General features: G+C 41.6%; 2 protein-coding genes across 13 annotated transcripts; one reads left to right on the forward strand and one right to left on the reverse strand.

The window, feature by feature from the left end:
- Nucleotides 1–16,100: 16,100 nt before the first annotated feature.
- On the forward strand, nt 16,101–29,168 carry PRSS54 (serine protease 54). The gene is given in 6 exon segments (XM_026011841.2): nt 16,101–16,139; nt 16,141–16,189; nt 18,029–18,200; nt 24,685–24,943; nt 25,533–25,664; nt 28,629–29,168. Coding segments are annotated over 6 exon segments (1,188 nt in total). The 5' UTR covers nt 16,101–16,103.
- CFAP263 (cilia and flagella associated protein 263) lies at nt 26,408–58,543 on the reverse strand. 12 transcript variants are annotated; one of them, XM_026011836.2, is made up of 9 exons: nt 58,300–58,543; nt 57,124–57,247; nt 55,806–55,967; nt 52,100–52,255; nt 51,052–51,132; nt 48,307–48,462; nt 42,932–43,039; nt 30,699–30,854; nt 26,408–29,707 (listed from the first exon to the last, which is right to left on the reverse strand). In XM_026011836.2, exons 1-9 carry the CDS (start codon nt 58,401–58,403, stop codon nt 29,579–29,581), a joined length of 1,176 nt encoding a protein of 391 aa, XP_025867621.1. In that variant the 5' UTR covers nt 58,404–58,543; the 3' UTR covers nt 26,408–29,578. The 12 variants fall into 12 exon arrangements, with proteins under 12 accessions (XP_025867621.1, XP_025867623.2, XP_025867624.2 ...); XM_026011838.2 differs by having other exon boundaries at nt 58,173–58,536; XM_026011839.2 differs by having other exon boundaries at nt 58,185–58,522.
- Between the last annotated feature and the right edge of the window lie 13,546 nt (nt 58,544–72,089).

Raw genomic sequence — 72,089 nt, forward strand, 5'->3', positions numbered from 1 at the left:
AAACATTGGGACGCCTGGGTAGCTCAGTCTGTTGAGCATCTAACTCTTGATTTTGGCTCAGGTCATGATCTCAGGGTCATAAGATTAAGCCCCACATTTGTGCTGAGTTTGGAGCTTGCTCAAATTACATCCTCTTCTCTCTCTGCCCCCACCCCTACCCTTGCTTGTGTGTGCACTCTGAAAGAAAGAAAGAAAGAAAGAAAGAAAGGAAACTTTTTTAAAAATGGATCTTCTAGAAGTAAAAATATTCCTTTATTGAATTAAAAAATATAAAAACACCTCCAGAGAATAGTTGAACAGTGAATTAGACATAGATGAAAATGGAATTAGTGGCGGGATGGGCACCTGGGTGGTTCAGTGGTTGAGCATCTGCTGTCTCTGCCTCTCTGTGTCTCTCATGAATAAATAAATAAATCTTTAAAAAAAGAAAATGTAATAATTAGTAAACTGGAAGGTATATTTAAAATAATCACCAAGAATACAGCACAGAGTGACACAAAGCTTGGAGCTTGGGAAGATGGCAGAAAAGGAGGGTCCTGAGCTCACTTCCTCCCATGGACACATCAAGGCTGCAACTATATTTGGGCAGCCCAGTGGCTCAGCAGTTTAGCACTGCCTTCAGCCCAGGGCATGATCCTGGAGACCCAGCATTGAGTTCCGCATCGGGCTCCCTGCATAGAGCCTGCTTCTCCCTCTGCTTGTGTCTCTGCCTCTCTCTGTCTCTCATGAATAAATAAATAAAATCTTAAAAAAAAAAAAAGGCTGCAACTACATTTGGATCAACATACTCAGAAAACAACCTAAAGATTAGCATAATAGCTAATAGCAGGGTACAGCTAAGGATATAAAGAAAAAAACACATTGAGAGGGGTAGGAAGGTCAGACACCCGGTCAGAAACCAAACCACTTGTGCGGTGACCCACAAGTGGGAGGGATATCACAAGTGCCCCTGGAGGATTAGGGGATCAGCCAGCACATCGGCCACTCTGGGGATCTGCACCAAGAAGATGAGCCCCCATAATATCTTGCTTTGAAAATCAGTGGGGCTTAACTTTGGGAGAACTAGAGGGCTATAGGAAAATTGGGACTCTGCTCTTTAAAATGCCAGTGCCCTAGATCACTTGGTCTGAGACCCAGCACAGAGGCAGCATTTTAAAAAGTACTTTGGCTATACATGAAAGGGATTTATTGACCCCTTTTAGGGCATGCACCAGATGGACAGAGATCTGCAGGAAATTTCTCCAGTAACAGAAGTGCTAGCAACCACTTCCTGCCTCTCTTTCTGCCTAGCTTGCCTGACACTGGCAGGAGCCAGTTTTGACACTCTCAATCTATCTATGTAACACCACTTGCCCCACCCCAGCATTCCTCCATTGACTCACCCTATTCAACCCATTCACCTTGGTGGGCACCCCTTCAAAGTGGCTCCTGTTCAGCCACATCTGGCAGGAAGCCTCACCCCTCCAAAACAAGTCTTGTGCTGGAGAGAGGGAAGGCAGCCCTACCCAACATCATGTCTGCAAACAGTTGTGTCCAGGCCTGTCACCCAGCTGTATGAGGGGCTAGCCCTGCCCACCAGTACACTGGCAGCAGTTTCAGCCCATGCGAAATAGGAGGGCACACACACACAGCCCACACAGGGGATACCTCCGGAGCACCTGGTTCTGGTGACCAGGCATGTTTGTCCTATGGGACCCCACAGGATGCCATGTACACAATGCTGCTATTTTTAAGACAAGGGGGTCTGGATTTTTAAGATTCCAGGAGACAGAGGAATATGTTCCAAATGAAAGAACAAGACAAAACTTCAGAAAAAGAATGAAATGAAATGAAGAAAAGCAATTCATCTGATAGAGAGTTCAAAATAATGGTCATAAAAATGCTCACCAGATTTATGAGAAGAGTCGATGAATTCAGTAAGAACTTAACAAAGAGAAAATATAAAAAGGAACCAATTCGGGGCCAAAGAATACAATAACTGAAGTGAAAAATACACAAGAGGGAATCAACAACAGATTAGAAGATGCAGAACAGATCAGTGATCTGGCAGGCAGGGTAGTGTAAATCATCCAAGCTGAACAGCAAAAAGAAAATAGAATTTTTTTTTTAAAATGAGGACAGGTTAAGAGACCTCTGGAACAATATCAAGTGTACCCGCATTCATGTTATAAGGATACCAGAAGGAGAAAAGAGAGAGAAAGGGGAAGAAAACTTACTTGAATAAAAAATAGTTGAACATTTTCCTAACCTGGGGAAGGAAACAGACAGCCAAGTCCAGAAAGCACAGAGAGCTCTAAACAAGATACACTCAAGGTGCTCCACACCAAGACACATAATAATTAAAATGTCAAAAAAATTAAAGATAAACAGAGAATCTTAAAAGCAGCAACAAAGGGGTGCCTGAGTGGTGCAATCAGTTGGGTGTCTAGCTCTTAGTTTCAATTCAGGTCATGATCTCAGGATCATGAGATTGAGCCCTGTGTCAGGTTCTGAGCTCAGCGTGGAGTCTGATTAAGACTCTCTCTACCTTTGTCCTCCCTTCACTTTCTCTTAAAAAAGTAGCAAAGAGGGACACCTGGGTGGCTCACTGGTTGAGCATCTGCCTTTGGCTCAGGTTGTGATCCCAGGGTCCTGAGACTGAGTCCTTCATTAGGTTCCCTGGGGGGAACCTGCCTTTCCCTCTGCCTATGTCTCTGCCTCTCTCTGTGTCTTTCATGAATAGATAAATAAAGTCTTTTTAAAAAAAGTAGCAAGGCGGGGGGCGGGGTGGGGGGGAGAAGCAACTAGTTACATACAAGGAAACCCCATATTGCTATCAGCTGATTTTTCAGCCGAAACTTTGCAGGCCAGAAAAAAGTGGCATGATAAATTTGAAGGACTGAAATGAAAAAAACTTAGAATCAAGAATACTCCACCCAACAAGGACATAATTTTTAATTGAAGAAGAAATGGAGCTTCCCACATAAATTAAAGGAGTTATCACCACTAAACTGGCCTTAAAAGAAATGTTAAAAGGACTTCTTAAAGCAAAAAGAAAAGTCCATAACTAGAAGTAAGAAAATTATGAAAGGAAAAAATTTCACTGGTAAAAGCAAAATATATAAAGGTAGTAAACCAATTATTTAGAAAGCTAGTTTGAAATCTAAAAGACAGAAGTAGTAAAATTTATTGTATCTATAATAATTAGTTAAGGTATACAAAAAATAAAAAGATGTAAAATATGTAGTCACATACATAAAACATGGAGGGAGGAGTAAAAATGCAATGCTCTTAGAAAGTGACCATCAACCTGAAACAGACTGCTATGTACATAGGATATTATATATGAACCTCATGGTAACCACAAACCAAAAACTTATAATAAGTGCATAAAAAACATAAAAAGAAAGGAATCCAAGCATAAAACTAGAGAAAGTCATTAAATCACAAGGGAAGAGAGCAAGAGAAGAACTGCAAAAACAACTAGAAAACAATTAACTAAATGGCAATAAGTATATACCTATCAACAATTATGTTAAATGTAATTAGACAAAACACTACAATCAAAAGACATAGGGAGGGGCACCTGGGTGGTCAGTGTTTGAGTGTCTACCTTTGGCTCAGGGCATGATTCTGGGGTCCTAGGATCCAGTCCTGCATCAGGCTCCCTGCAGGGAGCCTGTTTCTCCCTCTGCCTATGTCTCTGCCTCTCTATGTTTCTCATGAGTGCATATGGAACATTATCCAGGATAGGTCACATGTTAGGCCACAGAACAAATCTCAGTAAATTTAAGAAGATTGAAATCATATTAAGCATCTTTTCTGACCCAATGATATGACACTTAGAAATCAATTACAAGGGATCCCTGGGTGGCGCAGCGGTTTGGCGCCTGCCTTTGGCCCAGGGCGCGATCCTGGAGACCTGGGATCGAATCCCACGTCAGGCTCCCGGTGCATGGAGCCTGCTTCTCCCTCTGCCTATGTCTCTGCCTCTCTCTCTCTCACTGTGTGCCTATCATAAATAAATAAAAATTAAAAAAAAAAAAAGAAAAAAGAAATCAATTACAAGAAAAAAACAGGGAGAACTCACAAACACATGGAGGCTAAACAACACACTCCTCAACAATGAAGAAATCAAAGAGGAAATAGAAAAATATCTGGGACAAATGAAATTGGAATCACAATGTTTCAAAATCTTTGGGAACCAGCAAAAATAGTTCTAAGAGGGAAGTTTATAGCAATACAGGCCTACCTCAAGAAATAAGAAAAATCTCAAATAAGCAATCTAATCTTACTTAAAGAAACCAGAAAAAGAAGAACAAACAAAACCCAAAGTTAATAGAAGGAAGGAAATAATATTAGAGTGGAAATAAATGAAATAAAAACTAAAAAAGCAATAGAAAAGATCAATGAAACTAAGAGCTGGTTCTTTGAATAAGTAAACAAAATTGATAAACCTTCAGCCAAACTCATCAAATAAAAAGAAAGAAGACTCAAACAAAATCAGCAATGATAAGAGAAGTTACAACAGATGTCACAGAAATATAAAAAATTATAAAAGACTACTATGAAAAATTATACCCTAACAAATTGGACAACCTAGAAGAAATGGATACATTCCCAGAAACACAAAATCTTCTAAGATGGTATCAGAAAGAAATAGAAAATGTGAACATAGCAATTACTAGTAATGAAATTGACCCAGTAATCAAAAAACTCCCAACAAACAAGTCAAGGACCAGATGGCTTCACAGGTGAATTCTGCCAAACATTTAAAAAGAGTTAAAGTTTAAAGAGTTCAAAGAAGAGTTAATACTGGGGCATCAGGTGTGCTCAGTTGGTTGGGTGTCTGATTCTTGGTTTCAGCTCAGATCATGATCTCAGGGATTCTGGGATGAAGTCCCACATCAGGCTCTGCATTGAGTGAGATGCTGCTTGAGATTCTCTCTCCTTCTCCCTCTGTCCCTCCACCTACAAGTACACTCTCTTCTCTCTCAAAGAAAGAAAAGTTAATACCTATCCTTCTCAAATTATTCCAAAATATTGAAGAGGCAGGAATACTTCCAAATTCATTCTATGAGGCCAGTATTACCTTGATATCAAAACCAAACAAAGATACTACAAAAAAAACTACAGGCAAATATCCCTGATGAGCATAGATGCAAAAATCCTCAACAAACTGACTCCAACAATAGATTGAAAGGATCACTAACCACAATCAAGTGGGATTTATTCCAGGGACGCAAGAGTTCAATATCTACACACCACATCAACAAAATGAAGGATAAAAATTATAAGATTATCTTAATAGATGCAGAAAAAGCATTTGACAAAGTTCAAGCTCCATTCAAGATAAAAACTCTCAAAAAGTGAGTATAGAGGGAACATACCTCAACACTATAAAGGCCATATAATGGCAAACTCACAACTAACATCATACTCAATGGTGAAAAGCTGAGAGCTTTCACTCTAAGATCGGAATAAGATAAGGATATCCAGTGTTGCCACTTTTATTCAACATAGTACTGGAAGTCCTAGTCACAGCAATCAGACAAGAAAAAGGAAATAAAGACATCCAAATTAGTAAGGAAAAAGTAAAACCATAAAACCATCACTATTTGCTTATGACATGACACTGTACATAGAAAACACTAAAGACTCCAGGGGTGCCAGGTTGACTCAGTCAGTTATGCATCCAAACTCTTAGTTTCAGCTCAGGTCATGATCTTGGGGTTGTGCGGAGATTGAGCCTAGCTAGCATCAGGCACCACGCTCAGTATAGAGTCTGCTTGAGATTCTCTCTCTCCTTCTCCCTCCATTACCCCTCTCCCTGGTCATGCTCTCTCTCTTTTTCTAAAATAAATAAAGAAGTAAAATCTTAGAAAAGGAAACCCTAAAGACTCCACTAAAAAATACTATTAGAACTAATAAATGAATTAAGTAAAGCTGCAGGATACAAAATCAATATACAGATATCTGTTGCATTTCTATACACGAATAATAAACTAGGAAAGAAATTAACAAAATAATCCCATTTAAAATGACATCTAAAACAATAAAAAAAAACAATAAAATACCTAGGAATAAATTCTTAGTTTAACCAAAGAGGTGAAGGATTTGTACTCTTAAAACTATAGACATTGATGAAGGAAATTGAAGATTATACAAATAAATGGAAAGATATAATATAATCATGTGTTGGAAGAATTAAAATTGTTAAAATGTCCATAATGCCCAAAGTAATCTACAGATTCAATGCAATCCCTATCAAAATACCAATAGTAGGGATCCCTGGGTGGCGCGGCGGTTTAGTGCCTGCCTTTGGCCCAGGGCGCGATCCTGGAGACCCGGGATCGAATCCCACATCGGGCTCCCAGTGCATGGAGCCTGCTTCTCCCTCTGCCTGTGTCTCTGCCTCTCTCTCTCTCTCCCTTTGTGCCTATCATAAATAAATAAAAATTAAAAAAAATACCAATAGTATTTTTCACAGAACTAGAACAATGATCCTAAAATTTGTATGCAATCACAAAAGGCTCTGAAAATAGAGGTATCACAACCCCAGATTTCAAGCTATACTACAAAGCTCTAGTAATCAAAACAGTATGGTATTCACACAAAAATAGATACATAGATCAATGGAACAGTAGAGTCCAGAAATAAACCCATGCTTATATAGTCAATTAATCTATGACAAAGGAGGAAAAAGTATACAATGATAAAAAGATAGTCTCTTTAATGAATAGTGTCGGGAAAACTGGAAAGCTACATGCAAAAGCATGAAACTGGACTACATTCTTACACCATATACAAAAATAAACTCAAAATGGATTAAAGACCTAAATGTAAGACCTGAAATCATAAAAATCCTGGAAGAAAAGATAGGTAGCAAACTCCTGGGCATTGGTCTTAGCAATATTTTTGGGGGGTCTGTCTCATCTGGCAAGTGCAATAGAAGCCAAGATGAACACCTGGGACTACAGCAAACTAAAAAGCTTTTGCACAGCAAAAGGAGATCATCAACAAAATGAAAAGGCAAATTAATGGGAGAGTTTTCAAATTATATATCTAATAAGGGTTAATATCTAAAATATATGAAGAACCAATACAACTCAACAAAAACCAAAAAAACCCAAACAATCCAATTTAAAAATGTGCAGTGGATCTGAATGGACATTTTCCCAAAGAAAATAGACAGATGGCCAAAAGACACATGAAAACATGCTCAACATCACTAATAATCAGGAAAATGCAAATCAAAACCACAATGAGATATTACCTCACACCTGTCAGAATGGATAGAATCAAGAAGTCAACAAATCACAGGTGTTGTTGAGGATGTGGGGTAAAGGGAACACTCATGCACTGGTGGTGCAAACATAAATTGGTACAGCCATTGTGGAAAACATTATGGAGTCTCCTCAACAAACTAAGAGTAGAAATACCACACAATCCAGTAATTCCACTGCTGAGTGTTTACCTGAAGAAACTGAAAACATAATTTGAAAAGCTATCTGTATCCCTAGGGCCATCGGTTACAATAGTCAAATTATGGAAGCAACCTAACTGTCCACTGGTAGATGAATGGATAAAGAAGATATGGCATACAGATTGGAATTTATCTATCTATCTATCTATCTATCTATCTATCTATCTATCTATCTATTATGGAATATTACTTAGCCATAAAAAAATAATGAAACCTTGCAGTTTGTGACAACATGAATGGACTTACAGGGAATTATGCTAAATGAAAAAAGTCAGACAAGACAAATACCATATGATTTCACTTATATGTAGAATCTAAGAAACAAGACATATGAACAAAAAAATCCCAGAAACAGACTCAGGTGAAACAGGTGAAGGGGATTAAGAGTACACTTAGAGTGATGAGCATTAGGTAATGCATAGAATTGTTGAATCACTATGTTGTACACTGAAACTAATATAATATTGTATGTCAACTGCAATTTAATTTAAATAAATAATTAAAGCCTAGTTCAAGTGAAGAAAAAAATGAAAGCAATAATAAAATATGAAGGATTAAATATGAAAGTCTAACATATCTATTTAGTATCCCAAAGACAAAGAATAGAGAGCCTGAAGATCCAGTAATATTTGATAAGATAATGTCTGAGATAGTTCCAGAATTTATAAGAAAATATGCATAGGGAGTATAATCTATCCTTAAAAGAATAAATACAAATAAATTCATATTTCAATTCACTTTAATGAAACTACAGCACATCAGAAACAAGATAGTCTTAAAAAAGGGCAAGAGAGAATCTCTTTCATAAAGAAACACAATTAGATTGAGGATAAAGTTTTTCAAAACAATGGAATCCAGAACACAGGGAAAGAACATCTTCAGAAAATTTAGAGGAAATAACTCTCAGCCTAGAACTGTGTACCATCAAAACAATTTTTCAAGAAAAATGGTCCAAAAAAAAAAAAGACATTTACAGGCTAGCAAAAACTAAGAATATTTGCTATCAAGAAATCTGTAGTAGGGACGTTTGGGTGGCTCAATCAGTTAAGGGTCTACTCTCAGCTCAGCTCATGATCCCAGGGTCCTGGGATGGAGTTCCTTGCTCAGCGGGGAGCCTCTTTCTCCCTCTTCCTCTGCCTGCCACTCCCCCTGCTTATGCTCTCTCTCTCTCTCTGTCAAATAAATAAAAAAATATTTAAAAAAAATAAATCTGTACTAAAGACACTTCTAAAGGATGTTCTTTAGGAAAAAGATATAAGCCATCAATATAAGAAGGAACAGAGAGCAAATAACATAGTAAATACTATTTAAAACCAAATACTGTCTGAATAAAATAATAATAGCATAATTATGGAGTTTAGAAAAGAGCTAAAATATGGAATGAGAATATTATTTAACAGAATGATGGGGAGATTGAAGTTAAAGCATTCCAAGACTGTAGTATTATCATGGGGGACTTAAGAGAGCAATTGATGTTAGGGGTGATTGAGTTACATGCACATGGTAAAATTTTAATGGTACCCTCAGTGGAATATGCATAGAGTGTACAAATTCCAAACCTGTAGCAAGAAAATTTGGGGTAAGCAAAACAAAACAAAACCAAAAAAGGCAAGAAAGAAGGGGGGTATAGAAAAAAGCAGAGCAAATAATTTTTAATCCTTGTGCCAATACACTTAAAAACAAAGTGGAAAAGTTCCTAGAAAAACAACTTACCAAATCTGCCTCAAGATAAACAGTGGATAGTCTTAGAAACACTAAAAATAAAAATCAATTAAACAGCTGTTAGAGGGATCCCTGGGTGGCTCAGCGGTTTAGCGCCTGCCTTCCACCCAGGGCTGATCCTGGAGTCCCGGGATCGAATCTCATGTCGGGCTCCCTGCATGGAGCCTGATTCTCCCTCTGCCTGTGTCTCTGCCTCTCTCTCTCCCTCTCTCTCTCTCTCTCTGTGCCTCTCATAAATAAATAAATAAAATCTGAAAAAAAAAAAACACAAACAGCTGTTAGAAATTGCCCCACGGGCAGCCTGGGTGGCTCAGTGATTTAGCACCTGCCTTCAGCCCAGGGTGTGATCCTGGAGACCGGGGATTGAGTTCTGCATCGGGCTCCCTGCATAGAGCCTGCTTCTCCCTCTACCTGTTGTCTGTGCCTCTCTCTCTCTGTGTGTCTCTCATGAATAAATAAATAAAATCTTTAAAAAAAAAGCAATTGCCCCACAAAGTAAACACCAGGCCCAAAGAGTTTTCAGATGAGTTCTGCAATCATTCAGATAACAGACCATTTCCATCTCCCCAACTAACTCCACAAGGCCAGTAAAACTGATAAGGAACATACAAGAAAGGAAAATTACAAGCCAATCTAATTAACAAATGTTGATGCCAAAACCCCATACAAAGCATTGGTGAATAGTAATATATAAGATGATAAAATATTAATCCCTAAAATTCAAGAGTAGCTTATTTTGAGAAAATCCCTAAGTTTCATTAATCATGTTAACAAAGTAAAGAAAAAAATCATATGATTATCTTAATTAAAGCAAAAAAACTTGACAAAATTCAACCCCAGATTTTGATTAAAACAAACAAAACTCACTAGAAATAAAAGGGAACTTCCTTAAAATAATTAAGAAAATCTATTTAGCCATCTATACCATGTATTATTCTAAACAAGGAAGTGTTAGAAGCCTTCCCTTTGACCAAGACAAGGATACCCATTTTTACTGATCCTATTCAACTTTATACTAGAGGTCTTAACCAGGGCTATAAGATAAGAAAAAGTAATTAAAAGCATAACAATTGTAAAGGAAGAAACAAAACTGTCATTATTGACAGATGATAGGATTCTTTTCCATGGAAAACCCCAAAAAATCTAATAATAAATTATTACAAATAATAACAGTTTAGTAAGAAATAGTTCAAAAGCATAACAAAACAAGACATCATTTAGTTGCAACCAAAAAGTGTAAGATACCTAGGAATAAACCCCATCAAAAGATGTACAAGACCTTCATGGAGCAAATCATAAAATTTTACTGAAAAATCTTAATCACCAGCTAACTAGTGACCTAAATTGAGTTAATTAGTGATGTAATTAAGTTGAGAAATACATTGTGCTTATGGATAAGAAGATTCAATATTATAAGGATATTAATGTTAGACACAAACTGAACTATTGGTGCAATGCAATTTTTTTGATGCAATGCAATTCTAATAAACCTTAGAAGGTTTTGTTTGTTGGCTGGTTGGTTGGTAGCAGTTGCCAAGTTGATTCTAAAATACATGAAAGTACAAATCAAAAACAGTTAAGACATTCCTATAGAAAAAGAACTAATGTGGGAGCACTTGCCTTACTAAATAGTTAAAACTTTGCAAAGCTTTAATACTTAAGATTGTGTGACTTGGCACAGGGATATAGGCAAAATGACCAGTGTAGCAGGAGAGAGCTCTCAGAAACAGTTCCAGCATGTACATCGGAGGTCACACTGAAGATCTGTGAAGAAATGATGCTGCCATCACTGGGTATCCAGTGGGAAAAAGTGGGCCCATACCATACAATAAACAAACAAACAAACAAACAAACAAATAACTCCAGATAGGTGGAGGACTTATATGTGAAGAACAAAACCTTAAATATTTGAGAAGATGGTACAGTAGAATATATTGTTGATGTGGATCTAGGAAAAAGTTTCCTAAACAAGACACAAAGAGCCCTACCTGTATAATATTAATACATTTCACTTCATTAAAACTAAATTTAATATTTCTGTTTATTTGAAAACCTCATAAAGAAATTAAAATAGAAAACACTAGCCAGAAATTGGTAGAAGATATTAACAATACATATAGTAAACAATATTCAGAATGTGCTAAGAATTCCTACATCTCAATAAGAAAAAGGCAAGTAAAATTAAAAAAAAAAAAAAAGAAAAAGGCAAGTAACCCAAACAGGAAAAATGGACCAAAGACATAAGCATTAACTCATACAGGCAATAAACACATGGGAAAATATCCTCAACCTTAGCAATGAGATATCCCTTTATATCTCATTGGATTGGCCAAAAATTAAGGCTGACAGTAGTAAGTGTTGGAGAGGACATACATGAGTCAGCAGGATCGCCTTACATTACTGGTATGAGTGTAAATTGCTTCAACCATCTTGGAAAACAATTTAGCATTATCTTCTAGAATGAGGCATATCCTAACACATTCTCTGACCTAGCACTCCTATTCCTAAGTATATGCATCCTAGAGAACCATGAGCAGAGAGCTTAGTCATATATGTCTATGGATGAGCTTGTTAAAGAGCAAGAGAATGAGAGAGAGGGTGGAATATGTAGGTAGGTACAGGATAATGGTAATGGTTTAGCTCTAGTCTTGTTAGATGACAATAGGAAATAAATTTCTGGGCAGCTGGGTGGCTCAGTCAGTTAAGCATCTGTCTTTGGCTCAAGTCATGGTCTCAGGGTCCTAGGATTGAGTTCCCTGCTCAGCGAAGAACCTGCTTCTCCCTCTCCTACTCCCCCTGCTTGTGCTCTCTCTGTGTCAAATAAATAAATAAAAATCTTTTTTAAAAAAGAGAGAGAAGAGGACACCTGGGTGGCTCAGCGGTTGAGCGTCTGCCTTCAGCTCAGGGCGTGATCCCAGAGTTCTGGGATCGAGTCCCTCATCGGGCTCCCTGCATGGAGCCTGCTTCTCCCTCTGCCTATGGTTCTGCCTCTCTCTGTGTGTCTCTCATGAATAAATGAATAAATCTTTTAAAATAAATAAACAAACAAACAAACAAAAATTTAAAAAGAGAAATAAATTTCCTAAAAGTTCCTTCTAAATTGAATAACTTAAAATGGAATTTTAATTGGGAAATTTACATTAATAGATATATTAACTACATGTGGTCGAAATGTTGACTGTCAACCAATCTCAAAGATTGTCGATTGAGTAATTTGGCTTGCAGATTGGATGATTTGGTTAATGAAATGCATTTCATTAAGATAAAAATTGAAAAACTCTTGCACACAAGCTTTTTCTGTAGGCATTAAGAATATGATAAACATGACATTCTGTTTTAAACACTTTTAGAAAAACATTCTATGGGTGATCTATTTAACAAAAAATCTGCAAATACAACACAGATATCTGAAAATAAAATTGCCAAATAATCACATGAAACTATTAAAGCATTTTTGTCATTTTCAGTTGAACACAATGGCCTCTTTGGTAAATAAATTATAGATTTTTTTTCCAGAATTGAAGGCATTATAATACTTCCCAAGAAATTCTTGATTTTTTTTTTTTTTTTGCTCAGCAAAGAAGACATTAAAATGGCAAAATCCTAACTCAAATTTCTTCAGAGTAGACATCATACCGCTGCTAGGAAGTTCTCAGTGAGCATTGTTAGTAATGAAAAATAATTCAAAGAAAATGTAGCATGAACTATTGACAAAAATCCTGCTCAAAGTCCTGCTCAAAGGACTTTGTAGGATGTTGCATCAGTATCAAAGTCATACTGTGCAGTGTACAATAACAATGACATATATTGTGCTAGCATACATTTTGCCTAAAGTTCAACAAACCAGTGATCAGTAGCAGGCAACACTTGGAAAATGTGTGATATGTAAATGAAATAGTATCCGATTTTTTTGTTGTTGTTCTGTTCATTTCACAAGTGAAGCTTATTGGCATGTTTATTTATTTCAAAGATTTTATTTATTCATATATATATAGAGAGAGAAATAGAGAGGCAGAGACACAGGTAGAGGGAGAAGCAGGCTCCATGCAGGGAGCCTGATGTGGAACTCGATCCCAGGACTCCAGGATCATGCCCTGGGCCAAAGGCAGGTGCCAAACCGCTGAGCCACCCAGGAATCCCGTTATTGGCATGTTTAAACATCCTTTTCCCAAACTGCAACAGAACGTGAAAAAATACTTTCTAGAGGGAAAAGCAACCAAGTGATTTAGAAATCCAACCATCACTATCCCCTAGGATGAAACTTTCAACCTACCCAGAAGAAATTTTTAACACCCTATGTTTTGAGCATGGTGGGCAGGCCCATAAATAATTGAGGGCAGTCATCAGCAGAGTGGAAAAAAATCTCTCCATGATTTTGGAGTCCCTGTCAATCTGAATACCCAGAACCATCTGCCAGAGTTTTCCAGAACTTGCTGCAATTTCATATGTCCTTTAATTGAGAGTTAGGATTTTCTAACTTCGAAAAATAAAGAGTAAAAATAGAAAGTGACCCGCTGAGAAATTACATATGTTTCACGCTGTCACAATCCTGGATATGCAGCCCATGGTATAAGATTGCAAATGAATTTCCTCTCCAAGATATAAAACTATGATTGCCATTAATATTATTATTAACCTTAAAGAATTAAATGGTTATTTACAAAATGGTGATGGGTCCTTTAAAAGTTTATCTGAAGTTGGTGATTTGCATTAAGTGACCCAGAGAGGCTAAAGATTTGAGGCCCTCTGTTCATACAGTTTGCTGGGTGGGTCCCTGCAGGATTCTGAGTGTTTATTGTTATAAAAGTATGCTAGATTGTTCTTGTTAAGAGTGAATGTTTCTGGTGACCTCCACATGGCTTCTTTTCATGCAGGAACTAAAGAGGAATTGGAGAGAGCTGGAGTCTCAGCCACTGCTCTCAGCATCCTCACTCTTAAAGAGCCGCTCCTGGCTTTGCCCTAATCATCACTTCTGCTTCAGCCCCCTATCAGGTAGCACGACGTCCAGGCTGAAAAACTCAGACTTGAATACAGCTCACTACCCTGGAGTTGGAAGGATCTGGTTTGGAGACCTGCCCTTGCCACTTTCCAGATGTATGGTTGTAGGCCAGTGACTTTCTCTCTCTAAGTCACCATTTTCCCATGGGGAAAGCTCAAGTAATTCCTTCATCCTGGCAGGGTGATTGTGAATCGTGAACAAGAAAATACATGTGAAAGCATTTTGACATCGACAATGTGGAACAGACTGAAAGGTCAACTCTCATTTCCCCCATTGCCCCAGATCTTTCCCATACTGTCCTCCCAGCAGAGGCCAACCATTGCTTGGTGTTAAAGGTGATGGATTATTGTGAGGCACACAGGATGTCAGGGGAATCTCAAGGGGAAGGTGATAGCGGCTCTGTTCTGAGTCAGGCTTCACTTTCCAGCCATCTTTCCCTCCATTCAGCCATTCACCTACCTGTCCAATAAATATCTTTCATGCGACTGAGCCAGCAGCCTGCAAGCCCTCTGCTTCCATGGAGTTACATCTTACCACTAAGTTGTCAACAGTTCTCTCGAGTCCTGGCATTTGTGCTAAAACTAAAGCTGCTAACAGTGGCAGGAGGGCAGATCCCATCTGGCCCCATGGCTTGGCAGAGCCAGTCTGGTGGCTTGGCTTGGACCGGCAAGTTGAAAGGCTAAGGAAAACTGAGCTCCAGATCAGAATGCTCACGGGGATTGGAAAAAACAAATCCAGCTTAGTAGTGGGCTTCTTACCATCCAGTCTGACAAAGTCATGAAGGCACAGAGTGGGTGCTGAGGAGGTAGACAGACCACAGCTGCATGGACCGGGCTTTGGGATCTAGCAAAAGGGATGTATTCTTGGCCAAGCCCAGGGAAAGCCAGGCTTCCAGAAGAGTCCTGCTAAGTTTAAGAAATAGGCAGGCTTTTCATCCTGGCTCCTCCTAGGTCTCCTTATCTAGACGTTTGCTTGGTGAAACCATGGTAACTGTGATGCCACAATGGGACATTCTTCCCAAGGTGGTAGAAGGAATCTCTCTGTTGAGCTCTGCTGTGTAGGTCAGAATGAGTTCATTTCTCCTTTGGCTGTAGCAGTTCACAGAAGACTCTGAGAGCCATCCAGACAACAAGAAACACCCAGTGTCATGAGTGGAACATGGTGACTGAGAACAGCTATTGTGCATTGTTTGAGGCAAGGGCGGGCCTGGTGATGGGGTGGATGATGAGACACACATGGGCTTTGAACTCAGTTCAAATTCCAGCTCCACCACTTGGCCATGTGTGACCTTGGCCAGGCTTCTCAGGGTCCAAATGTTAGCTTCTGAGTCTGTAAAATGGGAACAGTGATGCTATCTACCTCACAGGGTTATTGCACAAATTCACTGAGCTAAATGTCGGTCAGTTACTATGTACAAGTACAAGGTGTCAGTAGTTAAAAGAAATTCCAGTGTTCTCTAAGCCAGCCAAGTATAGCAGGACAGCAAAAGTGGGGGTGGCCTCACACTAAATCCTGCTTTTTCTTTTAGCAGAATTTTATGGCTATGGAGTTAAGAAAGGGGTCAAATTCCAATAGTCAAAAAACAACTTTCTGAGCCCCAACTCTCTGGGAAGCCCGAGGATCCTGGCTGGATCAAGGAGAAAACTGACGAGTGCGGGCTGCCTCCTCTCTGTGGGCCCCCTTACCTATCGTAACGATATCAGTGCTGGGCAGCTGGTCCCTGAGCTCTTCACTGCACGGAACCAAGCAATTGGGACGTGACAGGTCTGTGTCCCACATCTTGGAAGCCTTGTCAATGCGAAGGAAAGAGTCAGGGCAACCAATGCTGAGGAGGGTGAGGCGGGGGTGTGGAAATCACCACTTTGGGGAGGAGAGGAAAAGCCTGTGCCTTCAGATGTTGTGTTTCCACAGCTGCCCATGGTGTCCGCTGCAGTTCGCTTTGGGGATGGCAGAGATGCGCGGGATGCTCTTAGTACTGCTCTATGTCTCCCACTCTTCTGCCAGTGAGTGTGCTGCTTTCTCCGTAACATGACAGGGGGAATTGTTCAGGAAAAGCACATGGCCCTTGATGTTCAGAGAGGGATCCAGGGGGACGATGACTCAGACAGCGGGGATTGGTGGTGGGAATTAGGCAAAGAAGGGGATCATGAGGTGTGGATGTGGGAAACTGGCTTCAGCAGTCTGATGTCACAGCTGATCCTTGGGTGAGAGGGATCCTTGGGCTACAGAAAGGCTTGTTCAAAAAGCCCACCCTGCTCTTCCTGGGGCTCATCCCCCAGGTGCCAAAAGGTGGGAGATTGTGCCTGGGTGGGAGCCTGTGGTACATCTGGTACACTCAGGAACCAGGTACCCTCCCTGTGTTTCTACTTCAGCATTGTTATTCCGATGAAACCTTTTATCATTTTTTAAATTTAAATTCAATTTTCCAACATACAGTATAACACCCAGTGCTCATCCCATCAAGTGCCCGATACCCAGTGAAGTAGGAGGTTTGGCTCACCCAGCCTAGGGCTTTGAACTTCAAAGGTCCTTCCTGCTCTATCATAGTTATACTCTCTTCATGATTCTATGAATGTGAACTTCTTTTTTTATATAGGGCAATACAGCATCTTGGTGAAACTAGGCCTGGCAGGGGGAGAATATTTTTTAAAACTTTAGTCAACATTTAACTCTCATTTGAAACAAAGTCCAGACTACCCAAGAGACTGTCCAGTTCGGGGCAATTCCCTCAAGGGCTTGGGAAGGCAAAGGCCAAGCAGGCCTGCATGGGCGAGATACAGCCTCCACCTGGTGGGACCTTTTAGCTCCTTGATGACAAGACTTCAGGGAGTGCTTGATATGGCAAAATGCTTTTGTTCATTCACCAGTTGATCTATTGAGCACTTACTGTGGGCCGGGCACTGTACTAGGCTCTAGGGATACACTGGCAAGCAAAATAGACCTGGCGGAACCATGTATGCCAACTGCTCAGGCAGGGCACAGCAAGGGCAAATCTGAGGATATGAAATGTGGCTGGAACAGAGACTGTGACAGGCTGAGGGTATATGAAGTTTGAATTCTGGCCTTGTATCCTACCAGCTGTGTAACTTGGACCAGCTCTAGAACTCAATTTTCTCACCTGCAAATGGAGATTGATATAGTGTCCACCTCCAGTTCTGTTGGAGAAATTATATGAAGTAGTGTATATCAGCAGAGTTCAAACTTTTTGGTCTCAGGACCCCTTTATAACTCTTAAAAATTACTGAGAATTCCCCCCGCCAAAGAATTTTTGCTATGAGGCTATATCTTCCCATCTTTACCATGTTAGAAATTAAAAACTGGGAAAATCTTGAAACACAAGAATACCCAGGTTCACATATGCTATTAGCCATCAGGGTGATGACATCATGTAGCTTCTGGAAAATTCCACCACACACCAGTGTGAGAATGAGAGTGAGAAAAGCAAAAACTGTGTTCTTATGAAAACAGTTTAAATAAATCTTGCAGACCCTGGAAAGGGTCTTGAGGACTCTCAGAGGTCCCAGACCACATTGAGAACCACTGATGCTTTCCAATACTGCCTTGAGGGTGCTCTAAGTGCCCAAGACGAGAGTGATTATTGGTACCTAAAATTATTTCTAGACTCAAAGATGCCATCAAGAATCTTTTACGGAGAAGGAGACCTACTAGGAAAAGAAATGGGTCGGGGAGGGGTGGCAGAGTTAGTGGCAACCAAGATGGAGAGCCAGAAGGAGCGAGGAACCAGCAGGAGAGGGAGTCTTGAGGTCTGACGCGGTGGTGGTGGCCACAGGTCATCAACTCCTTGCCCCAACAGTGAGGCCTCTCCGCTACCTTTTCTGCAGGCTGTGGCATCCAGAAAACCAACATTATGGAAAATTCCGAGGAGGGTTTGGTCAACGACAAGGAATTCCCGTGGGTAGTGTCGCTGCAGGATTCCCAATACACCCACCTGGCTTTTGGCAGCATCCTTAGTGAGTTCTGGATCATCAGCATCGCATCCGCCTTGCAGAACAGGCCAGTACCTCTGCCTTTGGGGCCTACACAGCCCCCTGGAGCGGGGCGGAGGGACCTTTTCCTGCTCGGCTTGGGGAGGCCTGGAAGGTGGATTCCTGGAAACAGGGCAACAGGACATTTTACTGGCTCTGCACTTGTTCTGCCAAGACTCTTGGGGTCCTAAAATCACCAGTTGCCAAATTCATGCTGTCCAGTGTGTTCTTTACTATGGGGACTGCAAGGTGAAATGAGTGTTCCTTCATCCTCCATAGGAAGGATATCCATTCCCATTTTCCTGAAATCACAGGCACTGACTCTGATACTAGAGGTCCTTCCTCTAGTCTTGTTAAGTGAATTGATAGGAGCCTACATCTTAAAACACTTAACCTCAAGCCTTAACAACAGGTCTGCCACAAATATATGTACATAGAGAGAAGACTTGAAGAAAATAAGCAAATGCTTAAGAACACTTATCTCTGGATGCTCAGAATGCACATGATTTCTGTATTCTTCTTTGAACTTCAATCTATTCCCCAACTTCTATGTAGTAAATATTTGTTCCTGTAAACCAGGGAAAAACCCTCAAATATTATTAAAGGAATAATCTTACTTTTTGACCCAATGACTTCACTTTTGAGAATCAACATTAAGGAAATAATTTCAACCACTGGAAAAGTGGTTGCAGAAAATTGTTCATAGAATGGTTAGTTACACATAAAACACTGGAAATGTAATGTCCAATTATCATGGATAAATAAATTCTAATTACTCTTTCATATGTATAACATAATATATAGTATATAAATAATATATAATTACATATGTATTTTTATATATACTATTTATATGCCTTATATGTGTATGTAAATGTATATATACGCTAAGTATGGGGAGAGAGATTATAATTACTATAATTGGCTAAATAATAGTATAAACCCTTGATGGACTATTGTACAGCTACTGAATTTTCTTACACCTATGATTTATAATTACTATTTGAAAGTATATGCATTTATTTTTTTTGAAAATACATGTATTTAAATGAAATACTATACATATACATAGTTTAACGTTCTGGAGAAACCAAAGCAGCTTCTTTCCCCTGGCCTTCAGACACTAACTCCCTGTCTTAAGCCATAGTCTGTCATCAGTTTCTTGAATATTCTTCCTTAATTACTCAATGCATTTACAGATATCTGTCATATACCTATAGGTCTATCCATATTGATTCTATCTACTGACAGAGAAAGAATTTTCCTTCCCCCCGTATTAATGTGCTAGGACTGCCATAACAAAATACCACAGACATTGCAGCTTAGACAACAGAAATTTATTTCTCACCATTTTGGAGGTCGGAAGTCCAAGATCATGTTCAAGATCAGAAGGACTGGTTTCTCCTGAGGACTCTCTCTTTGGCTTGCTTACCGCTGCCTTCTCACTCTGTCCTCACATGGCCCTTCCTTAGTGTGTGTGTTCCTGGTGTCTCTGCTTCCTTTTATAAGGACACCAGTCCTGCTGGATTAGGGCCTTACACTTATGACCTCATTTAATCTTCATTACCTCTTTAAAGGTCCTATGTCCAAATATGGCCACATTTGGGGCTAGGCCTTTACCTACAAATTCAGCAGGACACAGTTCAAATATAACAACCACAATACAACTGGTAGCACACCATACACAGTATTACACTTGTAGCTTGTTTCACTCTACCAGGAATGCTGAGCCATCTTTTCTTACCATTACATAGAGACCTCCCACATTTCTCAGCTGCACAGCATCCCAAAATGGCTCTACTATAATTATACAGTTTTCTATTAATGGAAATTTGGGTTGTTTGCGATCTTTTACTCAGACCAAAAAATGCTGTAGATATACTTGTACATATATTATTTCACACACACGCAATATACTGTAGAATGAATAACCCAGGAGTGGAAAGACTGGACTTAATGTTGGTAGCCATTGCCAGCCAACTAGGCTTCCAGAAAGGTCCTGCTTTCCATGTAGTGTTTTCATTACTACTGTTTATCTGGTCAACCAGTTTTGGTCTGGATTTTCCCTTTGCCTCAGGGTTTTATTAAAGATAAGGGTTTTAAAATACCTAGGTGGTGGGGTGTTTGGTCTATTTTGTTTTCCAGCATTACTGAATTCTGAGTTACACTACATAGTGATAAGATCTACTTAGGTATTTGTTGGGATGTCCTTCTGCTATATGTGATCCATGTGAATATTTTCCACAGAGAAAATTCAAAGTTCATTCTCTGTCTTTGGTGTACAATTTACTATATACAATTGGGAGGGCAGCCCGGTGGCTCAGTGGTTTAGCGTGCCTTCAGCCCAGGGCATGATCCTGGAGACCCGGGATCGAGTCCCACGTCGGGCTCCCTGCATGGAGCCTGCTTCTCCCTCTGCCTGTGTCACTGCCTCTCTCTATATATATGTCTCTCATGATTAAATAAATAAAATCTTTAAAATTGGGAGAGGTAATCTTGATCTGTCCTAGGCTGACAAAGGTAAGTTAAAGTCTATCATGAACAAGCTTCTGGCTTTTTCTATTTCCTGGAGTGTTCCCTTTGTGAACATTATATCATGTGCTACAGGTGTTTGAGACTATGAGGTCTTCACTGGAGACTAAATTCTTTATTTTTTAGATTCTATTTATTTATTCATGAGAGACAGTTGAGAGAGAGAGAGAGGCAGAGACACAGGCAGAGGGAGAAACAGCAGGCTCCATGCAGGGAACCCAACGCGGGACACGATCCCGGGTCTCCAGGATCACGCTCTGGGCTGAAGGCAGTGCTAAACTGCTGACCCACGGGGGCTGCCTGACTAGATTCCTTCTTATCAAGAGCCCTCTCTTTATCTTACTCCTTGCTCTTCTGCTCTGAATTGATGTTCAGAATGAAACTCCTACTTCTTGTTTTTAATTTAGGTTATATTTTCTGCTTCTGTTGCTTCTTTTCTTTTCACTCTGTGGCCTTTGTTTTGTTTTGTAGGTCTCCTCTGACAAATTTGGGAAGTTTGAGTTTTCTAGTGTTCATCTGAGAGTTATAATTTCATGGAAGATGACTACATAACAGTTTCTTTCTGGACTGTCTTCTTTAGACTCTGCTGTGGCCAATGCTAGAAGTCCTATCTTTTTACTTCTTCTCTCCTTCTCCACCACACCATTTTGATAGATTATATAGGTTCTTTAATGTTTACCTTGATGCATATGCATATTTGCACATTCTTATTACTTCATAATTTAGCTGTAAGCAAATAATATGTTCAGGCTCTTGTAAAAGAGAAAACAGATATATATGCCTACCTCCCAACTTTCTTTTCAGCTTCAGTAATACCATCTAATTACTGCCAGAGTTTACATTTTTACTCCAACCTAAATTTTAAAAGGTTTTACATTTTAGTCCAATGTTAAAATGAATTCCACACTTACTGACAACTCTTTTGCTGGATTTTCTCCATTCCACACTAGAATTGGCTAAAATTTGTCTTCAGGTATGTATTTCTTAAAAGGCTACCAAGAACCATATTTCCTTGGGTTTTTTTATATTCAGAAATGTGCTATCCTCAAGCTTAAATGACACCTTTTTTCAATTTTATTTTTTAAATATTTTTTAAAGATTTTATTATTTATTCATCACACACACACAGAGAGAGAGAGAGAGAGAGAGAGAGAGAGAGAGAGGCAGAGACAGAAGCAGGCTCCATACAGGGAGCCTGATGTGGGACTCGATCCCGGGTCTCCAGGATCACGCCCTGGACTGAAGGCACCACTAAACCGCTGAGCCACTGGGGCTGCCCTTTTTAAATATTTCTAAGTAATCTCTATACCCAGTGTAGGGCTCAAACTCATGACTCCAAGATCGAGAGTAGCATGCTCTACTGACTGAGCCAGTCAGGCACCCCTGAATGACAACTCAAGTATAGAATTCATAGATCATGCCTTCTTTCCTTTTGAGACTTAATAGGTATTACCCCCAGCTTCTGGTATTAAATCTTGCTGTAGAAAAGTCTGAAGCCATTCTGATTTTCTCCTCTGTAGGTGCGTGACCATTTATCCCAGTATACCTGCTGTTTGCACCCCCTTTCATTCTCTTAAGTTCCTTTGGCAATAAATTATATGGCCTCATTTAAGATGACTTAATTAGGTTTTGTCTGGATGCCCATGGAGTCCTTTGTCACTGAAGACCAGCTACTAGCTATGCTGGATCTCTCCCATTTCTACTCTTTTTCTAGCCTGTTGTGTCCCAGAAGGCTAACTTATGTGGGTTACACCACAGGCACTCTTACCTTCTGGGTTCCAGTTGGGTTTGGCCAAGGGGAACACTGGCAAGAGATCAGAGGAAGCGAGGAGAGTGAGGTCAAGGTCTTTACTCCACTGAGGGGTAATGCAGACTGGCTGCCTCCTCCAGCCAAGTGACCTAATCCCCATAGCTCCGACCACTTCCTCCCCTTCTCTAGTGCCTAGAGTCACAGGAACACCCTGGTTGTTATCTCAGCAGGAAGCTGGATTTGCCACCTGGTGCCCAGGCACTGCACTATTCTTTGTGATTTTCCTACATCTTTCCAGGACCTTTGTAGAGTTCCCCCAACTTACCTTGAGTATGCCATCTATTTCCTGCTGGGAGCTGACAAGGATATGTCTCCGTGTTGATCATTCTGTATCCCTTTTTTCCTAGGATATGGAGTCCACTTCTAAACTGTAGACTGAAGTCTTATTTCCAGAAAATTTTCTTAAATTATATCATAAAATGTTTTTTTCTGTTTTGTTATTTGGGTGACTTTCTTTGTGATCTGCTGACTCACCATTAACTGCCACATTTGTTATTTTCCTCTCTCTACTTTAAAAATCTTTGTTAGGGTTAGAAATGACAAATACCCACCATTTGCTTCAATATGGATAGAACTGGAGGGTATTATGCTGAGTGAAGTAAGTCAATCAGAGAAGGACACACAGTATATGGTCTCATTCATTTGGGGAATATAAAAAATAGTGAAAGGGATTAAAGGGGAAAGGAGAGAAAATGAGTGGGAAATATCAGAGAGGGTGACAGAACATGAGAGACTCCTACCTCTGGGAAACGAACAAGGGGTATTGGAAAGGGAAGTGGGCGGGGGGTTGGGGTGACTGGGTGACAGGCACTGAGGGGGGCACTTGATGGGATGAGCACTGGGTGTTATGCTATATGTTGGCAAACTGAATTCCAATTTTTAAAAAATCTGATATTTCCCACTCATTTCTTTTTTCTTTCTCCTTTCTTCCCTTTCACTATTTTTTATATCAGAAAGGGAGACAGAACATGAGAAACTCCTAACTCTGGAAACAAACAAGGGGTGGTAGAAAGGGAGGTGGGCGGGGAGTGGGGGTGACTGGGTGACGGGCACTGAAGGGGGGCACTTGATGGGATGAGCATTGGGTGTTATGCTATATGTTGGCAAATTGAATTCCAATAAAAATAAATTTTAAAAAACCTTTGTTAAGGATGCCTGGGTGGCTCAGTGGTTGAGTGGCTGCCTTCCGGCTCAGGGCTTATGGCATGATTCTGGGATGGAGTCCCACATCAGGCTCCCTGCAGGGAGCCTGCTTCTTCCTCTGTCTGTGTCTCTCTCATGAATAAAAATCTTAAAAAAAAAATAAAATTGTGATTTAAAAAATAATAATAAATAAAAATCTTTGTTAATATCTATTTCATTTTGGCCACTTCTCTCAGTCCTTCCCTCTGTGTCCCTTACTGTATTTTTTGTGTTATCTATTCTCCTTCATGCTGCTTCCAACTTGGCCTTTATTTTGGCAATGGTTTTATTTGTTTTCTTTCCACTTGTTTGCTGAAAAGCATGTTTGACCAGCATTTTCTGACTTTGTGGGGGTAGGTATCATCTAGAACTCCTTGCACTCCTGCTGTCTCCCCTTGCTTTTGTTAGCCCTTCCTCTGATTCTGATGTTTGGAGTTTCTTGTGTCTCTTTGCTTCATGGTGTTTGCAGCCTTTCTCATTCTTGTAGTTCCTTGGGTGATCCCCAAGAGAAGAAAGGGAAAACACCCGAATGAACTCCATCATTATTAAAATCAGAATTTCTCTGAAGAGTATTTAGAGTTTGTAATATGAAAAGATGTTTATATTAAAATTTAAGTGCTAAAATCAGGAGTCAAGATCATATCTTTGATGTAACAATGACTACATAAACAAAAAATAAAACTATGGGAAAAGCATGAAGATAATCATCCCTGATATAACAGATTATCTTTCGGTGGTGAGACAAATGATGTTAAGATAGAGAAATTCCCAAGTTGCTATGGGCTCACAAAGGAAGATACAAGCCTAGGGGTTCAGAAAAGATTTTCTGGGGACTGGATCCAAAGGGATGAGTAAAAATTAGCCCAGGAAAAATGAGGTGGATGAGTATTCCAAACAAACAAACAAAAATTAAATATAAAAACAGGGAAGTGTGAATCTTCCATGGTGCCTTGGCTTCTCAAGTTTCCTTTGCTCTCTCTCTCTCTAGGAAGGACGTCATTGTTATAGTTGGTATAGCTAAGATGGATGCCAAAGTGGTTGCTCATGAAGAGTATCCAGCCAATATCATCATCATCCATGAGGATTTTGACAATGAAACCATGATCAATAACATAGCCCTCCTGAAGACAGACACGGCGATGGAGTTCAGCAACCTGATCCAGCCCATCTGCTTCCTCAGCAGAAAGTTGCATGTGCCACCAGCCTTGCGGAACTGCTGGGTGGCAGGATGGAATCCCACATCTGCAGTTAATGCCTTCCTTCTCCTAGAGGAGGCTGTGTGTATGCTAGCAGTGGGGGTGACTTGGATGAACCATTCTAGAGCTTATCTTAATAATTCAGGTTGTTTGAGATTCTGGTATTGGGCTGGAACCCTCATGTAATAAGTCAAGATTTCCAATGCTTGCCTTTTCTGTGGCCATTCTTATATGTGTTCCTTTTTCTTCTAGTCCTACACCAAAATTAGAAGTACATAGGCAGCAAATAGCCTGAAGTGAGTGCAAAGTTATAGTGGGGCAAGGGGATACTATTCCCTGAACTGGAACTGATTATCCTCTTTGCTAAGCTGTCCTTGTTTTCTCTTATTCTTGGAAAATGAATAAGGAAATGTATTCTCTGTAGATGTAGAAGAAGGATGGAATATGTTATTTTCACATCCAAGTTCAAAACAAAGGTAGTTTCCAGAAAAACTCTGACACAGGTTCTGATTTCTATAAGGAAAAGGGGTTTATCAGAACATTTTCTACTCACTCCCATGTAGATATGTGAGTTGTAGTTGAGCTGACATAGGCAATGTCTTCTTGTTAATAATTCTTGGCTCTCTGTTGCATGGTCCAGACAGGAAATCACATGACGATGAGTATCCTGAGGAAAATCTATGTGAAAGATATCAACCTATGTCCCCTACACAAACTCAAGAAAACAGGATGTGGCAATCACATGGAACAGGAAACTGATGCTGTCTGCTTGGTAAGAGCATGATGGAGTAAAAGCTAAAGGCTGAGAGTGAGCAGTGGTCACTTCGAGGGAACCTTGAGACTCCCTCATTGCATGGTCAACTCCATGAGGGACTGGCAGGGACTGGCACCTGGCACTCATAGCTGCCTCCAGCACTTGGCAGACAGTAGATGCTCAATAAAAATTTACTAAATGGACTAAATATTCACCATTTTAAATGTGACATGATTAAGCATTTCTAAGTCATAGATGTTTTCTCACTGGCTAAAAGTCTGAAAGTGTGAATCCAAACTATGCATGAAGATATACTTCAAGCGTGTCTACAGGGTGGGGTCATTGTATTCAGCTTCTATAGAGCCTACACTCTGATGCTATTGCTCATCAGTTATTGGAGTTTTTTTCTGTAAGAAGCCCTGCCCTCCATCTGGAAGAGAGTTGTATAGATGTGGTTGTCCTACACCTCAGCAAAATGTGTGGAATTCATAAACCCCTGGCCCAGGCTCCCTCATGCCCATACTCAGAGAAAGTGTGATTTACAGAGGTCATACAGTTAATAAATGTTAGAGTAAGGATGAGAACATAGGTCCACCAGATTTCCTGGCAGTTTTTCTCCTCTACTCCAAAATTTCTAAGGTGCGGATCATCCACTCTCCTTCAAGTAAGTGTCAGGATTCCCTGGTGGGGAATTTTTTTTCCCCAGATGATTTATGGAAAGTATTTTAGAGAAAGGCAGAAAAATACATATATGCAGATAATTCTTTCTAAAAGTAATTTTATTGCAAATACATGAAGGACTGCCTTTCATTAGGCAGTGAGTTTGCCTTTCCAAAGTTGGTTCAACATTTGAGTGCCTACTTTGTATGAGACTCTCTACCCATAGAAGACCAACAACTTTTTAAAGTAGATAACATGTTAAAATACATTAGAAAATATAGCTAGCTATCAAAATCCTGCTGTTAACCATTCCATCAATCCAGCACATATTTCATCAAATTGAAGATGCTGTTATTTGTAGAATCCACTATTATTTTATGATCAATCATGAGAACTCTGACATCAACCAATTAAAAGACACATCTCATTTCAAAGATGTAAATTTTTCAAGAGCATCTTAGATTCAATGGAATATGGTAAGCTGCTCATACTCTAAAATGATTACCTCTTTAAATCTATCTGCAAAGTTCAGAGTGGTTTTTACCTATTGGTTTTTAACTATAGCGCACCTGCAGTCAGTCCTTTGTTTTTGAACTGTGCTTGCAAACTGGCTCAGACACTGACTTGTCCACCTAGGATCCTTTCCTCTTTCAGAAATATGTTCCAGTGTCCAGAGATCCTCATAGTCATATTTCAGATATGTAGGATAAGCCACCCAAGTTCAGTATCTGCCTAATGAGTCCCCAGAAATCCAACCCAAAGCAGAATCACTCTGAACTCACTGCTCCCCCTTTCTCCTCACAACTGTTAGGGCTTTTGTTCAATGTCAAAGTTGAGCATTACACAATGAAAGAGCCCCTCTAAGCTGGGGCTGCTCCTCTGGGAGATGAGCTGGGGTTGCTTCAGAGAAGCACCTGGTACTACTTCTCTCAGCTGCTTGGGCTTCAGAAGTTAGGTCCCACAGGTTAGGAGGAAGAGAAAAAGCACTGCATTCTACACCCAGGTGGAATGGCAACTTGCAAAACCATGCAACAGCCAGGGAGGTCTACTGCACAATCATTCATCAAACTATTTGTCCTAAATGGCATGATTTTTCTTCCTTAAGCTATAAAACCACAATTAAGGCAAACTGGGAGTGGTATTGGTGACAGGAGGGGAGACCATGCTATGCTTGGCCAGAGAACCTCTCTGACCAAAGTAGACATGATATGGTGCTAAAGGAGTCTATTTAACAGTCCTATCACTGCCAGCCAGAACTTGGGGTGAAATCTCTACCCTCTGCTCCATGGCAGCACGGGGCAGCAAAAGCAATGTGTGCTTGACCAGCCCTTCTCAGAGACAGGCCACACAGGTCAAGGGGGCTGCCCAGCCTTTGAATGACAACCCCTCTTGGGGTAAGATGGACCACTAGGCTGGAGTGGGGGGTCAGAAATACCCTTAAGGGGAGGCTTGGGAGTGGGGCAGCTAAGGTAAATTATACCAAGCAGTTGTCTTGCTGCTAGTCCTCATATGTCTCAGCTTTTCACATAAAAATGATGGCCTTTTATAGACACCAGAATAATGGTAGCCAATTCTTCATTGAGTGCAGCCTGTGTGCCAGGCACTGTGTTAGGAGCTCTGCATGTAGTATAGGCACTTTAACTCAGAGAGTAGTAGGTGACTCGCCAGGGTCACATATCTAGGTAAGTGTGCCAAGCTTCCACGCACTCCCTCAAAGGGAGATCAGGTCTGTGTGGCAGAATCACCTCTGAATCCCAGAGGACTTCCTGTGGGAAAGCTGGGAGCATGGGCAGGGCTGATGAACAGGGGCACCGACAGGTGCCGACCAGGTGGACAGGCTGTGAACCTAACCTGGTCAGTGCTCCCCGGGGAAATGTGGCTCTGACCTCGGCAGGAGTGTGGGATGGAGGGAGCAGCTTGAATGGAGGATAGAAACACAGCAGAGAGAAGGAAAAATGTGAGCATTCCAGGCCAGAAACGGGGGGGGGGGGGGGGGGGGGGGGGGGGGGATCAACATTTGAGGAATGAGAAACCAAAAGAAAGTGAGGATTTAGTCAAAGGGCCATGAAAATGAAATGGGAACCAGGAAGCTGTTGCCAAACTGCAAAAACCTACAAATAATTTGTATAATAAAAGAAAAAGTCATCTTGTTGGAATTTATGGTAGCAGCCGCCTAGTTTGGAATTGGTATGCTATAATGTACCCCAACTCCAGTGAGAACCAGTGTAAAACATTTCTGGAACAAATAGTAAATTGTACAAGCATTTACCTATATTTTTTTAAGTTTTTCTAAGACCTGAAACCTTCTGTCTTTTGTCACAGGGGGACCCAGGAAACCCAATGATGTGCCAGCTACAGCAACTGAATCTGTGGGTGCTGAGAGGAATCTTGTCCCATGGTGGTGAGGAATGCCCTGGCGTATTTCTGTACATCAGGGTGGAAGACTATAGTGACTGGATTATATCCAAGACTAAGAAAACCAGCCATCCACTGTCTTCTTTCCACCACTTGGAGGATTCGTTTCCTTTCTTCAGCTACTCATCACATATCATCGTGACACAGAGAAAACATTCTGGGCTGGGCCAGGGTGTATGGTCCCAAACATACATGCAAGGACAAAAAAGGGTCACCATACATTCATGGCCAACAAACAGCTTTAGCAAGGGTCCAGATGTTGGGGAGAAAGGGTTAAAGGAATTAGGCAAGTCTTCTGTTGCGGCCATCCAACCCATGTACTATGACTATTATGGTGGGTATGCCGGGGATGGTGGTGGGCCTATTTCAGGTCAGAACAGGTTACATCAGCCCCAAGAAATTATCTTGTTTTTCTTTGTGCTGGTTTTCTTTTGCAATGGTATCTAGTCAAGGACCTAAACCTCTCAACTGAAGAGTAAGCTCAGAATGCTGAGTGCCAGGCAGTCACCATGCTATTTTGGTGTCTGTTTTTTGATAGTTGCACACCTGGGCTGCCATGGACAGGCCCACAGTGCATAATGGGTGGGCTCTCCCTCCTCTGTCCCACTCCCACATGCGGGAAGGTCACTTTCATTTGTGCTTGTGAACTAAATGTGGGCTAACAGTGTCAAACCATTAGAGTGCCCTGTGGTTCTTTCAGTGTTAATGGTTCCAGGGGCCAGGCTATGAAATTAGCCACACTCCCAACAGGCAAATGTGGCCTGGGAAGTGTTCAGCAGTCCGGCTGGAGAGTCGGGGACACCAAGCAGCACAGGGAACAGTGAGAGGACCCCTTGACTGGAAAGGAACTGATTACTTTAATGGATCACTCTGGTCTGCAGCCGTGGCCTCCCTCTGGCTATTTCCTCGGGGGGGCAAAGTGCCTGCAACTGCTCATTGGTGGTTTTCATTTTATTCCATGCCTTGCGGTAGCCTTTTAAGGACATCTGCAAAAAAGGAAAAAAGGGGTGGGGGGGGGGAGACGGTCATTTGGGAAAAAGAGATTGTGATTTTTCAGAATGCAACCCGCATCTAGTCCTGCGATGATGCAGAGGAGTCTGTACGGGCAGTGCCAGGCTGGAAGATTCTTCCAAAGAGCTTGTTTCTGTTCAGTGAAGTGAGTGGTTGTTAGGTTCCTGCTGTGCTATTTCTCAGCTCCAAATCTGATGGGCCTAAGTTTGGATCCTAATTCACTCCCTGCCACCAAGCAGAGAAAGTACTGTGGGAAAAGGAACCCAGGTCTAGGTGTGAAATGCCAGGCTTCCAGAGTGACCTGCCTGGGTTTCTGAGCTACTCGTGTGTCTCAAGTGTCCTCAGTATGCAACCAGGCCTGTGGCAGACCTAGTGCTTTTTTTCTGACCATTTGCACATTTCCCGTTTCCCTTCTGTGCTCACAAGGGGCTAGGGTGCTCTGAGCACACCATATCATACAGAAAGGCTACGGGATTATAAAAAATGAAAGACACATGGCAACTATGTAAATGCATGGAATCGGGTTCTGAGTGGTATTAAAAATCCATTATTATCTCATTTTTTAAGAATACTGGCTTCTCCATGTATAAAGTAGTAATCACTAAATTACCAATGGTGGGGGAAGGAATTCAGAAATTTCCAGAATTCATTAAGAAAACAAGCAACTAAAAACATACTATGACTACTGAGTCTCTTCCCAATCACCTGAAAAGACACTGTCCCTAATATTGAAAAGGGAACTTAAAAAAAAAAAAAAAAAAAAAAGAAAGGAAAGGAAGGAAGGGAGGGAGGGAGGAAGGGAGGGCATCTTTCATTTTCCTCTATATTTCCCTGAAGAAACTGCTGAGATTTCTCACAGACATTACATATCCCAACACCCATATTCTTGGCTTGAAAAATATAACTCTAGACAAAAACGTGAAGGACAGAAAAGACAGCCTATCTTGGGGGTTCTCTGAGACTTACCTCTGCTATCTCCACTTTCCTTTCCCACATCTTGATGGTCTTCTCCAGGTCCCCATTTAAGATCTTCTCCCGCACATATAACATCACCTGCGGAGAGCGGAACTCAGCCAGCTGCTTGCGGAGCTTCTTGTTCAAAGCCTCAGCCTTGGCCCGGTCCTGGGTTGGGAAGGACATATTAAACCAGGGATCCCTGGTGGTCCTGGCTTACTGGACTTACTGGCCCTGACCCATCTCTCTCCAGTTTCAATGCAGTTCTCAAAATAATGTTAAAATTTTCAAAGATTCTGATTATTATTATTTTTTTTTTACAAATGGCGATGTTTTCATTCAGTTCAGAAACAGTAAGTGCAGTCTAAGTTCTTCCTTCCTTCCTTCCTTCCTCCCTCCCTCCCTCCCTTTCTTCCTTCCTTCCTTAAAGAATATGCTTTCCTTATTGTGATTTCTTAGGTTTGGTGGGTTCTCTGGGGGGAAAACTATGTACTTATGTACATTTTGATTTAATCGGACTCGACTCACTTTCCTGTCTTTTTGTAAAATACGCATAACATAAAGTTTCCCATTTTGACCATTTTAAAGTGTGCAGTTCTGTAGCATTCAGTACATTCACACTGTTGTACAAGCTTCACCATCATCCATCTCCAGAACTTTCTTCATCTTCCCAAATTAAACCCCTGAACTCATAAAGCACTGATGCCTCAGGACCACTTCCCCGAGGCCCTGGCAACCGCCAGTCTACTTTCCATCTCTATGAATTTGACTCCTCAAGTACCTCATATAAGTGGAATCATAGAATACTTGTCCTTTTGTGACTTATTTCACTCAGTATGTCTTCAGTGCTTATCTGTGTTATATGCAGAATTTCCTTCCTATTTAAGGCTAAATTAATGTATACACTACATACATACATACATATGTATACACTACATTGCTTCTCCATTTACCTTGCCAATGGACACCTGGGTTGCTTCTACCCCTGGGCTATCATGAAATAGTACTGCTATGAACATGGGTGTACAAACATCCTTTCAAGTTCATGCCTTCAATTATATGGGATATGTATCCAGAAGTAGAATTGCTGGATCAATCATTATTCAACTTTTTGAGAAATATCTGTCTTTTTAAATTTTATATTTAAAATTATCATACAGTAAAATTAATTTGTCTTAATTGAGTGGATTTTTTGAATTGGCAATGTCCTTTATTATTCTTTAAAGGTTTATTTTATTTTTTTAAGATTTTATTTATTCGTGAAAATACACAGAGAGGAGAGAGAGAGAGAGAGAGAGAGAGGTAGAGACATAGGCAGAAGGAGAAGCAGGCTCCATGTAGGGAGCCTGATGTGGGACTCGATCCCGGGTCTCCAGGATCATGCCTGGGGCCGAAGGCAGTGCTATACCACTGAGCCACCCGGGCTGCCCCAAGTTTTATTTATTTTAGAGAAAGAGTGTATGAGCAGGAGGGGCAGAGAGAGAGGGAAAGAGAATCTCAAGCAGACTCCATGCTGAGTGCAGAGCCTGATGCAGGGCTTGATCTCATGACTCTGAGATCACGACCTGAGCTAAAACAAGAGTGAGAAGCTTAACTCACTGAGCCACCCAGCCACCTCTGTTTTATTTTAACTGTTCTGAATAGGCAATACATTCAATTCAAATGGTATAAAAGTATACAGGACGATCTCCCAGCCCACCTTGTCCCCAGCCACACAGTTCTTCCCAGAAGCATGCACTATTTTTAGGTATTGCATATTCTTCTAGAGATCTACATTCATATAAATGTATATTTATCTTTTTTGCACAGAGTAGCCAATGCTATTCACTTTTACACTTCCAACTCTTTTTCACTCAATAAATACTGAAGATCCTTCTACATCAACACATAAAAAAACTACTCATTCTTTTTAACAGCTGCATCATTTTCCATTGTATTCATTTCCACTGTATTCCATTTTCCATTGTAACATAACAAGTCCTCACAGTCACTCAGCTCCTCAATCTCCTGCTATTACAATAAACAATGCCGTGATTACTAATCTTCTGGGTATAGGTTATACTGTAAATATGCAAGTACATCAGTAGGATGAACTACTGAAAGTGAAATTGCCTGTTCTAAGACCATAGTTCTCAACCAACAGGTGTGGGGGAGGCAACTGTGCTCCTAGGAAACATTTGGCAATGTCTGGAGACATTCTTGGTTGTCACAACTAGGAGAGTGCTACTGGCACCTAGTAGGTAGAGGTCAGGGATGCCACTAAACACACTACATGGCATAGGACATTCCCCTACAACAAGGAATTTTCTGACCCAAAATGTCAGTGGCGTCTAGGTTGAGAAGCCCATCCATGAGCATGTATGTATGTATGTAATCTTCAAAAGTTCTCCCCACTCTGAGGTTATAATAAAAATGTTCCCACTATTAAGTTTAGGACTTTAATGGTTTTATCATTTACATTTAAATCTCCGACACATGTGGATTAATTTCACCATAACACACATAGCTCCAACTTTGTTTTTTCCTAAATGGCCACCTACTCATCCCAAATGATTTACTGAATAATCTGGTTGTGCCTCACTGCAATGCCTTTACCATAAATTGCATCAATAACAAAACTTTATCAGATATTTGATCATATACATGACATCTATGTGATCTGTGTTAGGGCTCATCATAAGACTTCTATTTTTTCTCTTTGATCTTCCAGTCTATTCACAAGCTTGTTTTAAATACTGTAACTTCATATCATGTTTCAGTATCTGGTAGGGCTAGTCCACTCATCTACTTAAGAATTTGGGGGATATTATTTTTCCAAAAGAATTTTGAGTCAATTTATTTAAATCCTTTTTAAAAATCTACTTGGTATTTTAATTGGAATACCATGATTTCACATCTCAACTTAAACAGAGCTAACATTCTTATGATGTTGAACCTTCCTAGCCTAGCACCATCTTTTCATTCCTTGCTTCACAAAGTATAAGTCTATGGCATTGGCATCACTTGGAAACTGGTGAAAATGAAGACTCTTGGGCCTATCCAATCAGAATCTGCCTTTTAGGAATATAAAAAATAGTGAAAGGGAATAAAGGGGGAAGGAGAAAAAATGAGTGGAAATATCAGAAAGGGAGACAGAACATGAAAGACTCCTAACTCTGGGAAATGAACTAGGGGTGGTGGAAGGGGAGGTGGGCAGGGGGTGGGGGTGACTGGGTGATGGGCACTGAGGTGGGCACTTGACGGGATGAGCACTGGGTATTATTCTATATGTTGGCAAATTGAACACCGATAAAAAATAAATTTATAAAAAAAAAGATTTAAAAAAATCTGCCTTTTAACAAGATCCCCAGGTGACTGGTTTGCACCTTCTAGTTTGAAGCACTACTTTAATTCACTTTGAAGAAAACCAAAACAATTATTTTTTAATTAACTTGTCAGAATGCAATAAAAACTTGTCAAGAAGCATTCAGTGAATATCTGCTTTGTCTAGCATAGGGAGGTCTAACATTGACCTGGAACTATCAGTGGACACCCCTGTGAGGATAATGATTAAAGAATACTTAAGATAAAATATAACGAAGGAGCAAGAACCTTGGCGTTAAAAGCCATTAAAAATAAGGGGCAGCCCGGGTGGCTCAGCGGTTTAGCACCACCTTCAGCCCAGGGCCTGATCCTGGAGACTGGGGATTGAGTCCTATGTCAAGCTCCCTGCGTGGAGCCTGCTTCTCCCTCTGCCTGTGTCTCTGCCTATGTGTGTGTGTGTGTGTGTGTGTGTGTGTGTGTGTGTGTGAGAGAGAGAGAGAGAGAGAGAGAGAGAGAGAGATGAATAAATAAAAATCTTTTAAAAAAAAAAGTTCTACAAGGGTGCCTGAGTGGTTCAGTCCATTAAGCATCTGCCTTCCGCTCAGGTCATGATTTCAGTGTCCTGGGATTGAGCCTCACATCCCATTTTCTGCTTAGCAGGGCATCTGTTTCTCCCTCTCTTTCTGCCCCTACCCCCAACTCATGCATGTTCTCTCTCTCTCTCTCAAATAATATCTTAAAGAAAATAAAAAGTTCTACAGCTATGAGGGATGTGCTTTTGACCAGGAATTACAATCTTTACCCAGCATCCACCTGTAGAGCAGGGCTGTTACAAGACAGATGGACCACTGTTCCCACCCTCAGATCCAGTGTAGCAGTACAGAAGTTTTACTCAAGGGGAAAGGTTATAAAACAGCTCTAGAATGCTGCCTGGAAAGACTGACTTTATTTGGAACAAAGTGTGGGGAGTTCATGCTTAAGTACTTTGTGGAAAACAATGGAGATCTTTGGGATGAGCAATTACGAGGTTGCTGGAAGTTCCATGATATTAGTAGCAATAAGCAAAACAGTAGACCAGCTAGATGTTCAACAGAACCAGAGAAAGAGATCACTAAGAGACTTCTTGGGATTGGAGCAAATCTCAGAGATTGCCAAAAAAGTCCCTATAAACAGGCCTGACTTTGACTAGATCAGAATGTGTGGCAGTTAATGTTGAAAGCAACAGAGCAATCAGCTAGTAATTAATGGAGGCTAACAGCTGGGTATGATACCAATAGAAGCAGGCCAGCCAGAAGCTCAGAGGGAAGCGAAGGGAAGAGTCAAAGAGAACTCAGCAGATACACCAATCATTCCTGGTTGCCAGGAACTGTATCCATGATCAAGGCTGCCCACTCTAAGGCAACACAAGAGGCTACCAACAGCTAGAGGAACAGGTTTTACTAAATTATTCCAGCCAAATCACCAAATAAGCAAGAGGTAGGTGGGATTAGTATCCAGCATTGCTATAATATCTAAAATGTTTAGTTTACAACAAAATATCTAAAATAGGCAAAGCAACAGCAAAGTGTGATCCACACTGGAAAAAAAGAAGGCAACATAAACCTTTGAGGGAGTCCAGATGGTGGACTTAGCAGACAAGGTCTTCAAAGCAGTTATTATAAATATGTTCAAAGAAACAAGGTGACCATTTTTAAAGAAAGAAACATATGATGATAATGTTTCCTCAAATAGAAAATATCTATAGAGAGAAATTTTTAATGGAAAATTTAGAATATTTTCAATATAATAACTGAAATGAAAATTATGGGAGGAGATCACAGATTTGAGCCAGCAGAATAAAAAATTAGTAAACTTGAAGGTAGATTGATAGAGATCATGCAATATGGAAAACACAGAGGAAAAAGAAGGAAAATTCAGTCTCAGAGAAATGTGGAACACCACTATGTGTACCAACATTCATGTAATAGAATTAACAGGAGAAAAAGAGAAAGGAAAAAATATTCAAGAAAACAATGGCTGAAAACTGCCAAAATCTGATGAAATTATTTTTTAATTTAATATATTAAGCCACACATCCAAGAAACTTAAACTCTGGGTAGGAAACTGGAAATAAATCCACACCCAGACACATCATACCCAAAATGTTGAATGACAGACAAAAAATATATATATATATATATATTTTTTAAATATATATAAAAATATTTAAATATATATATATATAGTACAACCTGAAATCTGGCATTGTGAGGCCCCCAGCTATGGTTTTCTTTTTTAAAATTCCCCTGGCTATTTGGGGTCTTTTCTGATTCCACACAAATCTTAAAATAATTTGTTCTAACTCTCTGAAGAAAGTCCATGGTATTTTGATAGGGATTGCATTAAACGTGTAAATTGCCCTGGGTAACATTGACTTTTTCACAATATTAATTCAGCCAATCCATTAGCATGGAATATTTTTCCATCTCTTTGTGTCTTCCTCAATTTCCTTCAGAACTGTTCTATAGTTTTTAGGGTATAGATCCTTTACCTCTTTGGTTAGGTTTATTCCTAGGTATTTTATGCTTTTGGGTGCAATTATAAATGGGATTGACTCCTTAATTTCTCTTTCTTCAGTCTCATTGTTAGTGTATAGAAATGCCACTGACTTCTGGGCATTGATTTTGTATACTGCCACACTGCCAAATTGCTGTATGAGTTCTAGCAATCTTGGGGTGGAGGCTTTTGGGTTTTCTATGTAGAGTATCATGTCATGGGTGAAGAGGGAGAGTTAGACTTCTTTGCCAATTTGAATGCCTTTAATGCCTTTTTGTTGTCTGATTGCTGAGGCTAGGACTTCTAGTACTATGTTGAATAGCAGTGGTGAAAGTGGACATCCCTGTCTTGTTCCTGATATTAGGGGAAAGGCTCCCAGTGCTTCCCCATTGAGAATGATATTTGCTGTGGGCTTTTTGTAGATGGCTTTTAAGATGTTGAGGAATGTTCCTTCTATTCCTACGATCTGAGGAGTTTGATCAAAGCTGTGGTCATCAAGACACTGTGGTTCTGGCACAAAAACAGACACATAGATCAATGGAACAGAATAGAGAATCCAGAAGTGGACTCTCAACTTTATGGTCAACTAATATTCGATAAAGGAGGAAACACTATCCACTGGAATAAAGACAGTCTCTTCAGTAAATGGTGCTGGGAAAATTGGACATCCACATGCAGAAGAATGAAACTAGACCACTCTCTTGCACCATACACAAAGATAAACTCAAAATGGATGAAAGATCTAAATATGAGACAAGATTCCATCAAAATCCTAAAGGAGAACACAGGCAACACCCTTTTTGAACTCGGCCACAGTAACTTCTTGCAAGATACATCCATGAAGGCAAAAGAAACGAAAGCAAAAATGAACTATTGGGACTTCAGCAAGATAAGAAGCTTTTGCACAGCAAAGGATACAGTCAACAAAACTAAAAGACAACCTACAGAATGGGAGAAGATATTTGCAAATGACGTATCAGATAAAGGGCTAGTTTCCAAGATCTATAAAGAATTTATTAAACTCAACAGCAAAGAAACAAAACAATCCAATCATGAAATGGGCAATAGACATGAAGAGAAATATCACAGAGGAAGACATAGACATGGCCAACAAGCACATGAGGAAATGCTCTGCATCACTTGCCATCAGGGAAATACAAATCAAAACCACAATGAGATACCACCTCACACCAGTGAGAATGGGGAAAATTAACAAGGCAGGAAACCACAAATGTTGAAGAGGATGCGGAGAAAAGGGAACCCTCTTACACTGTTGGTGGGAATGTGAACTGGTGCAGCCACTCTGGAAAACTGTGTGGAGGTTCCTCAAAGAGTTAAAAATAGACCTGCCCTATGACCCAGCAATTGCACTATTGGGGATTTACCCCAAAGATACAGATGCAATGAAATGCCAGGACACCTGCACCCCGATGTTTCTAGCAGCAATATCCACAATAGCCAAACTGTGGAAGGAGCCTTGGTGTCCATCGAAAGATGAATGGATAAAGAAGATGTGGTTTATATATACAATGGAATATTACTCAGCCATTAGAAATGACAAATACCCACCATTTGCTTCGACGTGGATGGAACTCGAGGGTATTATGCTGAGTGATATAAGTGAATCGGAGAAGGACAAACATTATATGGTCTCACTCATTTGGGGAATATAAATAATAGTGAAAGGGAATAGAGGGGAAGGGAGAAGAAATGGGTAGGAAATATCAGAAAGGGAGACAGAACATGGAAGACTCCTAACTCTGGGAAATGAACTAGGGGTGGTGGAAGGGGAAGAGGGTGGGGGGTGGGGGTGACTGGTTGGCGGGCACTGAGGGGGGCACTTGATGGGATGAGCACTGGGTGTTATTCTGTATGTTGGCAAATTGAACACCAATAAAAAATAAATTTATTATTAAAAAAATAAAGAGCTCCATCTTCAGTGGGAAAAAAATTAAAAAATATATATATATATAGAAAGCAATGAGAAAACACAATTCATCACATTCAGGTGAAACCAAACAAGAACAACAGGTGATTTCTCATCAGAAACAATGGAGGCCAGAAGGCAGTGGGATGACATTCTAAGGGTTGAATGGAAAGAAAACACTGTCAGATTGTTTTTAAAAGTTAAAAGTGAATTAAGTGATTAAGAATCTCAATATCTAGTAAAATTATCTTTCAAAAATGAAAGCAAACAATGAGCATACTCAGATCTTGGTTTCTAATGCTATTCTCAAATAAAAGGAATCAAGACTGCTTGGAGAAATGGCTAATTCTAGGGCTGGAGCAGGAAATACATGAAATGAATCTCAAGCATTTTCTAGTGCCAGAAAAGAAAGTGTTAAACACACACACACACATACACAAATGAGATATGTCAAAGGGACACAGAAGCCAACTGAAAGACCTCACAATGCCTAAGGTGAAACAATATGAGTAATGAAACAAATAATATTCGATTTTAATGCAACATATAAAATATCCATGCTCACTTCAACAGTACATATAATAAAATTAATGCCTATGAATTGATACTGCTATAAATAAATTATTTAAAAAATAAATGGAGAATACACAAATGTCCCAGACAGAAGAATTCCATACAATTCATAACTCTCCACTTCTTTTTTTTTTTTAAGATTGTATTTATTTATTCATGAGAGACACAGAGAGAGAGGCAGAGACACAGGCAGAGGGAGAAGCAGGCTTCATGCAGGGAACTCAATGTGGGATTCAATCCCGCGTCTCCAGGATCACGCCCTGGGCTGAAGGAGGCGCTAAACCACTGAGCCACTGGGGCTGCCCCAACTCTCCACTTCTTAAGTGTGAGCTGCATATAGTAACATCCTTCCAAAGAGCTGAGTCTGAAAATTGGAGGAAAGAGTAACTGTACAGCAGAGAAACCCTTATAATATTACATCAGGCAGGTGATCGAGGTTAATATCACCAGTAGTAAGTCATGTTGACAGTACGCTTCCTTGATATGATATGATGAACATGGCACTTCACTTCTGTGATCATCCTCCCGAATACCATTTAACCTCAATCTAACCACAGGAAAGACAGAAGGCAAATACTAATAGAACATTCTACAAAATACTTGACCACTTTACAAAACTATCAAGGTCATCAACAAGTAAAGCTTGAGAAACTGTCACAGCCAAGAGAAATCTAAGGAGATGTGACATTGAACGTAATGCATTATCCTGGATGAGATCCTGGAAAAGGACCTCAGGTAAAAACCAAGGCTATATGAATAATATGAATTATAAATATTAATAATTAGGCCAATTAATAATATTGGTTTTTCAATTTTAATAAATATTCCACTGTAAGATGTTAATTATGGGGAAAATTGGGTGTGAGATTATTTGGGAACTCTGTACTCTACACCATTTTCTAAAACAATTATAAAATAAACTTTATTTTTTTAATAAAGAGTGAAGACATTCCCAGATAAACACACACTGAAGGAATTCATTGCTAGCAGACCTGCCTTACAAGCTAGTACTACAGGAAGTTCTTCAGACTGAAAACAAGTGACACTAGAAAGTGACTTAAACCCATGTGAAGAAAACAAATAGCACAAGTAAAGGTAATTGTGTAAGTAATTATAAGGGACAGTAAAATTGCATATTCTCCTTCTCTTAATTGATTTAAAAAGCAATTCATAAAGCAACACATATATAATTCTACTGTGGATCTGTGACATATAAAAACATATTTGACAATAACAATTAAAAGAAGGCAGGGTGAAACAAAGCCATATCTAAGTAAGGATATAACACCAGATGATAACTTGAATCCAGAGGAAGAAATGGAGAGAACCACGCAATGGTAAAGAGGAAGGCTAATACAACAAACTTTGTGAACATACTTCATCTCTGGGGCACCTGGGTGCCTCAGTCCATTGAGTGTCCAACTCTTGATCTCTTGATCTCCACTCAGGTCTTGATCTCAGTGCCATGAGTTGAAGCCCTGCATTGGGCTCCACACTGAGAGTAGAGCCTACTTAAAACAAAACAAAACCCCAGGCTTCATCTCCTTTCTTCTCTCAGCTTTTGGACCCCTTCCTCACAGAATTTACAAGATTAACTCGAAATGCATCATAATCCTAAATGTAAGATCTATAAAGCTCAAACAGAGGACATAGGACTGAATCTTCATGATATTGTGATGATTTCTTAGATACAACACCAAAAGCTCAAGTGCAAAAGAAAAAAATAGATGGACTGAAGCTCACCAGTAAACAGTACCTTTAAGAAAGTGAGAAGGAAACCCACAGAATGGGAGAAAATATTTGCAAGTCACATATCTGACAAGGTATTTTAATCCAGAATACAAAAAGAATTCTTACAAAGACAAATAATTAAAAATTTAGGGGCTAAGCGTTTGAATAGACATTTCTCAAAAAAAACCACACATGGCCAAAAAGCAAATGAAGGGATGCTCAATGTCATTAGTCATTAGGTAAATTCAAATCTAAACCACAGTGAGGTATCACTTCACACCCTTTAGGACAGCCATTAAAAGACAAATGAACAAAAACTGAAAATAACAAGTGTTTGTGAAGATGTACAGAAATCAGGACCCTCAAATATTGGTGGGAATGTAAAATTGTGCAGCCACTTTAAAAAAAAAAACAGTTCTGCAGTTTCTCTAAATGTTAAACATAGCATCACCATATACAACCCACAATTCCACTTTTAGCTGTATGTTCAAGAGAAAAGAAAACAGACGTTCACACAAAAACTTGTACGTGAAGGTTCATAGCAGCATTATTCATAACAGCCAAAAACAACCCATGGGAAACAACCTCTTGACTGATGAATGGATAAAATGTGGTACATCCATACAAGGAAATATTCCTCAGTCATGAAAAGAAACAAAGTGCTGACACATACTACAACATGAATCTTGAAAATATTGGTAAGCCAGTCACAAAAGTGATCGTCATTGTACTGTATGGTCCCTTTTAAATGAAATGCCCAGAACAGGCAAAATCAGAGACTGAGAGTGGATTAGTGGTCACTGGGCTGGAGGGTGGGAGTGAGGTGAGGTGGGGAACAGACAAATTTCTTATGGGTGGCTACACCACTCTGTGAATATATTATAAACCATGAAAATGTGCACTTTAAATGGGTGAATAACATGGTATGTGAATTATAACCCAACAGAGCTATTTAAAAAGTCCACAAGAAACCTAAAATATACTAAGCAGTGAATACCAGGCTTTTAAAAACTACTGTCATGCTTCACTTGTAATTTAATAAATATCTACCCAAATACCACAGAAATCCTACATGGAGAGAGCACACAGACTTTTGCTTTAACTTTGTTACTGGCCACTCTACTGAGACCGTTTTTTTGTTTTGTTTTGTTTTGGTTTTTTTTTGCAGGTGTTGGCTCTCCATCAAGGATATGATGTGAATGCATGACAAAACTGAAGATGAAGTCATCCTGTGGCTTTTCAGTTATTGTGGACAGGTCTGGAGCCACGCATACTGCTGGGGACACTTCGGCCCATTCAAAACAAGACCACTAATAACTATACTAATGGCTTGGGAGGCTGACAAGGCATCGCTATTCTGGTCCTAACGGATCAGCACAAGGCCTGTGACACGTATTTCATAGATGCAGAAACTGAGGCCTAACTAAAAGACTTATTCAAAGCTAGAACCTGGCAACATCAAAGCTTATGCTCTTTCCCCCATCTTTCCAAAAAAAGTCCTCTGAGTCACATCCTTTGTACAACTTAACTTGCTGAAATTCAACTGTACATGTTCAGCAAAGTAGTGAGAGCACTAAATCACAATGTAGATGTAAGGAGCTCAGATAATGCCACACATCTGTTCCGTGACCACAGGCCCCAGAGAGGGCTCAGGACAGAGGCTGAAGGTCTGTTATCCCACCAGCCACTGTACTGAATGAAAATTACACATTTAAAGAACTCTCTCTCTCCTTTACATAGAATGCTGTTTATTTTGGCATGTGTACCTCTCATACCAATTAGATGCATTATAGATTTTTGTGTGTGATATTATATACATGACGCTTTGAGTATGGTACTTTACAGGTCACTGAAAGAATTCTGAAGGGTTATTTGGACCCTACGTGATTTCTAGATGATTTCATTTCTACGTGATTTCTGATTCTAGACCCTAACCTAGCAGTAAAATGTAACTCTACTGGACTATGAGTCTCAAGATGCCATTTCCTCTTTCAAAGGCCCAGAGCTGTTTTGACTTTTATGGTCTATACTTTTCTTTTTTTTCTTTTTTTTTTTTTTTTTTGGTCTATACTTTTCTAAGACAAAAACCAAGGAGGCTTGGATCTTGGTGTACATTGGCTCAAGCCTTTGTAGACAGAAGCAAACACCAGAAGTGACACACTTTACCCTCTCCTACCTCCTCTACTTGTAGGGTTTCTCTTTCAATTTTTTCAAGTAACTCATTTCTCAGCAAGATCTCCTTGTCCAGATTGACAGACATTTCCATTGCTTGGTATAGCTTGCTCTGAAATATAACAACACAGCAAGTCTTGAGCAAAGATGATCACTCCGAACTACAGGAAGGATAGTCAGGTCTTTATTAAGCAGGATGATAGCTCTTTATTAAGACCAACCAGGAACTTGGGCCTGCCCTTCTCACAGCTGCTCAGGTATTCAGCATTCTGGTGCCTACATGGTAGGGGAGATAAAAACCTGCCGGGTGGCTAGATGCACCAGGACCCAAATCCTGCCCCACTACTTACTAAAAGAAACTTTAGGCAAGTCCCAGAATCTCTCTAAACTTGGGCTGGTCACCTCACAGGGCTGTGGAGAGACTTAAGGGGGATAATTGTGGTAAAGAGCTGACCACAGCACCTGATGTGTGGAGAACACTCATACAAGCTAGATGAAGAGAGAGAAACACTCCCCATGAGCTAGGTGATGCTGCATCCCACTTTACAGGTAAAAGAACTGACTCTCCAGGGCAGCCCCAGTGGCGCAGTGGTTTAGTGCCACCTGCAGTCCAGGGTGTGATCCTGGAGACCCCAGATGGAATCCCATGTCAGGCTCCTGCTTCTCCCTCTGCCTGTGTCTCTGCTTCTCACTCACTCTCTCTCTCTGTGTCTCTCATGAATAAATAAACAAATCTTAAAAAAAAAAAAAAAAAAAAAAAAAAAAGAAAGAAAAAAAAAAAGAACTGACTTGGGATCCCTGGGTGGCGCAGCGGTTTGGCGCCTGCCTTTGGCCCAGGGCGCGATCCTGGAGACCCGGGATCGAGTCCCACATCGGGCTCCCGGTGCATGGAGCCTGCTTCTCCCTCTGCCTGTGTCTCTGCCTCTCTCTCTCTCTCTCTGTCTCTCTCTGTGACTATCATAAATAAAAAAAAAAAAAATTAAGAACTGACTCTACAGAGGGTAAAACAACTTGCCCAAGGTCATAGAGATAAGAGGTCAGCCAGGGTCTGCACCCAGGTGATCTGACTCCGGGGCCCACAGGCTCCACCATCGTCTCCAATGCTCGTTCAGGCGGGCCCACTGGCACTGGAGGCCTCCTACACAAACTGCCCTGCAGCCTCCCCTTGCATCACTCAATGCTGTTCTTCTTCACCAGCTCCCCACAAGCCCTTGCTTCTCCAATTTGTCCCCTTTGCTGCAGAGAAGGGTCAGTTTGGAGGAGTTGAGAGGTACTGTGCTGGGCTGAAGAGTAATCCAAGTGACAGAAGCCAGTGACTCCAGGGGGGGATGGCTCAACGAACTCTGAGAACGTGCTCACTCTGCATCAGTCACTGAGCAGCACCACAGCCACACCGCAGCCCTGCCAGCCTGCGGCCGGTTCACAGCCTTGACAGAGACGCAAGAAGCAATGTAAAACTGCAGCTGTGCCAGTGCTAAGAATATGAGCACAGTGGTTGAGGTTTCCCTGGGGGAAAGCATATGGGAAAGAGAGCTGAAAGGCTGCCAAGTAGAGGCGGAAAGGCTGTCTAGGTGAGAGGGCAGGGAGAATGTGCCAAGCTAAGGAAAAAGCCTGGGAGAGGTGGGTGCTGGCGCAATACATCCAGGGTATCAAATCTTAGACCTTGCAGAAAAGCCTAGAGCCAGCTGCCTGAGGACTTTAGGGCACTACACCCCCTACCCCCCATTCCCCTTCTTGCCCACCCTCCCTCCCCTAAGGCTCATTTCCTGCTCCACATCCTGCACAACATCACTCTGCTTAGGAAAGCCCCATGGGGGAGAGACCAGACTGACGGGAGGTGTGCTAGGGGAAGGGGAGGCAGCACAGGACTCCACCACAAACCAGAAAGTCAGTGGGGGAGGAAGAGAGAGTGGAGGGAAGGCATTACCCCCACCATGCAGAGACAGGGCAGGAAAGAATGGAACTGCAAAGGCTACTGCTAGGCCATCACTGGCTCCACTGGGCAGGGCCCTCAAAAACTTGTGAGGAGAGCTATTTGTGATTCTTAGCAGGCCATGGGCCACTTTAGCTTTTCCGAAAGGGCACTTTATAGCTTTCTCTTGCTGTGTTAACAAATCACCACAAATTCTGTGGCGTGAAGCAACACCCATTTATTATCTCAGTTTCCATAGGTCAGAAGTCCAGGCATGGTGAGGCTGGATTCTCCACCCAGGTAGGGTCCCCTGGGGTGAAGTCGAGATATTGGCCAGGGCTGGCTCTCATCTGGATCTGAGGTCCTCTTCCAAGCTCACAGACTGATGGCAGAACGCATTTCCTTGAACTTGTAAGACTGCCATCTGTTTCTTTCTAGCTGTGAGCATAGCCCTCAGCATTTTGAGGTTCTCCTATCTTCAAGCCAGTGGTGAAGAACTTCTCACCCAGACAATTCCCTCCGTGCTTCAAATCCCTGACTTCTTCTTCTAGACAGAACTCTGCCTTCAAAGGCTCAGATGATTGGCTCAGGACCATCCAATAATCTATCTTAAGGTCAACTGTGGTATATCATATTACATAATCATAGAACTGAATCATAGAACTCCTCATACCCCAAAGCCTTGGAGATTGCACTGGGTATATACGCCAAGGGGTAGGGAGTCTTGGGGGACATCCTGGAATTCTACCTACCACAGGGGGATTGCTGGTTTACAGTCAGTTAGGAATGACACATCACAGCTGTCATCACATGCTTATGTTCTACCAGACTCTACCGGGCAGGGCTTGATGGCATGAAATCAGAGAAAAGGTACCCCTCAGGCTGAAGCTCATGCACCAAACTCACAGAAGAGACCCTGTCTGTCTCCTTCACACCTATACCCTCAGCACTTAGCCTGGAGCCTGGCATGCAACAGCTCCTGGGTATGTTTGGTAAGTCAGTCCATCTATGTACTGCTGAAAAGAACACATCGGTAAGAGTTATTCTGCATGCTTCCACAAGGTCTTATACTTGGGTGTTTGGTATTTATATGAAAGTGGTCCCTCCTGCCACCTTCCCATCCCCTAAACACACACCTCAATTGATAGCAGTTCATTTGACAATACTGGCTGAGCACTTGCTAGGAATATAGCACACACCAGCCAGAGCTCTATCCTGGTGATGAGTCACAAAAGCCTACCTCTAAGAGGTGAAGTACCGTACCCATGGTCCCTAATGGAATCCCCATTCAAACCCAAGTGAGGCCTGACTCCAGAACTCAACAGCTGTTCCACCTTCCCCCAGGAGACCTAAGAACTGAGACACAGAAGAAATGAGCCTGCTTCTCCCTCAACCCATCACTGTGTCCACAGTAGGACTCCTGTGGGCATCTCCTCCCAAGCTCCCCCATCTACTTACTATTATTTGAAACAGGCCTACAGGCATAATGGCCCCTATAATTCTAACTGGAAGAGCTCCCATTTCACCCACTGTGGCCTGTGTTGCTGTTGCCTGGGTATCGCAAACAATGGATCCTCTGCGTTTAGACCTGTCCTAGAGACCTCAGACCCTGGACTTGGCAGTTTCATTTTATAAACCAGTAGTTCCACTCCAAACCCCTGACTTTTCTACACAAGGCCAGACAGGCCCTGTGCTACATAAGTTGATTCCACAGAATACCATCAAGATCCAATGTGATGTAGCCACGTACCACCCAGCTCTCTAGCCAACAAGGGCTCAGGAGTCACATGGATTGGCTTCATCTTGAAATAACAGTGATCAGATAAGCTCACTACTGATGAGATAAGATCAAAGTGGATGATCTGTTGCAGACGGATGACACAAGTTTCAAAATGCCAGCATAATGTTGTCTACATGCTTTAAGCCAGGGAGAGGCAGTTGGGTTAGGTAGGACACACACTGGACTAGGTGCTCCAGCCCTGCACAAACTTGTTGCTTGAAGCTGGCAATTACTCTCTTTGGGCCTCATGTTTTTAATTTTAAGAGGAAAATGTTCGACATAGTCTAATTTAAACACAAATTTATATATATATATATATATATTTTTTTTTTTTACAAATTTATATTTTATTTATTTACTTATTTGTTTACAAATTTATATTTTAAAATGACACTGTATTGGCCAAATGAAGACCACCTGTTCGACATAGTCTAATTTAAACACTTACAAATTTATATTTTATTTATTTATTTATTTACAAATTTATATTTTAAAATGACCCTGTGTTGGCGAAATGAAGACCACCTGTAAGTTACCTAAGCCTATAGCCACCATTGTCAAGCAGGCACTAGGCCAGAGGTCAGCCACCTTGCTCTGTAAAAGGCCAGATAGCAAATATTTAGGCTTTGCTGGCCAAGAGGCAAAATTGAGCATATTATGTAATTGCTTATATTAACAAAAGAAAAAACAAATTTCCACAAATGTTTTATTGATGAAATTCAAAATATAATCATTAAGTACATTTTGGAATATAGGTCTATTAAGAAGAATGGAATTTCCAGGGAAGAAACCAATTTTGCTTAATGGGTTTCAAAGGTAGCATTCTCTACGTAGTCAGTTACAAATATCCTTCTGTAAAAACCATTCTTAGCTCACAGGCCACGTGGGTGGGCAGGATACACCGGCCCACAGTAGTTGACTACTGCTTCAGACAATTGCTAGCAGGGTGGCTGGACATTCAGGCTATCATTCCCACTTCATTATTAATAGTATCTCTTTCACTCCCAAAACGGTTCTGGGCAGATAAGGAATTATATGTTAGTTTTCTGATTTTTAGCTAAGAAAGTTTTCTTCTGGAGGGTTGTAAGCAGGGAAGTGCTTATTCGAGGCCTAAATTAAACAGGATCCTGAATGTGGTTAGTTCTCAAAACTCACTGCATAAAAATCACTTGGGGGCATTAAGAGAAACAGATGCATGGCTTTCACCTCCTAATTCAACTGGTCAGGGTGTTTGTATATTTTCTTATTTTTTATTTATTTTTTTAAGATTTTATTTATTTATGAGAGACACACAGAGAGAGAGAGAGAGAGAGAGAGGCAGAGACACAGGCAGAGGGAGAAGCAGGCTCCATGCAGGGAGCCCGACATAGGACTCGATCCCGGGACTCCAGGATCACACTGGGCTGAAGGCAGGGCTAAACCGCTGGGCCACCCGGGCTGCCCTGTATATTTAAAAAAAAAAAAAAAAAAAAAAGCTCTCTGGGTGGTTGCATTGCACAAGAAGGGGTGTGAGAACATTCAGGGTATCTGAGGAGAATGGCTCTGTCAAGAGAAATCAGGGAGCAATGATAAACTGAGGGACTCCCAAGCCCTTATGTAGAAGTGCAATGGTGCACAGGAACCTTGTTGTGGCTGGAATGGTAAGTGTGAAAGGCCTCAGGGACCCGGCCATCAGGGAAGACCTTACTTTGTATGCATTGAGGACCTGCAGGGTGTTTCCAGATGCCAGCTTTAGCTGGATCAGTTCTTGATTCTTTGCTTCAATTGTCTCTAAAAACTGAGCATTCTCGATCTTCAGCTGCTGAAAATCAACATCATGGAGGGCCTCGCCTACCTCTTCCTTCTACAGCTCAGAAAGAAGAAAGAAATAACGTGAGGCTGTGACTTCTGAATCTGACTCCTACCTTGTAGTTCTGGATGAGATTCTGAAAGTTGGTCATCATTCAGTCAGTCATTCAACAAACATGGACTGGGGATCTGCTTGGCGCAGGACACTGGGATAGAAATCTGAATAAATACAATAGTCCCCGGCCTCAAGGAGCACATATTCACCCAGGGTTCAGACAGGTTGCAGTGTGGTGTAGTAAGAGGGGCAGAGGGCACACGGAAGCCATTCAGCCAGTCCAGAGAATGCGAGGCTCAGTCAGAGAAGACTTCCCACAAGAGGTAGTGTCTAAACAGGGCTATGAAAGGAGACTGTATAAAAGTTGTTTTTGCCCTGGAAAGGCCAGGACCAGCAGTCCATAAATTCCCATCCTGTGATCACATGACACTTCTGTACTGTAGTTGTATCGGTGTATTGGGTTCCCTCCACAACCTGGCCTGCCTCCTCTGCTGCACCAGGCCAGGCCATCTTACACTGGTGGTAGGCAACAGCTGAACCCAGGAATTGTTCCTCATCCCCACACTCTACCCACGCAATACCTCTAAGGAGGCTTTTTCCCTTTCCTCTAAACCAACACACCAATTTCCTTAGGCCCCAGTGATGACCCATCTTCCAGCTCAAACACTCCTAATCCATCTTCCACACCAGGAGAACCCCTGCTGCAGCTCTGTGGTCCCTGCTGTTGTTGCGTCTGGATAGCAGTTCCACATCCTGCCTTTTCCTACCATCCCCATGCGCCACTAGTATGTGAGCTCCTGAGGACAGGACCACCTCGGTGGCAGCTCTGTGTGGCACTGGCTTTCGGGCTAAAAGTCATCCATCTCCTCCCTCTCTCACACTTAAATCCCCTCCTCATGATGCCTGAGCTTGCACAAAGCCTGGAGTACCAGGAACTCTCTCTGTGGAGGCAGCTCCTCTCTCCTTTCTTACACAAACCTCATTATTTCAAATCTCCTTCAATGACAGGGGACACCGTCCCTCCAGCCTTTGCTCCTGCTGGGGACCTCCAAGGCAGTGCATTTTCTCCTCTCCATAGCTGCCCTGGGCCCTCCTGAGTCTTCTTGGGTCCCTCAGCCCCAGGTCATCTGACGGGCTCTCAGTTCCCCTTGCTCTCCAGCTCCCTCTCGTGTGTGAACTCTGAGTTACCAATTCTTGCAAGAATGCAGCTCTCACTGAGACACAGCACTCCAGGTAGGGCTGCTCAGAACAAGACAATAAGCCCAACCCTTTCTTGGTGGGGCACTGTGGTTCTCGGGGTGCAACCCAGGCCATAGCATCACTTCCAGCTGAGCTGACTTTATCAGGTACCCTACGGTTAAGCCATCTGGCACCTGTGCAGATGTCCTGGTAGATTGAAATAGAGAAGCTTACTTTGTCCTCAGTTACTCCATGATGTTACAGCTGTCCCAGCTTGTCGCCTTTTGGGATCCCAAGTCAATCAGGCAATAATTCCAGACACATTAATTCTCCTGCACAACTCTGTGTCACTGTCAGTTGCCAACCTCTAATATACAAGACATCAGTGCCCATATTCAAGTTAATGAAAAAAATTGGAGCTAGGAGAGGATGAGCCATGTAATCACATCTGAGAGGCCCTGTGCTGAGTCTGCCTTACTACCTTTCTTCAGGAGCCTTTAGTCTGCTGCAAAGGCAACCAAAGCACCCTATAACTGTGTCACCCAGGCCAGGCTCACCAAAAAACGTCAATAAGTACATCACAAGGGTCTTTTATTTATTTTTTATATAAATTTATTTTTCTTATTGGTGTTCAATTTGCCAACATATAGAATAACACCCAGTGTTCATCCCATCAAGTGCCCCCCTCAGTGCCCGTCACCCGGTCACCCCCACCCCCTGCCCACCTCCCCTTCCACCCCCCCTAGTTCGTTTCCCAGGGTTAGGAGTCTCTCATGTTCTGTCTCACAAGGGTCTTTTAAATACAAGCCAACTACATCTACAGATTTGCCGGCACTGTAACTGTGTGAGTTTCCTTTCACTGCTGTGACAAATTACCACAAACTCAGTGGCTGAAAACAAAAATCTATTATCTTATGGCTCATGAAGTCAGAAGTCCAAAATAGTTCTTGGGGCTAAAATTAAGGTGTTGGTAGAGCTGCGTTCCTTCTGGAGGCTCTAGAAGAGAATCTGTCTCCTTGCCTTTCCCAGCTTCTAGAGGCTGCCCACACTCTTTTGTTCATGACCCCTTCCTGTACCTTAGAAGTTCATCACTCTGATCTCTGTTCCAGGATCCCAACTCTCCCTCCTTCCTCCCTCCTACAAGGGCTTTTGGGATGATATTGGACCCACTCAGATAATCCAAGATAATCTCCCTTAGAGTCAAGGGGAGATTATTTCAAGATCATCTCAAGATCCTTAACTTAATTACCCTTGCAAAATCCTTTCGCAATGTGAGGTAACAGATTCAGATTCCAAGGATTAGTACTTCAACATCTTTGGGAATGCATTGTTCTACCTTCAACAGTAACCTAAAAAAAAAAGAAAGAAAGAAAAGAAAGAAAAGAAAGAAAGAAAGAGCGAGACACATACCTGCCTCAATTGTAAAAGCATCTTTTTCCTCTGTACTTTGAGAGAAACATTTTTCAAACGTAATTTATCCTTCATATTATCCTAAAAAATACAAGTAAATTTTAATCCACTTCTCTTTGTCTTCTCTGTTGGTTTGAAAAGTTGAAAAGTCTGGGGCTACACCCCAAATCTTAAGTCCTCTAACATTCAGTCACTTATTTTTAGGTCTTTTTACATTTACCCAAGCAGTAACACTTCACTCGTGACCAAGAAGCAGAAGTAACTGGGTCTGCTCCTGCAAATCTTCTATTATTTTTAAATTCGAGATCATTTGGATATATAATTTGGATATGGGGCCATTCCTGACAAAATGATCTTATGATTCTTTGGTCTTTTATTCTCTTGGTAGTTTATATAATTTTTATCACTTATAACAGGCTAGGGTTAGTAGCTCTACTCATGTTCAGGATCCAAAGCTTGACATGCTACAAAATCTTTGGAAGTTTAGGAGCATTTTATGTCTCATTGTTGTAATAATGGAATTTGAAGAGACTGGAATTTACCTGTCCTCCTCCATGTAGTCACCTGACTAGAAAGATCTATACTGCTTTTCTCTAGAAAATATATCAGATCTTGAAACAAATAGCAACGATAAAAAAGAAAAAAAAAATCAGTCTGAGGTGGCTCAATGGGTTAAGTGTCTGCCTTCAGCTCAGGTCATGATCCCGGGTCCTGGGATTGAGCCCCACATCGCATAGGGCTCCCTACTCAGCAGGAGTCTGCTTCTCCCTATGTCCCTCTCCCTGCTCATGCTCTCCCTCAAATAAATAAATAAATAAATTTAAAAAATCAGTCTGAGATACTACTAATATTCATCCAGCCTGATTGATTTTAGCCTTGATAAGCTTGCACTTTTTTAAGACATACAATTTGGGGGATGCAATAAATCTGCACATGTGGACATTTTTGGTGGACCAAATGGAGGGTGACTGCTGCACATGGGTCTTTTTTATGTCTTCATTCTGTGAATCTATTCTCCCATCTAAGCTCCAGCCTCCTGCCAACTCACCCTCCGGTGGTTCATGTCCTCAATGTACTTCATCACTTTCTGAGTGGCCAAAATACTCCCTTTCTTCTTGGATATGGTTTTGAGAATATCTTTTTTAAACTCATGCACTGCTCTCTGAACTTCAGTCCATCGGATTTCAGCTTCCTCAATGATAGCCTGAAGGAGTAAGCACAAAGAAAGTACAGTTCCCAAAAATCTTCAAGGATATCTCCCTCTAAGGAAACCTAAGTTCTCAGGCCTCTTTGTGCCCTAATACAAAATGTTTCTTCTTGGCCTTAGAAATGTATCCATAAGATACAAATTTGACTACATTAATGTTATTATTAAAAAGCAGGTCTCAGGTGCCTGGGTGGCTCAGTCAGTAGAGCATCTACCTTCGGCTCAGGTCATGACCTCAGGGTCCTGGGATTGAGCCCGTGTGGGGCTCCCTGCTCAGTGGGAAGTCTGCTTCTCCCTCTCCCTCTGACTCTCCACACCTTGTGCATTCTCTCCCTCTCAAATAGATTTTTCAAAAGCAGGCCTCAAAAAAAGGGAGGTATCCACAAAAAGGGGGTGAACAAAATCAGGGCCTAAAGTATCTCTGTACAGATCTATTTCCATGCCTGAAATATCATTTATCCACTAAAAATTATATCATAATGTAATGTGATAGGATAGGATAGGATAGGATAGGATAGGATATAAAAAATATCTGGAAAGGTATACATCAAAACATTAGCTACAGTCACATCTAGAGAGGCGGATCACTAGGGAGACCAACACTTAACATATACTACAGTAATTTGAAAAAAGATGCTATAAATGAATATATACATATTCACACAGAAAGACTGTAAATGCAAAATACAATTTACAAAATAATGTAATACTTTTTATAAAGACATTCATATATGCCGAAAAAATAATCTAAACTCTAGGAGATAAACACAAAAGTCAACATTAATGACCTCTAGGTAGATTGTGGATGTCTATAAATGCTCCTTTAGCTTACCTGTACATTTGAATTTGGTACAACATAGAGATTGTCTTTAAATAAGAAAACACAAACACATGCATACACATTATTTGAAAGAATAAAATGAAAAGGTATCCGTAACATGGAGGGTGATGAACTTATAAGTGAAATATTTTTTTTAAAGCCAATTTGGACTATTTATTTATTTTTATTTTTTTATTTTTTATGATAGTCGCACAGAGAGAGAGAGAGAGAGGCAGAGACATAGGCAGAGGGAGAAGCAGGCTCCATGCACCAGGAGCCCGACGTGGGATTCAATCCCAGGTCTCCGGGATCACGCCCTGGGCCAAAGGCAGGCGCCAAACCGCTGCACCACCCAGGGATCCCTTATAAGTGAAATATTAAAAAAAAAATTATATTAGAAGAAAAAAAAAAAAAAATTATATTAGAGGTCCAAAGAGAAAGAAAGAAAGAGAGAAAAAGAAAGAAAGAAAGAAAGAAAGAAAGAAAGAAAGAAAGAAAGAAAGAAGGAAAGAAAGAAGGAAAGAAAGAAGGAAAGAAAGAAGGAAAGAAAGAAGGAAAGAAGGAAAGAAGGAAAGAAGGAAAGAAGGAAAGAAAGAAAGAAAGAAAGAAAGAAAGAAAGAAAGAAAGAAAGAAAGAAAAGGTATCCATAGCTGTAGAGCAAATCATCTTAGTTCCAGCTTTGTCCCTGGGCATCAAGAAGCAAAAGCATCTTCCTTCACTGGAAGGAGCCCCTGCCCTCCCCACTGTCTTCACGTGCCAGAACCTCAACCAACTTTCAACACTCACTCTCCTGCTCAGCCATCTTCATTGAGGTTCTACTTCCTAAGGCATCAAAGATAAACTCCCTTGCCTGGCTCTAAAGGTCTCACAGCCCTCCTTGGCCCTATTTCCTCAAAAAGCCCCCCAAACACACCAGCCCCTTCAATGTCTCAAGACTTACCATGTTCATTCCCACCTCTACTTCCTTGCTCATGTCATTCACCTTATCTGGGGTCCCTTTCTTTTCTAGTACTTTGCTTTATTCCTCATCTTCTTCAAGACCATGCCAAGCCCTATACCATGCTATAACCCACCTCCTCAAAAAGTCGTCTTTGGCCACTCTAGCTCACGTTAACATGTTGTAATTCAACAATGTATGTTGGGAAAGAGGGGGGGCCAAAGATACAGATGCAGTGAAACGCTGGGACACCTGCACCCCAATGTTTATAGCAGCAATGTCCACAATAGCCAAACCGTGGAAGGAGCCTTGGTGTCCATCGAAAAGATGAATGGATAAAGAAGATGTGGTGTGTGTATACAATGGAATATTACTCAGCCATTAGAAACGACAAATACCCACCATTTGCTTCGATGTGGATGGAACTGGAGGGTATCATGCTGAGTGAAGTAAGTCAATCAGAGAAGGACAAACATTATATGGTCTCATTCATTTGGGGAATATAAAAAATAGTGAAAGGGAATAAAGGGGAAAGGAGAGAAAATGAGTGGGAAATATCAGAGAGGGAGACAGAACATGAGAGACTCCTAACTCTGGGAAATGAACAAGGGATGGTGGAAAGGGAGGTGGGTGGGGGGAGGGGTGACTGGGTGATGGGCACTGAGGGGGGCACTTGATGGGATGAGCACTGGGTGTTATGCTCTATGTTGGCAAATTGAACTCCAATAAAAAAATAAAAATAAATAAAAATTAAAAAAGGATTTATCAAACAAAAAAAAAAAGAAAGAGGGCGGGCATGAGGCAAGGAAGAGATGGAGGGAGGTTAGGTTTATGTGGTACAGATGATTCCATCAATAAAGACATGAATCTACTGCAATGAGTGTGAGTCACTGTGCCCACGTTTAGAAATAGAAAAATTTATAAATAGAACAGAAATACCTGTTTTTCATTCAATATTGCTCTCTAATGCAAGCCAACAACTATATCCCATGGGCAACTGAACTAACAGTGATATTTGCTCACTGGAGGAAAACTGACCATTTGGTCTCCAACAAGACCTGGACCATGGTCATGCATAACCAACACAGAAAGATTTAAAGGATTTTTCATCTAACCCACTGACTTAAATCCTAAATTACTTATGCGATTAAGGAATTACTACACATTTTTAAGGGCATTTCTGTTTATTGTGGTTATTTTTTTGAAGAATTCATATCTTAGAGACATATATGGAAATATGTATAAATGATATGTTGAGGTATCACTTGCTAATAGCCCAGTGGCCCCATCATGAGGGAGAATTTGGTAGGGATACAGAAGAAATAAGGGTGGCCATATGTTGATGACTGTTGCACATGGTTGTTGAGTGCATAGGGGTCCATTGTGCTAGCCTCTCTACATGTGTGAATTTTTGAAATTTTCCATTTAAAAAAGTTAAAGGGCACCTGGGTGGCACAATCAGTTAAGCATCCAACCCTTGGTCAGGTCATGACCTCAAGGTTGGAGCCCATGTCAGAGTCTGCTTGAGATTCTCTCTCCCTCTCCCTCTGCCCCTCCTGTTCATGCTCACTCTCCCTCTCTCTAAAATAAATACATCTAAAAAAGAAAAAAGGTTTATAATTTGTTGTCTCTTCCAGCATCTGGGAAGTTCCTTAAAAGTCGGGTTTAATTTCTCTTCTCCTACTGATGCTTCTTTCAAAATAACAATTATATGATCATATTCTCGGTCCTTCTCAATGAGGTGGAAGTGGGGAGCCCAGGAAGGACCAGCCACAGAGAAAATGATATACCTCATGATGCTGCAGGTCTCGTTCAGCATTTGCTCTCATGTGCCTGATCTCGTCCTTCATGTCTTCCAGCTCCTTTTGTACAAGCTCGCATTTTTGGTCACAACTGAGGCCTATCACATGGTCCATACCTATACGGGATTTGGATCTATGCTTGCCTCGGAACTGTAATAAAAGCAAAACCAAGCCACTGTCAGTAGGAATTTATGCTCAAATTGGGCATCAAAGTGACCACTCAGACCTGCTAGAAATTACTCTGAGTGACAGCCAGGGAGAACAAATGCAACGTGAAAGGATGTGGGATATTAGGTATGAGGTGATGTTTATTTCAGAAGTCAGCCTAAGGCCCTGTGCTAAAGAATTCAAAGGCCTGTTCTTGATAATGACCTTAAAATAAATAAAGGAAAGTGTCTTGAGGCTATGGAAGGACTGTGAACCTACTATAGACCAGCATTCAAGTCAGTGTCAGGGGAAGCCCAGAGCTCAATGCTTCTTAAACTGAACACAGAAGAGAAATTGCATCTGGGGGCACAGTGTTCAGCAAAAAAACCAAACAGACAAAAATATTTTGATTCCCTACACATTTAAGCCAAAGGTCACCAGCAGATGGCCCAGGGAATGTGTGGGCCTGGAGATGAGACTGCTTGGCTCTCAAAAGATGGATCTACATCCAGTTGTATATTTTCAAAAATTAATTACCCACATTTGAAAATTGGGACATTCCACCACAATCATCTATATTTTCAGCTTCTCTTGTAAAATCAGCTCTGGGGGGGATCCCTGGGTGGCTCAGCGGTTTAGCACCTGCCTTTGGCCCAGGGCATGTCCTGGAGTCCCAGGATCGAGTCCCATGTCGGGCTCCCTGCATGGAGCCTGCTTCTTCCATCTGCCTATTTCTCTGCCTCTCTCTCTGTGTCTCTCATGAATAAATAAAATATTAAAAAAAAAAATCAGCTCTGGCAATACCAGGCCACCTGGTTTGGCTTTTAGATGAGGGAGGAAAGCTTCCATGCCCACAGCAGGTTCACTTCACTCCTATTATAGGTGGCTAGCTGGGCCCTGTAAACATTCGAGTCCCCCAATTTAAAGGAATTATTTCAAACAAACTAAGATATTCTGGGAGAGTCAATCCACTATTAATTGAACCTGATTCCCTTCACACTCACTTGAAAGAAAAACCTTGGGAGGGAAGGAAGAATCAAAAGTAGAATAGGGAGAGAATTATATGCCAAAGAGGACACACCAGAGGCAGATACACAAATACTACTTGTATCTAAAGGGACAAAGAGAATAAAAGAATTATTAGATCTCCACAGTATACCTGTGCAAATTCGGCTCCTGATGTAATTTCTGATAATCGTGGATGTCGCTGATCCCTGGGCTCCAGTTTATTATAATATTTCTCAAACATCTCTGTCTCAGTTTTGAGAGCAGAGTTTCCATAGCTACAAGACAGAGGGTACCTGAGTAAGTTCCACTTATAAGAGTTCAAACCCCAAATAACTAGTATTTAATACTTAGCAGCTACCTTTACCTTCTGCAAAACACTCAACTGCTTGGTACCTCAAATTCCTCATCTGTAAAATGAGAATAGTAACAGTGCCTATTATGAAGAGTTGCAATAAGAAAGGCAAAGCCTTTAGAACAGTGCCTTGCACATAGTAAGTTCTATTTAAATATCTGATTTTGGGACGCCTGGGTGGCTCAGTGGTTGGGCGGCTGCCTTCAGCTCTGGTCATGGTCCCGGGATCCAGGATCGAGTCCCACATTGGGCTCCCCGCATGAAGCCCGCTTCTCCCTCTGCCTGTGTCTCTGCCTCTCTGTGTGTGTGTGTCTCTCATAAATAAATAAATAAATAAATAAATAAATAAATAAATAAATAAATATCTGATTTTTTTCAAATGTCTAATAAGCCACGAAACAAAAAACTGGCATTATGTTGAAAATCGTTGCTGAGATGAAGCTACAAATTCCACTTTCCAGTATCTTCGAACCCATTCATGAAATTCCTTCTGAATTACTACATGCTTGAAGTTACTACATATCCACAATCTTTGGATGTTTGCTTTGGTTTATGTTTCTCAGCTGTTCCTTCCAGCACCAGAGATGAAGTATCCACAAGAAGCATATTATAAATGGTGGAAAAGCTCGGAATAAACTGGGGATGACAAACCTCGTTTATCCTGTATATGCGAAGATTTTGACCTTTTTAACTTTTATATATTTAAAACATACAAGTTATGTGTGCACGATATATATGAATACATGCATATTGGATAATACTGAGGGAATTCCTGTGGGCTAAAATTTAAGGTTTCCCCCCAGCACATCATGCCGCATTCCAGAAACTGTAGCTATTAATAAGATTACCTCAGTTCTGACCTCAACTGTTCACGGACATTGTGAAGTAACAGCCGCTCCGCTGCTACAACCGGATACTCTGTGAGACCGGGAAGTTGTACAGTTGACCTCTGACCCTCCGGAGCGGCCGGCCTACCTGAGCTCTTCCACCAGCTCACACAGCTGGATAATCGGCAGCTCGTTCTCCTCCCCGCCCTGCAACTCGACGACGGCGGTCTCGGAGTCCTCCTCATCAGTCATCTCTGCGCCCCGGCAGCCTCGCCAATGCCGGGAGAGACCGAGGGCGCAGAGCGCCAGCGGCCGAGCGTCACGCGGCCGGCGGCCACCTCGCGGCGCGTTGCCGGAGCGACCGGACGCGTGCGTGAGGGGCGGGGCCTCCGCCGGCAACGCGCGGCGCCGCCGAGCGAGCGGCCTCCCGCGCTCCTTCAGCAGCCATCGTCACCACGCCGCTACCTGCCGCTGCTGTTTGCGCCGCGCTTGCTCTGCCGTTGGCGCTGTGCCAAGCACGGTTGAGGCAAATCCTTGCAACGCTCTTGTAACATTATCTATTATTCTGCTTATTCTCCAAATAGAGGAAACAGACCCGGAAAGTTAATCTGACTTGTCGGAGTGTCCTCCTTCCCCCGCCTCGCTGTGAGGCCTCTGTTTCTGCTCACCCCCTGGTGCTTCACCCACACGAACTGCAGTTTCTCTCAGACACCGATATCCTGCATTCCTGGAAGGGAAAAGCTGACCGATTATTAAATGGTATAAATTCAAGAGACATCCCTAAATAGGCACCGAAACAGCCATGATGTGCTGGGGGAACGTAAGGAACCGACAATCCTGAATCCAGCTCTCGCTTCAGATTAAGTGAGGGAAAGAGCCCCTAAACCCACTGTTGCAAGTGGAGTGACGAGAGCAACAATGGGGCGCCTCACAGTTTTTCACAGCCATCATTTCATTTAATCCTCCAAACAGTCTTATGAAATTAGTCTTACTGTCTTCATTTCACGGATCAGGAACTGAGCAGTAGCTTGGCGGAGTGGGCCGTGGTCACACAGGAATGGAATCAAGGTCTGGCCGAACCGGAAGCTCCTACAGTCAGGTTCTACACTGATGTGTGCCCCGCAAGGACCCGCCGGGCGGCAGCCTGGCGTTCTGTCTGCCCGCCCTGGGATGGAAGAAGGCCAAGGTGAGCAGCCTTCTCCGGGTCAGGTGCGCGCTGGATGTGGTTAGAAGGCAAGCTATAATAAACTGCTTAGAGTGGAGGTCAGCCACCTCCTCCCATAAAGGACGTACCTTAGCATCAACATACAGTTACTAAACTCCAAAGAAAGATCTTTTGTTTTGGGGGATTTGGTTTTTATTTTGCATAGGGTGCAGATTTGGGGCCAGAGTGGAATTACTGGAGATGATGGCAGAGAGGCTGAGCCCTGCCATCACCTTCTTCTCTCTGGTAGGCCTCTCTAGGAGCAATGCAGACCACGTTTAGAGATACTGAAGATGCTCATAGACCAGGTGATACAAATAGATGCCCACCCCAAGAGGGCCAGAAAGGACTCTGTGCGGCAGGTCCACACAAGTTCCATAAGGTTAGAAGTATTGATGATAGGGAAAGATGCAGTGTGAAGCTTAAAGTAAGATCTAGTTGAGGGACCACAATTCAGGACATGGGATTTTGCAAAAACACCATGCAGTCCACAGGAGGATATTTCACACCATTTGAAAACCAGCTCCTGGCCTGGTTTTAGACCCTCATAGGGACAGAATGCTCAAGCATGCATCCAGGGGATCCCCGGGTGGCTCAGCGGTTTAGCACCAGCCTTTGGCCCAGGGCATGGTCCTGGAGTCCCAGGATGAAGTCCCACATCAGGCTCCCTGCATGGAGCCTGCTTCTCTCTCTGCCTCTCTCTCTCTCTCTCTCTCTCTGTCTCTCATGAATAAATAAATAATTCAAAAAAAAAAAAAAAAGCATGCATCCAGCCCTGCTCATCGTGATGTGAGTCCTGTTGGACCCACCGAGGTATAAAGTTGGACAGGCCCGGCTTCAGTCCATTGCAAAATGGAAATGTGCTGTCCAGGATCGAGTCCCAGAAGGACCAGGGAGCATGAGTAAGCTGCATGAGCAGGAAGTCCAGACCTACTTGTCATCCACCACACTCACACCCATTTACGCTCATGACCATATTAAGGGAGGGGACAGGATCACAACCAGCTAAAAAGGAGGAAAAAGCCTGAGCTTGGTTTAGAGGTGGGCTGGTTTGGAATGTGAGTACAAGCCCAACACTGAGGATGGCTGCATCACAACCACATTCATGGAAGGCTCTGAAAGACAGTAGAGGAGGAAAATCTTTTCACAGGGCAGAGCTGTGAGTGGCACCTGGTCATCTATTTTGTATGGAAGGAGAAGTGACCTCAGGTGAGAAGTGGTTACAGGAACTCATCTAAGGGGGAACTTTGGCTTAGGGACTCCCCATCAGCCTGGCTGAAATGCTGTTAGATGCTATCAGCTGAGAAATTTCCTCTCCAATCCTCCCTCTTTTCTTTCCCAAGTATGAGACCTGTACTGTGGCCTGAACACTCTCCCTATCTACTCCAGCTTCATCTTCCTTGTCCACCACAGGCATTTCTTCCATTAAATAAATTTCACAAGTCTAATTCCACCTTGGCTTAGAGGACCTGAACTGACACAAATAATAAATTTCAATCCTAAAGATGTTAAAATATAGTAATATAGCCTGTGTATGAACTAAAATCTGCATTTGCCAAACAAAAATACCTTGCTGTTCACACTCTGTTTTCCTGCATTACATTTTTAAAATTGTGGTAAAAAACACAACATAAAATTTAACATCTTAACCATTTCTAAGTGTATAGTCCAGTAGCATTTAGTATAGTCACATTGTTGGACAACCAACCTCCAGAGCTTTTTTACATTGCAAAACTGAAATTCTGTGCCCATCAAACAATAACCCTCCCTTCCTACCCACCCCCAGCCTCTGCCAACCACCATTCTACTTTCTGTCTCCAAGCACTTTGTGACTGCTTTCAATTCCTCAAATAACTCAATCAGAGGGGCCCCTGGATGGCTCAGTTGGTCAAGTGACTGCCTTTGGCTCAGGTCATGATCCCAGAGTAGTGAGATGGAGCTCTGCATTGGGCTCCCTGCTCAGCAGGGAATTTGCTTCTCCCTATCCCTCTCCCTCTCTTTGTTGATCTCTCTCTCTGTGTGTGTGTGTGTGTGTGTGTGTGTGTGTGTGTGTGTATGCTCTTGCTCTCTCTCTCGCTTGCTCTCTCTCTCTCAAATAAATAAAATCTTAAAAAATAATAAACTCAATCAGAAAGTATTTGTTTTTTGTGACAGGCTTTTTCACTTTAGCATGTTCTCAAGGTTCATTCCCAGGTAGCACGTGTCAGAGTTTCCTTCATATTGAAGGCTGAAAAATATTCTATTGTACATACATAACACATTTTGCTTCTCCATTCATCTGTCAATGGAGACTTGTGTTGCTTTAAAATTTAAACACAAATAAAAACAACAGTGCTTTAAAATTTAAACACAAATAAAAATTTCAAAACTTATTAAGTTGTATGTTGTTCAATATTTAAATATGTGCAGTGTATTGTACGTCAATTATACCTTAGTAAAGCTGTAAAACAAGCAAGCAAACAAACACAGTCTCTTCTCTACAGCCTTATACATCAAAGTACCTACTTAGTAGCTGCACACAAGTGTGGAGTGAGCATGTCAAACTCCTCCCTCCAAATCTGCTTTTCACCCATTCTTGTCCATCTCAGTAACTGGCAACTCCATCCTCTTAGGGACGCAGGCCAGAAAACTAGGAGTAATCACTGGCTAACTCTTGACTCCCCTCTTTTTCTTGGCCCTACATTGGATCTGTGAGCAGAGCCCATTGGCTGTGCATTCAGAATGAACCTAGAACTCTTCTCATTATTATGACCACCCTAGTTCAAGCTACCATCATCTTTTGCCTGAATTATCATAGTTGACCCCTCACTGTGCAACTTGTTACATGTCAGTTATATCCCCCCCCAAAAAAACCTAGGGTGGGGAGAAGAAAACACTGCCTATTTACCAAATTTTCACTCCTTTTATACTTTACCTCCTTTAGGTCTTTGCTTAAATTAATATCTTTGCAATAAGCCTTTCTTCATCACCCTAGGTAAAATTAGGCTCCCTCCCTACCTCCCTCTCCATCCCACCCTTGGTATTCTCTATCCTTTATTCTTTCCATAACACTTATAAATAAATTACTGTGCATTTTACTTATTCATTTATTAAAAGATTTTATTTACTTTGAGAGTGAGAATGCACACAAGTGTAAGTGGTGGAGGGGGGAGCAGAGAGAGAGAATCTTGAGCAGACTCCCCATTGAGCATGGAGCCTAAGTTGAGGTTCAATCCCACAACCCTGAGATTATGGCATGGGCCAAAATCAAGAGTTGATGCTTAAGTGACTGACCCACCCAGATACCCCTTACCTATTAATTTTTTAAGGATTTTATTTGTTTGTTTGTTTGTTTGTTTGAAAGAGAGAGAGAGTGAAAATGAGCAGGGGGGAGGGAGGGAAGGAGGGAAAGAATCCCAAGCAGACTCCATAGTGAGTGCAGAGTCCAATGTAGACTCCATCTCATGACCTGAAATCAAGACCTGAGCCAAACCCAAGAGTCAGATGCTTAACCAACTGAGGCAACCCACTTATTTATTTGTTTATCTGTCTGTGTCCCCAGTCCCACCCTACCCCTAGCAACTAAAATATAAGCTTCATGAGGGCAAATAATTTTGTTAGTTTTGTATGTGCCTTTATCCCTAGTACCTAAAACAGCATCTGGCATATGGTAGATGCCCCAGAGATATTTATTCAATAAATGCAAGAATGTGAAGGCAGGACTATGAGGAGTTTAAGAGCTCAGGTTCTCGGATCAAACAGAATCTGGGCACAATCATTCTTTTGTTGTATGAATGACTCTGGACAAGTCCCTGATCGCCTCTGTCCCAAAATCTCTTCCTTCTTTTTTTCTAAAGATGAATAAATGGGATAAATACCTACCTTATGGGCAGCCAGAGAGATTCACGAAAGCAGAGGGAAGGTATAGAAGAGAGGTGACAGGAGATGTCATTCTTCGTCTAGTTCTGACACTGCATTGCATTGTCTTCACTCCTACCAGGGAGGGTAAGTAAACCTTGGTGACCAGCAGGGAGGCCATTGAGATAGCTCCAAGCAAAGAATTTCCAGACACTAGGGAGAAAAGCTAAGTCCACTGGGCATACCTCCCTCTTCTGGGCTTAAATCAGACATTGAATCCTACCCTGAGGTGGGCTGGTAAGGAAGGAAAGGTGGAGACCATTCCCAAAGACAACCTTCCAGGCACTGCCCCTTTTACCTCCTTCCATTCGTAATCCAGAATCCATCCCTGCCTGGTCGTTGACAGTAGGTTCCTCTCTCCAAGATGATGGGTGTTGTGGGTATCAGAAAGCATTTGCTTCTTCACAAGAGCACAGCCAGCCTCGGCCATCTGACTGCCAGCTTCACTGGCTCTCCCTGCACACCCACATCCCCACCCCTACCATCTATGCTCTTCAAAAAGCCAATTAAAAACATAATCTCTGCGTTCATCACACCCCTTGTGAGCACCAGTTATCTGGACAACTTGTTTTCAGAGGACATAAACTAGTAGATTCAATTATCTTTCAAGGATATCTCCTTCTCCTTGCCCCCTATTGAGTCCTGGCAACTTAGCAAGCAAAATTGGTCAGTTTTTGAAATAAGCCCTTAAGATACAAAAGGTTCAGGTTTCCTGCTCGTGGCGGAAGAGTTCACACAAACGTAGCCCATCATCACATCAACTCCTCATCTGTGCTGCTTGCTGATTCTACCTCTGCCCCCTTCACACCACCACCTTCTTCATTTTTGCACTGATGTGTCTCCCATCCCTATCCCTGTCCCTCCACCCTCTACACCCTGGGACACTAGTTCTTGTGGACTCCATTTCCCAGGCTCCCTTGCTGGCTGACTTCCAGCAGCTTCATCCAATGAGGGCGGGAAGAGAGATTGGGGGGGGGGAGGGGGGCGGATTTCTTTCCTACTGCTTCCCCGCTTGGGCACCACAGTCGTGGTAGGGCATAAGCCTTCCATGACCACACCTCTTGCCTACCGTCCCCTCACTCAGTATCAGCCATGGATAAACACTAGATAGCTCACCCTCCTGCCTGGTTCCTTAGCTCCGTCATGTGAGTGTAGATAGTCCTTTCACTAAGGTCTATTCAGTTGAACTGAGTGGAATTTCTAAGAGTCAAGCTTTGTTAGGGAGGTAGTATCAGATATCTAAAAGAAGTGGTAAAGGAAGTAACCTAGAGGTGGAGGGAGTCAGGAGCAGAGTGTTTTCATGGTGTGCCGTTTGAGGCTGCTTGGCTACTGGCTGCCTGACTTAAGTCTCTCAGTGTTTTGTCCCTCAATTTCCACCTCTGTAAAATGAGGATGACATATTTTTTTGTATATTTTTTATTGGAGTTCGATTTGCCAACATATAGTATAACACCCAGTGCTCATCCCCTCAAGTGCCCCCCTCAGTGCCATCACCCAGTCATCCCATTCCCCCACCCACCTCCCTTTCCACTACCCCTTGTTCATTTCCCAGAGTTAGGAGTCTCTCATGTTCTGGGATGACATATTTTAAATGACTACCTTATGCATCTTACATGTTTATTTTCAGGCTGAAATGAGATGGAGTAAGAAAAAACAGTAGTTAGGAAAGTATGACACTAAGATGGACACTCAGCGCACATCCTCCATCTGGAAGGAGCCACGACCCTAGTTTGACAACTATCTGTAGTAGATTATTAAGTGAAAAATTGACTCAGCTTGCAGGCCTCAAATAATAGTGATGACAATTGCCATTATTACTTCTTAACATATTTATGGCCAATTAGGTAAGATTATTATTGCTTAATGAAAACATTTATAACAATATTGTTTCAGTTACTATTTATTGATTGCTAGCTATGTGCCAGACGTCATGCTAAGCACGTTCTACACGTTGTCTCATTGCATCAGTTTGATGGTTCTGTGAGATACAGGTACCTTCTTAACGCCCATTTTACTAGTGAGGAAACCAATTCTCAGAGAAGCTAAGCAACTTTGCCCAAACTACATAGCTATCTTGGGGCTGAAATTCAAGCCCCGGTTCATCCTACTCTGCTCTGTTCTTTCATGGTATTCACCTGATAGAGTGGTGGTTCCGGTGGGGGTGGGGTGCAAAATAGTGCCCCCAGGGGACATTTGGCAATGTCTAGAGATGCTTATGTTTGTTTTAACTGAGGGGGTTGGTTGCTATTGGCATCTAGAGGACAGAAGACAGTGGTGGTATTTGTATTTATTTCAGGTGGCTGAAAACAAGAATTTATTGTCTCATGGTTCTGGAGACTAAAGTCCAAAATCAAAGTGTTAGCAAGGCCACACTCTTTCTGAAGGATCTAGGGAAGAATGCTTCCCAGGTTCTGGTGGCTCCCAGCAATCTTTAGCATTCCTTGGCTTGTCGCTCTATCGTTCCACTCTCTGCCTCCACTTTCACGCGGCCTTCTTCCTTGTGTCTTTATGTATCCTCTCCTTTTCTTATGATAACAATGATCATTAGATTCATGGCCAGTCCAAAATCCAAGATGATTTCATGTCACCATCCTTAACTAATTACACCTGCAAAGATCCTTACTTCTAAATAAGGTCACAATCTGAAGTTCTATGTGGACATGAATTTGGGGGGACACTATTCAACCTGCTAACCTTTCAAGGCACAGGACAGCCCCACTCCCAAACAAAGAATTATCTGGCTCAAAATGTCAAGAGTATTGAAGTTGAGAAACTTTGCTTTAGAAGGAGGCATTTCTTCTCTGGGAAGCAAGGAGTATGTGTCTCTGTTAATCCACACAGCTACAAACAGAAAGGGTCTCAGAGTGCCATCAAGTCCAGAGGTCCTTCTCTTTCCACTTTTCTGGGACCACTCCTTCTTCTGATAGCCCCCAGTATCTCCATGTGGATGCTGCCCCCTGCCTGGCATTTTTACAGCATTTTGCATTTTGACTTAAGAATGATATGGTCAGATCCACCCAAAATATCAAGCTTCAATTATAAATAAGAAATGCCTGGCTTCTTCTTTCCCAAAAGGGAAGATGATCAAAAACCAGAGAAAGAAACTCAAGCTTTGCAATTTATGGGAGAGGGACCAGCCCTGCGAGGTGGACGATCACCTGATGGCTGCCAGGCACTTTCCTCCATTCTTTCAACATATATTTGCTTAGCAGCTACTATGAGCTTAGCCCTAGGAATGCAATAGTGAGCAGCAAGGCTGGTATGCTTGCTCACATGAACCTTCCAGTGTGATATAAACACTAGCCATCCAGTGTGGTAAGTGCTATTGTAAGGAAATACAAGTGCTCAGATTTCAAGGGGTTATAAAGGGTATTCTGGAGCAGGTAAGGTCTAAGCTGAGATTTGAAGACTGAGTAAGATTCACAAACAGATAGGTTAGGCTCATTAGTCCAAAGTCAACCACAACTTTAGCCCCCAAGCAAAGACCAAAGGGAGAGTAGGGTTGAGAGAGGAGAGAGTTTATGCAAAGGCCCAGAGGGAAGAGCAAGCACTTTTGGGAAATTGAAGGAATGTCAGTCTTGGCTTTACCTTCCCAGGAGAAGAAAGCAAAGAAGGTCATTGCTAAGATCCACCTTCTGGTTTTCCTCTTTGTCCTCCAGGGACTCCCTTTGACCTCCCTTTCTAATATGAGCTGCTATTGGATGCTTTCTCTTGCTGTCCTTGTTGAACTCAACTCCCTTCTCAGTTTCAGAGACCCTCATCTCGGTCTGATCTCCAGGTAAGGACAAAGGCCTTTGACCTCATCTAGAAGCAGAAGGAACATCAGGCATAACCAGATATCTTTGGTGTCTTATCAAATATATGGAAATCATTTAGTCTCAGCCAAGGTGAGACAGAGGCAGAAAGTCCTGGTTAAGCATCAGAGCTGGGGCTAGTCCACTTACAAGGTCGCCCCCACTTTGAAGATCAGAAAATCAGAGGCATGTAGCCAAGGACCAGGACCCACAGTCAACATTACTGTGTCTCCTGCTCTCTCTGGATCATGGAAGAGCAAAGATATTAACAATCTGGGCTCTGTAGCCAACAACTGAGTTCAAATCCAGCCCCATATCATTCCTAGTTTTGTGATTTGAAGCAAGTCACTCATTTCTCATTACCATAGTGATGCCCCCTAGAGGAGTGTGTGTGTGTGTGTGTGTGTGTGTGTGTGTGTTGAGGGAGTCACAAAAACCACTCAAGAGGTCTACACAGGACTTGGAACCCAAAAAATGCCTATACCTTTGGCTTTGTTTCTTTCTCATCTTTGACCATGAACCCAGGCCCACCCTACTCCTTTATCCAGTTTCCAGGGAAGCTCCCTCGGCTGAGAAGGAGGAAGCAGGAAAACAAAACAGTTCTTCCATTAGGGTATTCACTTCTAAAAAATTCCAGTACAATTAACGCACAGTGTTATATTAGTTGCAGGTGTACAGTGTAGTGATTCAACAATTCTATACATTACTCAGTGCTCATCGGATAATGTACTCTTATTCCCCTTCAACTATTTCCTTCATCCCCCTATCTACCTCCCCTCTGGTAACCATCAGTTTGTTCTCTATAGTTGAGTCTATTTTTTTGTGTCTGTTTTCTTTGTTCATTTGTTTTATTTCTTAAATTCCATATATGAGTGAAATCTTATAGTATTTGTTTTTCTCTGACCGACTTACTTCACTTAGCATTATATCCTCTAGATCCAGCCATGTTGTTGCAAATGGCAAGATTTCATTCTTTTTATGGCTGAGTAATATTCCACTACATATATATTTATATGTATATACAGATTATATATATCACATCTTCTTTACATGTGATAAATATAGATATATCACATCTTCTTTATCTATTCATCTATCAATGGACACTTAGGTTGCTTTTATAGTTTGGCTATTATAAGTAATCCTGCAATAAATATCAGGGTGCATATATCTTTTCAAATTAGTGTTTGTTCACTGGATCACTTTTTTGAAGTTAGCTTTTTATAAAAGAATATTGTTCAGGAAACTGCACAGCTTGACAAAATTTCAAAAACTGAACACACTTGTGTAATCAGCACATGGTTGAAGAAAAAGAGCAATACTAGTATCCCAGAAGCCCTCCAAATACTTCTTTACTGTCACCACCATCTTCTAGGATAACCACGACCCTGACTTCCGAAGCTGACCTTAATATTGCCCCTTTTTTCTGTTTATACAAATGGAATGGTGCAGCCCACACTCTTTTGTGTCTGGCTTCCTTCACTCACCATCATTTTGACAAGAGTCATTTACATTGACATGGGTGATCATAGATCGTCCATTCTCATGGCTGTACAGGATTCCATTGTGTTTATCCATTGCACTGTTGGTGAGCTTTTGAGGGAGTTTCCAGTATGAGGCTGTTGTAATAAGAGTTACTATGAACATTCTAGTAGATGTCTTCTGGTGAACATACTTACACATTTCTGTTATATATGCACTTAGAAGTGCATATGCTAGGTCACAGTATGTTCAACTTTAGTAGACGCTGCCAAACAGTTTTCCAGAGATTACCAGAGTTCACTTTTTAAAACAATCTGTGACATGGGGCACGGTGACCTCCTTCCCCACAGTCAATCATTTATTCACACACATTTATAAACCCTGGATCTGTGCAAGGCACTAAATGAGGGATTGGAAGGCCACAGTGGAAGTGCCATGGGCTAATCCTGGCTCTGTGTGCCCTGAGATCTGTCCCCTCCCCATCCCCTTCTCTTTTCTCCTTCCCCTTGAATGTGTGTGTGAGGATGAGGACAGGGATAACCTAGGGAGCCCTCTGAGCTGTATTTCCTAGACTCCAGGTCAGCTGGTGGGCACTAGCTGGAAGTCAGTGGACAAGAGAAAGGAAAAATCTAGGGGTGTGAGGGTTCCTCCCTCTCTCTGCCTGGGGCAATGTTTCTGGTTGTGGCTGTGTATCTTCCATGATTCCAGCTTCCTCAGGTGACCTTGGCCCTTCACTTCAGTAGCATCACATGCTCCCTTGTCCCTCCAGCTGATGGGTAGCAGTGGCTTCTTACACTTGGTGGCTCTTAGGCTTTCTCCCTCTTCCACCACCTGTGCATCCAATCATTTCCCTGTAATCATACCCTCTTTAGTTGCTTTAGGATTATTTCTCTTGGGGCACCTGGGTGGCTCAGTGTTTGAGCATCTGCCTTTGGCTCAGGTCGTGATCCCAGATTCCTGAGATTGAGTCCTGCATCAGACTCCCCACGGGGAGCCTGCCTCTCCCTTTGCCTATGTGTCTGCCTCTCTCTGTGTGTCTCTCATGAATAAATAAACAAAATCTTAAAAAAAAAAAAAAAAAAAGAATGATTTCTCTTTTCAGGGTTAGACCCTGACTGATCCTGGCAGAGACCTACAGGGCCAGCAGGGAGATCTTCAGATAAAAGGACCAGACTCATTCACCAAGATCATTGCACCAATGGGAGCAGCTGAGACATGTAGGTGGGGGGTGGCCAGTTGTACATGCTTTAGGTCACCTGGGTAGTCACCAGGAGGACTTCCATCAGATAGGGGCAGTTGCTCCTCCCAGCCATGTTGGCATTCCCACCTCCGTGTCCTACTAGCTGAGGCCACTCCTTCCAGGGCATCCCCTTCGTCTGGTTCTATGGACCAGACATCTCCAGGCTGGTCCTCGGCATTTGTTTGTTGATGATTTCATTAATTGATATAGCAGAGCGCTTAAAAATGCTGGCTTTGGAATTCAAAAGATGATGGCTTGGGGTGCCTGGGTAGTTTAGTCGGTTAAGTGTCCTGACTCTTGGTTTCGACTCAGGTCGTGATCTCAGGGTCTTGAGAGCAAGCCCTGCCTCAGGCTCTGTGCTCAGCAGGAGTCTGCTTGAGTTTCTCTGCCTCTCCCTCTCCCTCTCCGCCTTTCCCTCGCTCCTGCATGTTCTCTCTCTCTATCAGTCTCAAATAAATAAAATCTTTTTTTAAAAAAATGGGGACACCTTGGTGGCTCAGAGGTTGAGCATCTGACTACCCCCCCAGGACCTGATCCTGGTACGAGGATTGGGTCCCACATCGGGCTCCCTACAGGGAGCCTTCTTCTCCCTCTGCCTGTGTCTCTGCCTCTCTCTGTGTGTCTTGCATGAATGAATAAATAAAATCTTTTTTAAAAAATAAAAATAAAAAATAAGATAAAATAAATTCAAAAGATGATGGTTTTTTTTGTAATAATAAATTTATTTTTTATTGGTGTTCAATTTGCCAACATACAGAATAACACCCAGTGCTCATCCCGTCAAGTGCACGCCAACCAGTCACCCCACCTCCCCTTCCACCACCCCTAGTTCGTTTCCCAGAGTTAGGAGTCTTCCATGTTCTGTCTCCCTTTCTGATATTTCCTACCCATTTCTTCTCCCTTCCCCTCTATTCCCTTTCACTATTATTTATATTCCCCAAACGAGTGAGACCATATACTGTTTGTCCTTCTCTGATTGACTTATTTCACTCAGCATAATACCCTCCAGTTCCATCCACGTCGAAGCAAATGGTGGGTATTTGAATCTGGATCCTGCCCCTTGCTTGTGTGTGATTTTCCTCAGTTTCCTTTTACAGTTAATGGGGGCATCTGGGTGGCTCAGTGGTTGAGCAGCTGCCTTTGGCTCAGGGCGTGATCCCAGGGTCCTGGGATTGAGTCCCACATCAGGCTACTCTTAAGGAGCCTGCTTCTCCCTCTGCCTGTGTCTCTGCCTCTCTCTGTGTCTCTCATGAATAAATCAATAAAATATTTTAAAATTAAAAAAAAATAAGGTTAATGATGCCCACCTTCCCTGATTCCTGAGCAGATTATGCAATGGGTGAACATCAATGGTAGTAGAGCTTGCAGAATTTAAACATGTATGTTTATATCTATGTGTGATGATATATAATGCGAAATTACACTTTACACTTTACGACATACATTGTGTATATGTTACAATTCAAGAATTTGCAATCATACACTTATTTATGATTAGTAATGGCCTGTAAACAAGTTATGACCTTCAGATTTAACAAGCCAATAATTAACTTATTTTATCTGATAAAATAATGTATATAATGAACTTGCCTATGTTATCCAAACACCAGCCTCAGATCATAAATTATCCCTTTTGGGACCACATTAATAATCCCTCCAAGAGGTGTATTTTTAATATGGCACTATCTTAAATGTTTTATATTGAAATAATTTCAGTTGCACAATATAATAAAGAATTGCCATACACCCTTTACACAGGTTTTCCACATTACTCATAAATTAACATCTTACATTTGCTTTATCATTCCCTCACTCTTAAATATCTCTTTCTCTCATTTTTATCAAACTAGATGTTCATCTATATCCCTTACCCAAATGTTTCCCTTTTCCTGAAACATGAGAATAGTTGCAGATCTGATGAGTCCCTTTATCCCTAAATATCTCAGTATTTATTTGTATAAATATATCTCAGTATTTGTATTTCCTAAAAACAAGAACATTTCCTTAAAAGATTATAAAAATCAAGATATAAACATTGATTTAATTTTGTTATCTAAGGTAGATATCTTACCTAAGTTTTCTCAATTGTTTCATTACTGCCTTTTTAGCAAAATAACTACATGAATTTTTCTTGTCCAGAATTGCATTAAGTCATGTGTTTTGTTTCCTTTGATCTGGAACAGTTTCTTAGTCTTTGTCTTTTGTGACCTTGACATTTGTGAAGAGTAAAGACCAGTTATTTTGAAAAGTGCTCCGCCATTTGGACTTGTCCTATGTTATCTTGTGGTTATATTCAGGTTCTGCACCTTGGGCAGGAATAT

The sequence above is a fragment of the Vulpes vulpes genome, chromosome 2 (assembly GCF_048418805.1).
Source record: "Vulpes vulpes isolate BD-2025 chromosome 2, VulVul3, whole genome shotgun sequence".
Taxonomy (NCBI): Eukaryota; Metazoa; Chordata; class Mammalia; order Carnivora; family Canidae; genus Vulpes; species Vulpes vulpes.

Bases quoted from the DNA above. Each gene is read 5' to 3' on its own strand.
- CFAP263 (XM_026011838.2), bottom strand. From the start codon at position 58,396: ATGAGGAGGACTCCGAGACCGCCGTCGTCGAGTTGCAGGGCGGGGAGG. The intron at 57,248-58,172 runs GTAATCTTATTA...TCTGTCTTGTAG, and splicing joins CAGTTGAGGTCAGAACTGAG to CTATGGAAACTCTGCTCTCA. The intron at 55,968-57,123 runs GTATACTGTGGA...CTTTTATTACAG, and splicing joins CAGGAGCCGAATTTGCACAG to TTCCGAGGCAAGCATAGATC.